Consider the following 72,089-nt stretch of genomic DNA (forward strand, 5'->3'; position numbering starts at 1 on the left):
AATTTACAATATTTACACATCCTAGAAGTACAAGAACTCTTCGTTGTTGCAAATTCTTCCTAAGTTCAACAAAACCATGATCCCCTTCGAGGGTATTATTTTGCATACGGATATCGTTATTGATTTCTAGAGTTACACTTTTAACTCATAAGCATAAATAAAAGAATTAAAAACATTTATATAGACACAGAATTAGTACTACCCATGTATAATGCGCACCCTTATTTTTCCCTCCCAAATTTGGGCACAAAAGTGCGCATTATACACAGCAAAATACAGTATCTCTTCTTGAAGTCATTCTATTACATTAGTTCCAAGAAGCCACATCAGTGAAATTCATCTCTATTATTATATAGAGAATTTTTAGCAAAGTCTAGGAAGGCAAGTATGAGGAAGAATGGAGAAACCTACCAGAATTTTTCATTAAAATTTTAATTTAATTTTCTGTTAATTTCTTCAACACAGAATAGAAGCGCTTCTGGCTTAACAGTATGAATTCTATCTCCTCTGCATTTAAGTGTAGAAAAACAAAGACAATTAAACAGAAGCATTAACTTTCAGTGCCCGCTACTCTTAAAGATACCTTCTAACCTAAAATATTAACTCACTACCCTGCCCCCAAAAAACACTGAATAGTTTTCTAGGACTTCTTTAGATAAAAATATTTTAAAACACAGGGGGTTGGGAAGGAGTGTAATCTAGGCCCCAGACCAACTGCTTCCCTTACAAAGTGCTAATTTGCCATTTTGATGAAGGTGCAGCTACATTCTTGCATCACCTAGAGGGCATGATAAATCATGTAACATCACAGAACCTGGTGGAGTTAATCTGGAGAATGCAATCCACACCACCTTTCTATTGGAATCTAAGAGAAGCTGGAGCTGTTCGGGAACTTCTTTGTTTATTTAAGATAATGTCGTCATTAAAAATCCTTTAGAGGAAGAAAAGAAAAGAGGCAGCTAAGATTTTTAGAAAACATTTTTTTCAGTAACTCTTAATATCCTTGAAGGGATTTACCTATAGATTTATATATAAATGGACCACTCTCTACTAATAGAATATGAGGAAATTAATGTATTTATACTTAAAATTGTGCTCTTAGCATCGCCCTTTTCCCTGGAAATTTTACACCACAAAATAATTTCCTTTCCATTTTAAAGGAACACACACACTGGTTACCACTGGGGGAAATCTGTCTTTGGATGAAGATATTCAGAAATGGACTGTGAATGACGTGCACAACTTTATCAGTGGTCTTCCGGGTTGTTCTGACTACGCTCAGGTGACCTAATATTTAAGTATTCTCATAAAAGTAAGACACTTTGAAATATATTTCCTTCATAATAAGTGCTGTCAAACTTACACTTGGTCCCCAGAGAGGATTCCTAGTAATCGCCCCTTTTTCATGTCCTTGGCTGCCCTGGCACAGAAGCTCCTATTTGGTGGAGCTTGAGTCATGTGCCCACAGCCCAGCTGGGAATGCCAGTGTCTGGCTTTAGTATCTGTTCCGTCAGGACTCCGGAGAGATGGGAATTCTCCCCAAATTAGGAGATTCAGAGCCCGAAGATCCAAAAGGAGTGAGAAATGTCTACTGCGTTCCCTACTTGTCCATATAACAAACATGTTGGGGGCATTTACTTCTGTACCAGGCGTTTTAGGCTGCTCATAATAGGTAATGGAAATATGGACTTCATTCTTAAAAAAAGCAAGAATGCAATAGATCTGAAAATGTGGAAATTAACTACTTTTAAATTCTGTATTTCTGCTGGGGCAATATACAAAAATGCATACATACATATAATTCAATCTGATAGATAAATACTAGTTTTTTAAAAAATACAGTGATGTCAGGACAGTTGGAATGAAGATTAATTTCACTCGTGTGGGAAAATTGGTGACAAAAATCATAAGCTGGCAAGTTTTTGAAGTTTATGTCAGTGCTAACATTTTCATGCATGTAGTTTATTTTTTCAAGTGATTTAATATTATAACACAATTCCAAGCAACAATGTGCCTACTGAATCTGGTATTATTGTCTTTGATTTATATATTAAAGGAAAAGAAAGCAAAAAAAGGACGTTCTGATGTAACATCATAATTAACTGATGTTAGAGATTACTTTGGATCTTAGTTTTGAAATCATATTTTTCTTCATGTAGTGCTGTTAATTCTTCTTGTTTCTCTTTGTTGTTGTTGTTCTGTTTATGAAACTTAAGGGAAAGTGATATAAAGTCGTAATTAAGAGTATGGCTTATGAAACCAGAAAGTACAAGTTTGAATTCTGGCTTTTCTACTTTCTGGACATGTAACATAAGATAAGTTGCCCCTCTTCTTTGTGCCTCAGTTTTTTCATCTGTAAAATGGGATGGTGTGATATATCCTCAAAGGACTGTTGTATGCAATCAAGAGTGCCTGGCACTTTGTAAGTACTCGTAAATGCTAGTTTCATCACTATGTCAGGCTCCTAGAGAGAGCAGAACCTCAAGCTACTAATAAGGCAAGTTGTAGTCTTCAAATCACCCACTTTGTCTTTTTGCATGCCTGATAAAATGTTTTGTCCTATTCTTTCCTATTTAATGAGTATAACCTTATTATTTTTTTTATTAGTCGTTAACTATGGGTCAGTCACTTTTTAAATTTATCAGTGTCACTTATCAAGTGCCACATCAACCGCTGGTACAGTAAAGTTACCCAATTCTGATAACAGCCAGAAACAAGCAACCTCGTGAATAACGGACATGTGATTGCTAACTTCTGATGGATTGAACCCATTTGAACTCTCATTATTCGTAATCAGTTAGGGATCCAGTCATAAAAGTGCAGTTTATAATAGCTACTCTTGTAATAAATAATGTTACATGCATTTCATCCTTTATCACCCCAAATGTCCTCTGGAAGGCCCATAGGAGTGACATAAACACAAATACCCACTTCGCTGACTCATTATCTCTCAGCAACAGGATGTCAGTGCTCCGTTCCCCATTCCAAGAAGCAGAAATAATTATTTTGAGGTATTTCATAAACGTGTTTGGGGTCAGGTCCTGCTCTTGTTTCCTTGTTAAAGCCTATTCCCTCCCAGTGACTACTGGCAAGATCAGCTGCAAGAAGGCAGCTGTCCTGCCTGGCACGGCCCCACCAAGCTCAGTGACAGTGTTCTGTACACAACAGGAGAAAACCCTGGATCCGACTGGGCACAGCCTGGGTGGAACACGCTCTGACGCAGCCTTGCTTGTGCACAGCCCTCACAAGAACGCTTGTCTTAAATGTCTCTTCAGCTTTCACTCACAGCCCTTGGGACTAGTTGGGGTTACACCCACGGTCCCCTACCTTCTTCTTCCTCACCTCTGCCTTAGATGCCTCCACTGCAACCTCCCATCACCTGCCTCCTGTAGGTAGAAAAAGAAATTCAGAAAAAAACAACCACAACTAAAACCCAAAGCCCCTATGCAAAATGAATTCTTTTAGTTAGATGTGTCACAGAGAGGATTGGTGGCTCAACTGTTAGGGACCTCCGGGAGACCATGCAACACATTTTGTTTGCTCTAAGTAAGTGTCTAGTTCAAAGAACTGAGCAGATACAATATTCTCTCTCTAAACATAACTGAAATTACTAAAAATATGTGCACATTCATATGTGCTTTTGGCCTAACCTGCTCTCCTGAGAAGGAGGCGGTGGGACATCTTCTGCGAGACAGTGGCATGTGTTGCATCCTTGCCTCAGGCGCAGGGTTCATCCACCATGGCTGAGCGTTTGGCCCTCACAATTGTCAGGCCCTGGCTGCCAACCTACTTCCATTTGAAAATTTATCCCTGTGGATTCTCTTTCTTTGATGCTCAAAAAGGGAGACCTGGCGGTGAATTTGCTAGCTGAGGGAGGAAGTGAGGCAGGAGAGAGGCGAAGGAGGAATTTCCAGGTGAGAACCAGGAGACAGAAAAAATTTAACATAACTGGGATGTTGAGAGTGGTTCCTACTGGCACAGAGAGGGCCAGGGCCGAGGTGGGAGAGGTGAGAATGACCAGACCGGAGGCTGGAGTGGGAGAAGGGGCCAGGTCACAGGAAGCCTTGAAGACTCAGTGAAGGATTAGAACTTTATCCTGGAGGCAGCTGAGGTTTTAAGCAGGAGTAATATGATTAGCTTTTTATTTCAGAAAGGTCACTCAGGTTGCTTTTATGAAAAAAGGTTGTAGGTGGCAAGACTAGTGTGGAAGCCTCCTCTGACGAGCAATAATCGTATCTGATCCAAGGTAGGAACAGTGTGGCCGGCAGATAAGAACACTGTCTGAGAGACACAATTGGCATGATTCAACTTCTAAGTTAAAAATATACATATATTAGGGGACCTGCAGCATAGAGAGACACTGAAGCCAAGAGAGACTGAGACCAATGAGGAAGAACAAAGAGGACCTGGGTCAGAAATATAAGGGACTCTAATACATAAGGATGGATAGAAAAACAGTAGCCACAAAGGTGACTGTAAAGAAGAGGGCAGAGAGTACCCCAGAGGGAGAAGCCTCAGGAAGGCAAGGGAAGAGCATCTTTCAGGAAGGAGTAGCCCAGTGTTTTCTATCCATCTCTTATCAGCCTTTGGTCCACCAGCAGCCTTCCTAGTTTCTGAAAGAAAGGAAGGCACGGTCACATCCACTACGACAGTCAGAATGGGCCCTGCTGGGAAGGTCCAGCATGACAGCTCCCGTCTACATCTCCTCTCCTCCCTCCACCATTTAGCTAAGGCAGTGGACAGAGGGCAGTGCACCTGTAAATGTGAGAAATGACACTTGTCTGTCCCGATTTTTACCCACATCCCTTTACTGAGACTCTTTGTTCGTTCATTGATTTGTCCAGCAATGTGGATGGTGCGCCTTCTGCTATGTGCCTGCCACTGAATTACGGGTACATTGGTAAATACGACACGAGTCTGCCCTCAAATATTAATTATTCCATGCTGGAATTGAGTTCTATAAAAAGAGAATCGCAATGCACTTCCAAGCTAATTAAAGAGCACAAACAATGTGCTACTGGAGCACAGAAGGGGGAGTAACTGAAAATAAGAAATTTTATAAAATTTTGTGTCATCCTCAAGCAGTCTTAATGTTTCCTCCAAAACAACTAACCAATATGTATGGAAAACAAGAATTTTCTAAAGAAAGATATGTAGAGAAAGTTAACATCTTTTGTATTTAAAAAGGTATTTAAAGATCATGCAATTGATGGGGAAACGTTGCCATTACTCACAGAGGAGCATCTTCGAAGCACTATGGGATTAAAACTAGGGCCGGCACTCAAGATCCAATCGCAGGTATGGCGATTTCTCATAACTCAATAGGTATTGATGGTATAAAGCTTAAGAGAAATACGTTACACTTTTATCCTATTGTGATATTCATAATACCTATTTAAGCTCTTTACTAACCTCTTTCCCCTCTGTGGGTGGGGACATGATAAAAGTAAGGGAACCTGAAAACATTGGATGGGGTAGTAACATACATTCCTAGGTAGAGTTAGGAAAGCACAAAGCAGTGGTGTGCTGGTAAATGTTTAACAACCAGCTCTCTTTAAAGACAAAATGAGCCCAGATGTGTAGCATTTGTCCTTTTCTGTAGGGTAAGTATTCCCACCATGGCTGTTGATGTAATGTCACTGGATACAGAATTGGGAAGATATTCACAGCAGCACCCCATTTCAGAGTATTTTTTACCATATGGATAGAATAGACACAAATAACCTCAGCAGTGGAGATAATGATAAATGATAATAGCAAAATAATTAGGTAAAGACAATTAGGAAGTGGTGAGTTTTGAGTATTTATTAGTTTAGCTTTCAACATAATGTATTTTTTTGGTCATCTGAGTTTTAAATTAGGATAAAAAAATTAATCAATGTCTAAAGGCCACCCTGGGAGGGAATGTGAAAGCAGCAGACGGGGTTTGGTATTTTGGCTGGGGACACTGGAGGAGTTTTACACTCCTAACGAAACTACCCTGTTCACAGATGAGGGTTGCCTTTTTAGTGATAAGACTGTTCATCTTTGAAACTTCGGTACCTAGAAAAGTGAGGTAATTAGGTACCTCAAAAAAAGTTTCTTAAATAAACGAATGGCTAGCCTTTCTTTACACACTTTAATGATCAAAACGAGTGTATTATCCATCCTCAAGCACAATTTACTTGTAGACAATCGTTCAAAACCTAGTGAACAACCAAAATATCTAAGTTACAAAACATTACAAAGACTCATAACACCATCCTGAAAGACAAGTGCTCCGCACGAGTTTCAGTACAATGCGTTTAATTGTAAGTTTGTCTAATTTAACTTTTAATAATGGCATGTTTAACAACTGGCTTGCAAACTTCCTAAAAATTTAACAATTGGCTTTCAAGCTGGGACAGGCCAGCTCCAGCACACCACTTCTCACCTCCTCCACTGCTTCATTCTGAGGCGCCATCATCTCTCATTGGATTCCTGCATTAACCTTCTAGCTGTTCTCGCTGCTCTGCCCTTGCCCACCCAGAGCTGATTCACAAAGCAGTAAAGAATGATCCTGTCATGTGCAGCGTAAAGACAGGAATACGTTCTGAGAAATGCGTCATCAGGCGATTTCGTTGTTGTGCAAACATGATAGAGTGAGTGCACGGACACAAACCTAGGTGGTGCAGCCCACTACACACCTAGGCTTTATGGTATGGCCTATTGCTCCCAGCATGCTCTACAGCATGTTACTGTACAAAATACCAGGAGATTAAATCAAGCACAAGAGAAAATGGTGCAATCAGGGGACTTGGTGAACACGAGATGTATGAGGCTGCTGCCGGTATAACCTGGAACACTGTTTTACAGCAAACTTTGGCTTTTTTTATAAGTAGGAAAAGTACACTGTAAAATGACGATAAAAAATATAGTATAGTAAATAGATAAACCAGTGGCATAGTCATTTATTATCATTATCAAATATTATGTACTGCACACATTACATGGGCTAATTTTATAGGACTGGCAGAGCAGCAGATTTGTTTACACCAGCTTCACCACAAATGTGTGAATGATGCATTGTTGGTACGACATTATGACAGCTACTAGGTGACAGTCACCAGGCGATAGAAATTTTTCAGCTCCATTATAATCTCATTATAATGGGGCTACCATTGTACTGGTAGCTGTATTGGTGGGTTGCTGACCAAAACATCCCATTACGCGGTGCATGACTGTACATAAGACAGATCATGTCAGTTTTCTGCTCAAAAGTCTGCAATAGCTCCTCATTTCATTTAGCTCAAAAGCCAGCGTCTTACGTTATGTGCACTCCTCCCCACCCACCACCACTCTTGCCTTCTTCACCTCATCTTCTTCTCTCCCCCTCACTTACTGCTTCTGCCCACTCACTGGTGGATGCAGCTTGGGCGTCTAGGCATACTCCTCCTTAGGGCCGTTCCCTCTGCGTGGGGATATCCTCATGCTGTGCTCCCTCATCCCCTTCCCCTTTGCTCGACTCTACCTTCCCCATGCGGCTTGCTCTGAGCACGCTGTTTAAAATTGCACACGGCCCAGCTCCCACGCATTCCACTACTATCAGTTTTTTCTGCTTTCTTTTTCTCATAGCACCTATCACCTTCGATCATACAATATAATTTATTTATTTTTATATTCATGTTTATTGTTGATTTCCCCCTGCTACCAATAGAATGCAAGCTCCATGACAGCAGAGATCTTTATCTGTTTTGTTGACTGATGTATCCTTAGAATATACAAGACCCATAATAGGTCAAAAATCATTTATTGAAAGAATGAATTTCCTAAAAGTGAAACCAGGAAGCGTCAACTAATTCTTCCCAGAATTCATCCAGGAATGCACCTTTTTACAATACATGTTTATGTCAGGAGCTGAGATTTCAAAATGTCATTCAAAAACCATTTTTATCTGCCTAAATTTTTTAGGGTAAAGTTCTTTATGTCTAATGTAAGTAATATTTCCATTGGTATTCTTTTTTTCAGTGTCTTTTTTTTTCCCTGAATAATTTTAGATACAGAAAAGTTGCAAAGATATTACAGAGAGTTCACCCAGGTTTCCTTAATGTTAACATCTTACCTAACGTGGCACATTTGTCAAAACTAAGAAATTAACATTGGTACAATATGGCATTCACTTTTAAATGACTTATTTTTCTTTAGTGAGGATACTATATCTCCTGGCATACTTACAATAACACTGCATAGTTTTTTCTTTGGCTCTGATTTATTCCTTTTGGCTTTTTTGTTTGTTTGTTTGACCTTATAATGGGACCAACTCCAAATCATTCTTAATCTCCTCACTTACTGTTAGCATTACCCCCCCCATGTCATTTTCACAAGGCTGTAGTCACTTGTCGTGCTCCCATCTGCTACGTATAAGTGCCTCCACAGGCCCAGCTGACCTGTTAGAGCCATGCCCCATCTGCCAGCATAACAGGACAGGGCCTCCACAGAAGCTGAGAAGGAAAGGTCCAGCTGATGCCAAGTGGTCAGCCAAGCAGAACAGTGGTAGAGCCCTTGGGATTGGGAATTTCCAGGGGCCCAGTTGAAGCAGCTGAATTGGAAAATTCTGAGTAACATGTGGTAGACCTAGCAGGTGAGCAGGCAGCAGTTCATCAGATAAGACAAGGTATCTTTGTGGATAAGATCACCAAGTCTCAATCTCCAAAATGGGATTCAAGGGCAACATCCCCTAACAGGGAGCCCTGTTAAGAAGAAGGAAACCTTTTCTTCAGAAGGTGGACCTGAACTGGGCATACAAAGAAAAGGGTCAGGGAAGAAAACGTGACTAGAATTTGAGAATGCGAATATTAGTAGAATGGAGGATGCTGGGTTTGAGCTCCGACAATGTGGACAACATAGACATTTCCTGGGTCTCATTCAGGTCAGGTCTGTGTAGGAGCCCAATGGTTAGTTAGTAGTGGGGCACCAAGTCCCAGAACAGCCCTGTTTATGTCTCAGCACTAAGCCGACTGAAGGCCAGCTGTGTGCTGAGCTTGTCTAAAGAATTCCAGCCTTAGCCAGGAGAAGGACCAGCTAGCTGGGTACTGGTGAGGTGGAGTGCGGTGTCTGTGGGACCTCTTGTGGGACCCCTGGAAATGGGAGAGCTGGAGTGAGCTGAGTGAAATCACTGCGTGCAGATGAACCACAGCAGAACCAGGTATGGGAATTGAAAAGTTACCACGACCTAGATATCTAGTTTTACAGCAGTGAACACTGTATGGGTCTGAGAGGAAGAAAAAGCCCCCCACATCCTAGAAATGTGTCCCTATATAGATGACCATGCCCGAAATTACCTCAGCCTCCCTGCCATCTGTAGCTAAGCAGAATACACTGGATGAATGAAAAAATTCATAAATTTAATTATTATGCTTATTTTGTCTTCAAAGGTATCTCAGCAGGTGGAAAGTATGTTCTACAAGAAAAGTTTTTCACTTCCTACCCCTACAAAACAAGCATTTGATCAGCCAGCAGACGCATCCCCTCTTCTGGATTTTAATTCCTGGGGTAATACATTGGACAGTCCCTATTCCCAGGATATACTAATTCCTAAAGGAACTGAGCGAGATAGTGTGAGAAATTAAAACCCTCAAGGAGCAAAAACAGTCTTAGTCAGTTTTCCAAAGAGTCTAGGATATTCTGAAGGGTGTGTGAGGGTTTCCCAGGACCTATGGAGGCTGAGAGGGAGAGAAAGCCAGCCTTCCTGGAGCCGTCTTGGAGGAGGCCACGCCCGAGAGGCTTCCTGAAGAGACCTCAGCACAAAGTGGCTGGAGGCATATCCTTGGAAGCAAAAACTAAAGGAAGGAGAGAATTTGCAAACACCAAAGAAGCTTCGGTTGGATGTTTCCACGAGGAAATCTCTGAAGAAGCCGGAAGAGCCTGAATACTGAAAAAAGAGCTCCTTATCTCTCTTCTCTCATTTCCCATCCCCCAACCCAGAAAGAGACAAAGGCAGCCCAGTGGAACAGGAAGGAGGCACAAGAGAACGTGAAGTACAAAGTAGAGAAATAGAGATGCTGACGATAAGGTCTCCAGCTTTTTTTAAATTGCAGCCTCCAGGCTGAAGGAGGCCCAAGCTAGGGAAGGGCAGACACTTTAACCTTAAAATGCGGAGTCTGACTATTATTCAGCAGTTTCTTTCTGACATGAAACTATGTTATGACTGAAAATAACTGGAGGACTCCTCATTATCTGAGAGGGACATGAAAAGTCGTAATACCCACCTCAGATTTCACCCAAGGGGTGGAGGAGAGTTATCTCTGCAAAGCAGGTTTGAATTGGCAAAGTGGAGGGGAGAAGATTAAAGTGGCTTTCTGCTTGTACCCTGTGGAGTCCCACTCTGTCATCTTCACATCTAACAGAAAGCGTCTGGAAAGATCCACAAGAAACGGATATGAGTTTATTCAAGGAGCGCACTGGGTAGTAGGGGGTGTGAAGGAGACTTACCACACAGCCTCTTATACATTTTGAATTTCTAACTATGGGAATGTATCTTCTATGTTTAAAATTTACATATAAAATGAAGAAACTGTAGTAAACAGTCTCTCAGATGGTCCCAATTATCTCTGCCTCCTAGTGTTCATGCCCTGATGTAATCTCCTCGTTTGGGTGGGCTAGACTTACAGATTCGTTTATAATGAATAGAATATGAAAGACGTGATGGATGGCAGTTCTGTGGTTTCAGTCTGGGGTGCTCTTTCTCACTTTGTTTGGAAGCCTTGCCCTTGATTCCAGCCTGGCAGAGAGGCCCACGTGACTGAACTTGGACATGGCTCTTCTGAAAGCTGCCAACAGCTACATGAGGGAATTTGAAGGTGGCTCCTCCCTGAGTCAAACCTTGACTGTACAGCCCACAGTGTGATGGCAACCTTGAGACAGAGACATCTCAACGCCCCAAGCTGCTCATGAATTCCTGACCCATAGAAACTGTGAGATAATAAATATGTGTTGTTTTCAACCACTAAGTTTTGGAGTAATTTGTTCCACAGCAATCGATAACTAAAACAAGCAAATAAATTGCATTGCTAAGCATGTATAGCATGCTATTCACATTCACTTTTTGATTGGGAAAAGAGTGGGCTGTTGCAGAGAGTGAGCATTTTTCTCTGATTTGCAGAGTGGCTTTTGAAGTCATTCCCCCCACAAACCATACTCATTTAGTTGAGCTTTTCTTTCTATTTTTAATATGAAAACAGCAGAGATTTTTCAAACATAAAATTATATTATACGATCATATACGCATATTACTTGCTAGTTTACTCTCTTTGGGGAGAGGGGGAGAGAGAGAGAGACAGAGAGAGAGAGAGAGAGAGAGAGAGAGAGAGAGAGAGATCCTCCAAATTTAAAAATTTTAAGAAGTTTCATCACATGTCCTTTCAGCTGCTATAATTCCCAGCATACAGAAATTTCATGGGATACCAAATGTTAGTTAACAGATGTTATGGTGAGGGATAAAAAAAAAAACACAAAAAAAAACACTTAATGAATATTTTTAGTGGCAAAGGGATCACGTGGTTCAATCCATATAATGTTTTTTTAATTTCTCATCCCTGCTAAATGGGTCAATTGAGTTGGTAACTAATTCACTTAACAGATGTGTCTCAATGTTGCTCTAAGAAATGTTCTGCTATGCCATCCTGGCATGTACTATCAGCAAAAAAAGCACTGTGCTTAATTTTAGCTGCGTAAAAAAAGAACCAGAGGACACATGTAAAGGAAGCTCTCCCCAGCTCTCAGCACTCTTCTTTGGAAGAAAGGGAGACTGAAACTGCTTGTCCATACTAAGACAGCTTCCTTTCCAGGTGAATGACTCTAGAGCACCTTTTAACAAAAGACCCACTTTAGCAACAGAAATGATTCTGGAGGGTGAAAATTTTCCTCATGTTATCATGTAGAAGTAATTTTTAACTTTTTCACAAATTCTACTTTCATCTTGAGCATACTCTGTACCCTTTGTGAGAATTAACATCAGCAACAACAAAAAAAACCTCTCTTACATTTGAAAAACCATCACAATAAAACTGTATTTGCTAAATAGGGTCTTCTGACTTAGAAAACAGTCTGTTTAGACAGATTGAATAAACATCTGTATGATGGAACACTATGCAACTGTTTCCTCTGTGGAAGTATCAGAGCTACTAAAAAGCAATGATAGAATTCAAACATCACCATTTTGCACCTCTAAAAAGTAAAAGATGTAAACAGTGATCATAAATGGTTGTTGACATCACAAAAAGAGAAACAACCAGACATTATATGCCTCCTCATAGCAGTCCATGGAACAGTTATGAAAATAGCAAACTCCAAACGGTGGGAAACTGTCTAGTAGAAATTACCTGATTTTTTTAACAAATAAATTGCAAAGAAAAACAGAGAGAGGAAAAAGGAAAACCAACAGATTAAAAGATACTAAAGATTCAAATCACCCAGATGTAAAAGTTGTGGAAACAGGCTGGTGAGGATAGTTGCACAACATTGTGAATGTAACTAATGCCACCACTGAACTGTACACTTAAAAATGGTTAAAATCACAAATTTTATGATATGTATCCATATATGCATATATATTTTTACCACGAAACAATTTTTAAAAAATATTCAAATCACCCAATATAAATATTTGGATGCCTATTGAATACACTGTAAAAAAAAAAAAAAAAAAAAAAAAAAAGGAACATTTGGGGAAATTTGAACACAATTGGAAATATTCAATGCTATTAAAGAAGCATTGTCCTTTTTAAGATGTGATGATAGGATTTTGAAGTTTTTTTTATTGTCATAAGAACTTTAATGTGAAATCTTTCCTCTTAACAAATTTTTAAGTGCACAATACAATACCGTTAACTATAGGCAGCAACTTGTACAACAGACCTCTATTTATCTTACTAAGTTTTTTGTTGTTTTCTAAGAATTCTTGTCTCTTAGGAATGCATACTGAAATATGTACAGCTAAAATGATATATGTTGGATCAGGAATTTGATTTTACTTTACCTACAACCTAATAAATAAACTAGTCACTTGTTTTATGGAGGCTGGCAGAATCCTCAAGACTTTTGCATCAGAGATAAAGGACTTTATTACTCATGACATAATAAGCAGCATGAACTTCAGCATATTTGTGTTGGTCCCCCTTGTTCTCAAGTGCCACGGGGCCATACAGATGGGTCTAGAGGATGCCTGCACATGCAGTGGTTGCTTCACAGCTGAGGAACCCTGAGCTTGAGGAACCCACTAATTTTATAGCAAGCAGTAGGCAAGCCTGCTCTTTGTCCAGGGGTGGAGGTAGAGTCTGGAGGTGTAAGGAGGAGATGTTACCTCATTTCTTAACATTATCAGGTACATAATGAACAGAGCTAGGGAAATTATGTTACCCACCATGCTAGGCACCCATCTTTTAAGCTAATTCCAACCACCAAAGGGAAGAGCAACACTGACTCACCCCTCCCCCATGTAGTCCATTCTTGACTGGATCCTCTACCTTGGCTCATAGGAAAGAGGGAAGTTTTTTTTGTTTGTTTGTTTTTTGTTTTTTTAATTGTATTCCAGGTGGAGGATATGGGACAGCACAAACTGTGCTTTAGATTTACTTTTTCTAGTCATACTGCCAGGGAAGATGAACGTTCCCAGGGGGGCACCTGGCAGATGATTGTCTATCTTTTGCTCATGGCCCCTACCCTTTTCCAGCCATTTCCTTTGCTGACATCATCTCACAGGTCTCCTAGATTAGGGCTCTGAGTTCTCACACTGCCTTTCCAAGACAAGCAAACTCACCCCAAAGTGTTTTACCCACTGTGAGAATCTCAGTTTTCAGTAGTCTCACCCATCTCACTCTGCGGAGGGATGTGCTAGTGACCAGTTTGATAGTGGATGTGTCTTCATCCTTTGTTCTATTCCTTGACTCTAAATTCCTTAGGCCACCAACCCAGCCATTCTAAATTCATACTACCTCACTTCCTAAGCACTGCCTGTAATGGTAAGACATCCATTCTTTCTTCTAAATTGTTCAGTTCTCCTAGAGTGGTCATCCCAACCAGACTCCCACCCACTGCCCCGAGGTCCTCACAAATTATGCAAATGACTCCTGGGAGACAGGATGATAATCTCCCCTTTCCTTGGGGGCACAGGGCTTTTCAGACACACACGCAGGTATGCACAATCTATGACCTATCTCGTGACACTGAACAGCCTTTCTTCTGTGTCTTCAATCCATCCTGCTTCTTCTCTCTGACTTATGCCATCCTTAAACTCTGTTTTAAGCATTTCTACATCTTTATTCATAGTGTTGTATGCTAGTTAATGAATTTCACTGGATGCATTGTGCAGTATCTATAAGGCAGTTTAGGTGTATGTGATATCTCAGAAGCCTTGAATCATGGACTAGAAATACCATTCAACTGCTTCGTGAACACTGCGAAGTGTCCTGTGGAAACTAGGAATCTCAGTGCTGGCCAGGCAGATAATTTGCTAACCTGTCAACCTGGTGTTTGCATTTGTATGACTAATCCAACCAGTTCTGTGAAGCAGGCACAGTGTTTGCTAGAGTGACGCTAAATGCCCTGCCGTGCTTGCCTTGGTAACTTTGCTGCAGTTTTCTTTCACCTGTAAATGTTCACAAAAGCATTGGCGCAATTTAATAGATAGCAGTTAAAACCAGTTCCTCATATTTCCAAGACTTCAATTGCAGACTTCTACTATAAAAACATTTTCTTTTCAGACACACATTTAGGTCCCTAGACACTGAACAAATAGCACTAACTTTATTCACAACAGCAGAAAGAAATTTTGTCCATGTTAGCTTACCCTTTTCTGTTTGTTTGGGGTTTTGTTTGTTTGTTTGTTTAATTAGGTGATGATCAGGTGGTTTATTGTTTTATGAGATCGGAGTTGCTTTTGTAGTCTAAGAGTTGGTTTGGAATCCTTTAACACTCAGCTTTTCCTAAATTATATTAACATCATAATTGCTTTATGTTAATATAATGTGCTTTATATTGACATCAATGGTTTGCCACTCAAACCACTCACTTAACTGTGCAAGTAAATAAAGATTCACAGCATATGAATCAGAAAGAACCAGCTGACCTCTAATTGTACAGGTTGTACTTGAAAGAGATATCAGCAGCTCCAAAGGACAAATCTATAAAAGGCAACATTTTTAATCCTGGAAGCACGTGAAAAAAAAGCCTTTATTCCACGCCTGATGACTATTCCCATGCCAGAGGCATAAAAATATCATTATTCACCAGCCTTTGTCTACACTCATCAACTCTTTAGGCAAATAACATCCAGAGAACAGATTCTAAGCACTACTTCCCTTACAGAGAACTTTCCAAAGAGAATGGTACGATTGGGTGACTTTTTATGATTACCATCCCTTAAATATTTGTTAATTTGTAAATCATGGCTTTGTTTTAAAATTCAAGATAAAGAATAACAATACAATACAAGAATTCTTGCGAAGATTCCAACACTTATCGTGAACATTAAAATCTTTTATTGAAAAATAGCACTTTGTTTCAGTGATCTTGTTTTAGGATCCTGTGTCAGTTAGGATGCTCTATGATACCAATGACAGAAAACCCAATTCAAACAGGCTTAAAACACAAAGGGGACTCTTTGGATATTGTAACTAAAAAGTCTAGACATCTGGCTTCAGGCCAGGCTTATCTAGTGGCTCAACCAATGTCACCAAGGACCCACTCTCTCCTTGTGCTGCCTTCCTTTGACTTGATCTTTAGGGTCTATAAAAGTGGCTCCTAAGCAGCTCCAGGGCCTCCTCTCCCGGTACTGAAAGGCCTGTAGCTGTCCAGACCTAATATTCTCAAATCATGGGTAGAAAGGAAGAGCATATGTCTAATTCTATTCTTTCTAATAGAGTCCAAGTCCTGGGAGTCACTCAGTCTCATTGGTTCCTTTGGCTCTGTGTCCAATCCCTGTGGCCAGGTGTGTTGGATACACTGATTGGCTCATGCCTAACGCCTGCATTTTTATATTTTTGTAGCCTGATAATTTTGGTTTTCATTTAATTCATCTCACCCTTTTGGTTATTAGCCCCTTGAGAGCAGCAACTATGACTTCTAAATTCCTTGCACTATTTCAAAGCACCCACAATAATGAATACTTAACAAATGGGATTGAATCGTATGTTGTAATGATCGTATAATAGTCATTTTTTGATTATTAACTGTTCTCTAGAGTCCCAAAATGCATTGTACAAAATATATTAGAATCAAAGGATAATGAATGTTTTCCATGGCCTTTCCAGATTCTCTCTCTACCCCTCTCCACCATGCTCAGTGCCCCAAGTGGCTGGGTTCAATAGACTGCATCAAATGGCCTACATTTCCTCTGGCTCCCACTTGGGTTTGGCCAGTGGGAAACACCAACAGGAGAGGGAGAAGGAGTGGGAGAAAAGAAGCGTGAGTATTTATTCCTTGGGTTGCTTCATTGCAAGGTGGCTTTCCTCATGAAGACCACAGCTCCGGTCAGGCAATCCTCTCTAGCAGCTTCAGCTATGGTTCTCCCCAAGCTCCCGACTCTGGGAAACCAGCCCCTCCCCTATCAGGCCTAGGGAGGAGACAGTTCCCTGCTATTGCTATTTCTTATTGGTTGCCCTTAATCCCACCCACACATATGTAAATGGCGCTTCATTAAATTCTGTTTAAGTGTGCCGTTCGTGTCCTGCCAGGATACTCTCTCTCTCTCTCTCTCTCTCTCTCTCTCTCTCTCTCTCTCTCGCTCTCTCTCTCTCTCTCTCTCTCTCTCTCTCTCTCTCTCTCTCTCTCTCTCTCTCTCAGACACACACACACACACACACACACACACTTAGAAAACCCAACTCAAACCAGCTTAAATCATCAATGGAATTTATTGAATCATGTAACTGAAAAATATAGTTGTCTCATTTCAAGCCAGTGTTGTGGCTCAAATGACGCCACTGAGGCTATTTGAACTGGAAGGAACTTTATTAATCAGATTGTTACCTTGGTTATAATATAATTAAATCTGTGTGTGGAGGGATGAAAGGAAGTTTTCTTGTTCCATTTTGTTGTTAAGAACACTTAAAGAATGAGGAAAGTAGTTTACTGGGCCCAGTTGTTTCTGAATCCTATCTTAGCCCTCTATAAACATTTGAGATAAATAAATGAGAATTTTCAGAGGCCAAAAGCAAACACTAATTCCACTGAGATATATGGAACCTAAAGGGAAAATAAATAATGAGTTCATCATTTACATCTTTCACATCATTGTTTTTATCTTTGGTTCATAGTATCTCACGGGGTCCCCACAGGGTAGGTGTTCAGTAAATTGATGGATAATGGAAAGTCCAAACCTGGTATTTTCTGTCTTGTGATGCTGCAGGTGATACAGCAATTGCTGTACCTTTGTTCTCAAAAGCTTGCTGGCTCTTCCTGCCCATTTCGTATCATGGAGAGTCTGAGGAAGGTCACGGGCACGTCCAGTGAATAATTTATAGGAACCAAAGACAGCAAAACCTACAACAGTTTTGATTTTTTGAAATTAAAAGATTGCACAATGTTTTCACAGTGTACACAATGTTTCTGATAACATTATAATATCAAAGTTATAGAACAAGATAACAGGAAGTGTGCTTCAAAGTTTTTCATTATTTCCAGTACTTTGTTTTTCTCTGTGAACAATGAACAATTGTCCCCATTAAATTGAAATACTTGTACTAGATTTAACACAGCTGACCTTATCTCAGAAAAATTATCTTTTACACTTTCTAAATTAGAAAAAGATTTTTAAAATGATTTTAACGCTCTCCTTCTTCTCTTCTTTGGGTAACCAGTTAGTGTGTCTCTGTTGTTCCATGCTATGCCCATGACAGCAATTTGTCCCTTATTTAGCACGGATAGGTATAACAAACAAGAGAGTAATGTAACCATGAGAATTAGCGCAAAACCCTGTTGCTCCAGAGGCAGTAGATGGGGTAAGGCAGGCCGTGCAAATACAGGAACAATCCCCTCCTTGCTTGTGCTCTCACTGAGCCAGAGCTTCCTCAAGGCCACAGCTCTAGGGGAGACTAGAGATCACCAAGGACACTTTGGCCTTGGGCTCGAGAACACCTGAGCACAGCCCACTTGGCACTCTGAAGAACTTAACAACTGAAGCAAAAGTAATCCTAATGGCAAAACAGGTTGAGGCAAGAAAATGATTAGTGACTCACGTGTCTGGGTAGAAAGGGATTCTGAACTATCACCACCTACCCAGTCCTTCCCAGCAAGCCCAGACCCATTTTAAAACCCTATGCCAATTCCTTGAGAGCATTTAAGAAATGAGATGCTTCCAACATGATGTGGGTTATGCTGAGGTCTCCTTCCTGCGCGTGCATCTTCAGCCTGTCTAAGCAGAGGGTGGGTTAAACGTGGTAGAGGCAGCCCGAGGGAACCAGGCTTGGAAAACCCTGCTCCTGGAAGTTTGTCCACTCAAGTGTACCGAGGCTTTGCAATTCACCACTTCCAGAGTGCCTGCTTTTTCCAAATGATCAATCAGAACAGGTTTGTTCACTCCCAAGATGGGTGAAATGCAGCCAGTTCTCACTCATTTCCTCTAGTTTGGGACATGTTGCCCCTGTGCTTGTAGCAAATGTGCTGGGCCTGGCTGGAAGTTTTGTCATTGATAGGTATGGTCTCGGCCAGGCCTTGCTGACTCTGCTACCATTCCTGTGGGACAAATGGGATGTGTGCTTAACTACGGGCCCTCCTGCCCCTGCAGTGGGGGGGTGGGCGGGGAGCCACTGCTGCTTAGCTTGGCTGGTAAAACAGTCCTCTGTCTTCAGCCATAGTTGCTGCTGCTGCTCCTCCTACTTCTGTTGCTTTTTAAGATTGAAATGTTATTGTTAAAAAATAAATAAATAAGTGCATATAGTCACACGGCTCAAGAGGGTATATAGTGATAAACTTCTGTTCCAACCTTGTCTTCCAGACACTAATTGCCCTCCTGTAATAAGCGAAATGTACATCTATTTTTCTTTTTTACTCTTGTTTAGGCAAATGTAAACGTACTACGTTTGGGAGGTTGTTTTTTTTTTTCATGTAACAAAAACACTGTTGCCGGCAAAGAGTGTTTGTAGCCCCAGCTCCCACCAACACAGTTTTATCAAAACTTTGATTTTTGTTAGCCAGACAGGTGAAAAATATTAGTATGGTTGTAATTTGTAAGACTTCCCCCATAGGAAGCAGGAAGAATGCCTGCTGGCATTACCTGTTCATCCTCTACCTCTGGAAGGGGAAGACCTGAGTGTTACAAGCCAGCCCCAGGACAGACATCCAGCACCACCTCAGCTCCTGGTCCTTTCCCTCAAGAGACAGAGAGTCCCTGAGCTAACGGGCATGCAGCTTCCCTTGTCCTGGGATTTGGCTGGCAATGTCTCTGACTCTGAGTGACTATGTGTGTAACTCCTTCTGCGTTACACTCAGGTCCAGTAGTACAGGGTCCCACAGCACCCAAGGTTGCTTAGACCCAAAGTGTTAGAGCATTTAGTCTCACAGTTCTTTTAAATAATGCACTATGCAACTTTTCCCAAGGGTCATACCTTCTGCCAGAGGTCTGTGTGGAGGTGAGTTCTACAGCATTGATCTGAAATCACCACCCCTCTGAAGTCTGTGCTTTATTTCTGGGTCTGGCTTGCTGGTCTAGGCTCCTTCTTCTCCTAGAAGAAGCTCCCATTGCTCTCATGCCCCATGTTGTTCCTTCCCAAACTCTGGCCCTATTGAGGACCACACCACTCCATCACACATGTTGTGTATGCCTTTAGAGTTTAAAGTCTTTTTCTGGGAAAGAAGTAAAGCCCTGGTGTAGATTTGTGGATGAAAACAGATTCATTGTGAGAGATGTTGCCTAGGTCATCTCTGCAAAACCACATGAGCTCTTTTCCAGACTACCCTCCCTCAAAAAAAATTGAGCTGCACAGATGTGATAAAAGGGAGTCGTTCTTGTGGGGTGGGATGGAGAGAGCACAGTGCCCGAAGGTCACCCTGTTAACTTTCATTCACAAACCATTCCTAAGTGATGGTCTCTCAAGGGTCAAGCCAAATTGATAATTTAACAAGTAAATAATTAAATTCGTAAAAAAATAAACCCTCCCCTACAGTACTGTCCCTATTAATAAATGTAGAAGGAAGGATGAAAATAGATAATCGCTATTTGGCAAACATGACAGTAATAATTATTTCAGGCAGAAATAATTAATGTACGCTAAAATTGGTGTGCAAAAGCACGATGAAAAAACAGAATATTTACATATTTTCAAAAGATCCCCTCATTAGATACCTATTAATTTCAAAGGGAAGAACAGTAACTTTACAGTCGCAAAGCTTGGCAGGTGCCACCTTAACTAAGTGATCAAAGTAAGCGTCACCTATGATGAGACCCATCGGTTACATTCCTCCTGATAGGATGCTCTGAAAAGGGCACTATGTTACTTCTGTGGTATTCTTGCCAAAAAATGTGTAACCTGAATGCAATCATAAGGAAATATCAGACAAACCAAATTGAGCAACATTCTACAAAAAAAAACTCACTAGTTCTCTTCAAAGAGTCAAAGAAAAACAAACAATAACTGAGGACTGGACCCAGATTAAAGACTAATGGACCATGAAAATGAAATACAACGCATGATCTTGGACTGGATCCTGAACAGAAAAAGTACATTAGAAGGACGTGACAAAATTTGAATAAGGTCTGTAGATTACTTAGTAGTACTCTGTTAAGTTAATTTCCTGTTTTGAAAAGTGGTACGGTGGTTACATAACATGTTAATATTTGTAGAAGCTGGGTGAAAAGTAAATGGAAATTCTTCATACTATTTTGTTGCAACTTTCTCATAAGTCTAAAAACATTTCAAAATTAATAATTGAAAAAATTAAAAATAAACTTTAAAACTATGGCTGAGCAAATTCACTTATTAAACATTGGTTGTGGACAGTAATATATATATATTAATTAAAAGAAATATCTTCACTCTTGAATTTAAGAGTGACAGGTTGCCTTCGATTGGTCATGTGTAGGATTATTCAAGCAATTCTTAAAAGCACATTCTAGCTCTCAGCATTTATTTTGTTACCAAAAGCTGAAGGTCAGAATAGCAATTATATGTGAGAGTATTTAGGTAATCCTGGTCTGTCCTGGAACAATATGAATAGATCTTTGCTGGGAACTTTTATTATGATAGTCAAGCACTAAATACACTGACTTCCTGGGTGGAAGGCAGATAGAAAACGAAAGTTTTCCATTTGGCAGATGAAAAATCAAGACCCCTAAATCCCTTTCCTTGGGAAGTAGAGCTTAGGAAAGGAATCTATCACTTTTTTGCTGTTTACTCTGAAATACATCACTTCAAATGTACTGTGTTCATTTACAGGGATGGGGGAGAAACCCTGCATAACTTGGAAGCAACATGGAGGAAAATCAAACAATAATTGGAGCTACTGGAAGCAGAATATCTTATATGTCACATGGGAATGTACAATGTTAGACTTTAGTAGTTTCTTATATAGACATATAACAAAAATAATGGAATAATTAATAGCTTTAATTTCATGGTAGACCTATAATTACCACAGCCTCCACCAAATTATTTAGATAATTACCTAAATTTAAAATATTTACTCCGTAATATCTACTGGCCTACTGTTCTTTTCATTTCAAAGAAATCAGCATTACTGAATTAGCATTGGATAACAAGTCTGAAAATGATCTGAGACCAATATAAAAAGGAAAAATATTAAGAGTTTTCTCCCGATATCCATGTGAGGTCCAGGTCTAGAAGTCGTGGTTTTCTTGGTCCGTCTGACTTCAGTTCCACGAATTCTGTGTCAGTTGAGCCCTTGTTCCTTACCCTTGCCATCCCTCTCCTCTCTTCTCATTTTCAGAGATGTTGGGTTCGCACAGAAAACAAGTTCTGGGTATATTAGTACATCTATGAGGTTTAGCTGCCTTTCCTAGTCCAAAAGGTTTTAATGTGGGGGATTTAGAATTTGCCAAACCCTGTATTTGCTCTCAAATTGCTGGGTTAGAGGTAGGTTTAGAAGGTGGATCTTCATGTCTCCCCTCTCAGGTAAGACAATAAGGAAGTGCTTCATCACCCAAAATTAGGAAAGCCTTTTATTAAATTGGTTTCCTCTAAATTCCACAGAGGACTCTCTAGATAATAGAGGCCTTGGGATCTAGTGAAGACTTCCTAACTATCTTGTCCGCCTAGAAGTATATTTCTCTCAGTTACTAAGACTCCAGAGGATAAGGACGATGTCATTGTCATCATTCATTCTTCACTCCATCGACACCCACGCACTCTGAGCCAGGCACTGAGATACTGAGAACAGTAGAATGAGACCTATACCTGCCCTTGAAGGGTTCACAGTCTGCTAGAAATAAAAACAGTGAATTACAAGGTAAATTATATATACTATAGCAAGGATTGTACAAAATGTTGGTGGAGCCCAGGAAAAGGAACAGATGAGTCTGCTGAAAGAATTTAGGGAAGGTTTCACCATGGAGGTGACATGTTACCTGACCCTTGAAGTGTATACCAAGTGGGAAGGGGAAGGAAAAAAACAGGAAATATGTGGGTCTGAAAGTGCATATGGAGGGATGGGGGTGAGGGGGAGAAATGTGGTCTCACAGTGCTAAAAATGAAGCAGGAGAGGTAGGCCTGAACCAGCTGATTCTAAGGAAAAAAGACAATGGTTGTTTATGGTCAACTGGCACACAGCAGGGGATGGAAAGCTCAAGTCTTCATTTCTCAGACTCCCTTGCAACTAGAGTTGTGGTTTTAATTCAATGCACTGATAGGACATCAGGAAGACAAAAGTGAGGATGAGGCCTTCTTCCTGTTGCTACTGGCTGTCAGTCTGCAGGCAAGCAAAGTCATGGAGACACAGGGGTTTTCTACAGCCTCACTGTATCCACTCTTGATCACGGGAGTTAAGAGGCAGTTGTATTATGACAGTGCTGGCAACCATTTACGATCCTGGCTTCCTGACAACTGGATCACAGCCATCCTAGTAGTTTCTTGAACTTAGTGTTGCTATTGTGGACTCGTGACTCCCAAAAGGCAGCAATCTCCCTGACTGATGGGTTTTACAGGGTTCTGGCAGTCATTCAGACAGGTCCAGACTTAAGCCTGCTCCTCCAACCTTTCAACAATATTGGAAACATGTAATTCTCCTCATTAGGTCCCCTTCTTATTAAAATACTTAGATTAGTTTCTTTTTCTTTTTGCACTGAATCCTAACTAATAGATCAAAGATAAGGAAATCATGACTATCCTATACGTGAACGAGAATGACACGATAAACATGTCTGTTTGAAATGACAAAACAATTACCATTTCAGTTAAAAGGACAGTGACTTTTTAAATGTTCTTAGTCTAAAATTTATGTATTGTACTTTTTCAAAACAAAATATCTATGCTTGTTTTTCAATAATACATACTCACTGTCTTCTTTATGTTATTTCTTGAATGGAAGTCTAAAGAATCAACTCACAAATATTAAATCAATTTTCAAATAAAATTAGGCTTACTGTATTTTATTTTATATTAATTATATTTATATTAAATTAATTTTTCCTTGTGATTATAGTATTAAGTCACTGACTTTATTAACTCACATATTTTAAAATGCTTTTATAAAAACCATGCCCAGAAAAGGCTTGGTCATTATTTGTTATACTTCCCTATAACTTTTTTCTTTTCAATTTAGTAACATATTTATGTTTAACACATAAAGGACCCAGAGAAAGTTTTATTTAAAACAAAAAACCCCTGAATATATCAGTTTCCATTTTACATAAGTCTGATCAATGGAAATACATTTCTACATACTATTCTCTTCCACTTACTGGGCTGGTACGCCCCAGGAAACTGAATTTTTAAAGTCCTCATCTATTCATCAGTCCTCCAGACAGAGGATCCTTTGTTTAGCAGAGCATGGTAAAGAGTTTTTAAATTTATGTGCCCAAAGGAATCCAGTAAAGAGTGAAGACTTCAATTTCTCTACTCTATGCAGCAATTCTGAGTTTCAGAGGCAGCCCTACAGAGAAGAAGTGACACAGCCCAGAGGTAAAGAGAACTTTTGCTTTGGCAAAAGAAAGGAAGAGGGGCAATGCTCCTCATTTGGGAAAGAAATAAAAGTCAAATGTTAGGAGTGAGATTGAAAATTCAAAGAGAAATCAGAGCAAGAAGTGGCTAGGCGAAACTCCCCACTACTTCCATCAAAGATATAAATGAGGTCCTGGGTAGAGTGTTTGAGCTATTTTTATATAAATATTAAATGGAAGGAGGATCCAGAAATTTTACACTTGGATGAGAACATCAGCCATCCTTAATGCTGCTGTACACAATTGGGGAGTATTGGTAGGTGAGGGCAGTGGTTAGTTAAATAAGAGAATGAAAGGTGGTCTTGAGGGTAGAGCGGGTAGAGTTGTGAAGAATGATAGTTGGCTTTTGCAACAATAGTTCAGTAGGTAATGATAAAGACCTGATCAAAACAACATCAGTAGGAATGATGAGGAAGGAAAGAATTCCAAACATCTCAGTGTAGAATCAATAGGATTGGTGGCTGATTGGCAGAGAGGCATGGTTGCAATTCCTCTAAGGTTTCTAATCATGAGTAACTGAGGGAACAATGATGCGACTATCAGAGTTTAAAAATGCAGTAAATGGGGCAGGTTTTGTGGGAGAAGTGGTGATTTCTAGTTGGAAATTCGGGAGGTATCCAGAAGACAGCTGGAAGTAAACATTTACTCAGTATTTTGGAATTAAGCTGTAAGCATCAATGAGAATCCCCAGAATGTATAAAGAGAAGGAAGAAGTGAGCATGGATGTATGGGAGCCAGGAATATTTAAGAGCTGGGTAAAGAGAGAGGAGTCAAAGAGAAATTAGAAGGAAGAACCTAACATCATAAATACCAAGGAAAAAGAATAAGTCAAGAAGTGAGTTGTCACTATTGTCAAATGCTTAATAAGATGCTAGCCGAAAAGGAGTCACTGGATTTGACATAAATTATTAATAGATGGTGGAGGTAGAAACCAAATTGTTGTAATCTAAGAAGTGAATGTCAGTGAAGACATGGGGATAGAAAATTAAGGCTCTTCTGAAGACAAAGGTGGTAAGCCAGTAGTTTCAGAGGGAGTCGGTGTCGACAAAGGATTTTTGATCCCCATCCTAGTCCTCACCTAACATTTTGCATCTAGTAGGCACTCAGTATCTATTTGAATGCAATATTTTCATTTATAGACCAGCTCTCCTATGAAAAGAATCCAGTGTTCTCCAAATACAACAGTAGAAAACAGATCCATCATTTTGGATGGGGAGAGGGACTGAAGGAAATAGACATTTCATATTCTATGGTATATTTTGAGTTAATTGGTAAGAATCATAACTTTTGTCTCACCCCCTCCTTGACCCCACACACTCTAATTGTAGGTAATAGAGGGGAAAGGAGCTAAACAGTTTGCTAATCCTGTTCCCTGAGTACAGAATTGCATAGTCCAATCAAGAACTTTAGCTATCTTACTTTATAAAAGATAAGGCATCAAGATACCATGATTTGCCTTAATTACACATTCAGTTTTTATTAGGATCATATATAATATGGGAAACATGAAGAATTTTTTAATAATATAATAAATGCTTGTAACAACATTAAGTGAAAAAAAGGTTACCAATTACACATACAGTATGATCTCAAACTGGAGGGAAGGGGAAAATATGTAAATACAAATACACACAAAGTAGGAATAAATACTAGAGGAAAATAAACTAACATAATAACAGGTCTGGGCAGTAGAATTAGGAGTTTTTATTTTCTTCATCTTACTTTTCTGTATTTCCCCAGTTTTCTACAATTGAAAATGCTTTAAAATCTCCATGAATTTCTATCTAAACACTTACTAGCAATTTAAGCCCATTCTCTTTGGTCTAGGTGGCTCTAAAATAACAATAGTTTTAACAGTAATTCACCATACGTGAAGTATGCTGCAGTCTTCTTCATTCCCAATTTCTTAGACTCTCTCCTATTTGTCTCACTAGTTGGTTGTACTTCCCTCGAGTCGTTACGACTCCTGGTTTCGAAAGGTGAGTTTTAAGAAGTAACTTGGAGCATGGAATGGAGAATCCAAAGCTTGTTTTAGACGAGCCCTACCACCCTGTATATTGTGTGGAAAAAGATAATTGACTTAAAGCTGGGCTCGGCCATCTACCAGCTGTGGAGCATTGGATAAATCAGTTCCCATCCCTGCAGTTCCCTGGGTTTTCCCCTTTAAAATGCGGTTTATAGAATTTGCAGGTGGGTCATGTGTGGGGCAGGGCTCATTGGGAAGATAGGAAGTGCCACAGTCAGAGACGTCTAGCCTCCCGGAGCTCTCAGCGAGTCGCTCTGTGACAGGCTCCACTCCCAGGGTAGTGACTCTGAGGGGGTGGCGCCCGGGAATCTGTATTTGAGTAGCTTCCCAGGTGATGCAGATGCTCAGTCACGTTTGACAGCCAAGACTCTTTCCAACCCTCCTGTTCCCTGGTTCACCTCTCAACTTCCTGCCGGTCCCAGCGATTTCCCGTTCCCGCAACAAAGGGAGCGGAGGGGCGGGGAGAGAGGGCGCCGCCGAGTCCCGCCGGGCCTGCCCGGGGTCCGGCCTCGCGCCCGCCTTTCCACCCTCGCAGGGCGCCGGCCGGCGGGTTACATAACGGGACCTGCGGGACGCTCTCGCGAGGTTTCCAGCGCCCTCTCCTCGCTCCACGTCAGAGAGAACCGGGCGGAGCGGCCAACATGGCGGAACGCAGGCGACACAAGAAGCGGATTCAGGTAGCCAAGTCGAGTCCGGGGGTAGGGGCTTCGGGGCGCTCGGAAGTGGAGGGAGCGGGGAAAGCCCCCTGAAAAGGCGCGCGAAACCGACGGCGAGGTGGGGGGGGCTTCCGCCGCGAGGCCGCCGGCTGCCGGCTGCGTCGTCGTGAGGGGCCTGAGGGAGGGTAGTGGTGGCGGCGGCGGAGCCTGTGGCCGAGGCGCTGGGACAGCGGCAGAAAGCAGGAGGCGCCGCGCTGGGATCGGCGGCCCGGGGTTCCTGTGGCCGCGCCGGCCCCGGCCTGCGCTGGGCGGTCAGCCTCCTCCCGGCTCCGACAGCGACCCTCCCCGGTCTCCCCGCCTCCCTTCCCGACCCCGTCCGCTCGCCTTAGAGCTCTCGAAATTAAGGCCACGGTAATTAGGGTAGAAGGAGGAGGCTGACCTAAAGCCGCCAGTTCTTTGTGCGCAAACAGAAGGACGGTGGAAGGGGGAGTGATGTGTGTTTGGTCAGCTGTCCCCGGGGCCCGGGCGGCGATCTGCCTGCCCAGCCAGATGTTCAGTTGCGTTTACCATCTTTTCTCCTCAGTGTTATTAGGTTAATCGTCCAATTGCAGCTCTCCGGCTTTCTTTTGGGCGACACAGTGTAAATAAACACATCCGCGCTGATACTGTAACGAGCTGGTCGCGCCCAGAAACCTTGCAGAGTGTGTCATCCTCATAACCTACATAACATCCCTCCTTCATTCCATATGCATGTCATCTGTGCATTTCATCCCTGCGATTCCTCCCCTGTTGTTCTTGCTCTTTACCCAGAGGATTACATATGTGGCACATCGTAGAGTCAGGATGTCCGTTGCCTCATCAGCTCATGTGCCTAGAAACCTTGATATATCATCATAAATTGATAGCATGTTGTAAATTGTTAATACACTAATCACAAATTGTTACACTCATTATTGTATCTCTGTTCCTTACTATTTCTTTGTTCAGAATCACTTTTTCTGTCTAATGTTTTATTCCTCCATTTAAAACAAAAACAAAACTGTTAATTGGCTTACAACATACGTGACTGGAGTTAAAATTCTGAAAACTTTGGAGTGCTAGAAGAAAAGATGCTACTGATCAATAAATTTGGAATTTTGGAATTGGGCAGAAATAAAAAAGTAGTTCCAAAGAGGGTAGGAAGGGGATCATAAAGAGACAAATTCCCCTGAATTCAGACAGGTCATAAAACCAAGGCTTAAGGTTATTATGGAAGAAATTTCTAATTATACTATTCCTAGCCTTTCAAAATTTAGTGTTATTGTTTAAGTATGAATATATAAGACTTTTATTAGAATTTGTATTGAATTTGTCAAATTTGTACTTACTGTTCTCATATTTACACATTACATTTTATGCTATTTAACAAACACTGTTTTTACAATTTCAGCAGTTGTTTAATATTGTTGTGAAGGTGATCCTAATTCACTTTTTAAATAGCTATTTTATTTCAACTGTGATTTTATATTAAATAGGAAAGTAGACTAAGAAGCTTTATAATCGTAGTGGTTGGGAGCTAAAGCTTGAGCCAGACTACCTGTTTGTACCCTAGTGTCACTGATTGTTAGCTGTGTAACTTTGGGCAAGTTACCTAACTTTTTACCTCAATTTGCAAATCTGTAAAAAGGAATATTTACCTTAAAAAAAAAAAAAGGAACCTCATGGGTTGTAGGGTGGTTGTGAAAAAATACATTAAAAGAATGTAACTCCTTCCTTTTCCCCCTTCCCCAAGGATGAAGGATTTAGGATGGTTTGTTTTGGTTTTTGTTAAGCAATCTGACACGCCAAAGAAAGATTAACACCTATCCATTCAGTAAACCGTTAGATTGTGAGTTCCATAAAGTATAGCTATTTACTTACTAATGTTTATTTAAAGATCAGATAAGTATTTGAGGATCTGATTGTTACAAATCAGCTTGCATACTGCTAAATCAAACTGACGTTTATTTTCCCATCCTCGAAGTTTTCTACATAGCTGTGCTAAAATATTGTAAAGATCCTGGGAGTGCTACTTGGAGTACTACTATGCAGTCTTAACAAATTATTAAAAATACACAATATCTTATACATTTTCTTGGTTCCCCCTATCCCCCACCAGAGACTCAGAAACTCTGTACTATTGGCATCACTTTAGACAAAAAGATCAAATATAGTGACAAAGTCCAGTTTAAGTTACAAAAAAGATTCTATTGTAAGACTTTTGGGCAAAAGTTCTGTAATATTAACTGAGTTTCCTGTTGTTTGTTATTTGATGTTTCCTGTTCAGAAAAGATTTTTATGTTTAGTAGATTTGGTGACCTTGAAATGTAATATGTACATTGGGGAAAATGATTGATACAGACAAGTTCAGGGTTTTTAAAAGGTGGCTAATTCATTTACTTTATCTAGGGTAGCATACTTTCAGGAATTGTGATATCCCATCAAAGTTGGAAGCAAGAAGACTGTTTTGTCACATTTCCTTCTTGGACTCACTTTACAGGTCACTGAAGACCAGAAGTGAGCTAGTGAGCACTCACGTTATGTTGGGAACTTTTAATGATTGAGATTCTGAAATGAGAGTGATCTCAATCTAAGGAAACATTTGAAAACAAATAATTTTAAGTTATTTAAAAAATGCAATTAGGTAAGTTTTTAAGAACATATAGTAAGTGCTTATAGGTTAACAAAGTGCTGCTTACTAGAAAGGTTGATTTAGAATCCTAGTATCATGACATTTTAGAGTGGAAAAGGATTTTCAAATAGTAGGGTTTGTTTGGAATCCTTTTGCACAAATGCAGTTCTTCTATAAACAGAGTGGTGAGCCCCAAAGCCCTATCACTTCAGTACCCCACTACCATCATCCCGACACTCCATAGTCCTTTAAGCTACGTTTAGGGCCTTGATCGAAAAGTATTACTAGGTATAAAACTTACTGCTTGAAACCATCACCCTCATTTTACAGATAAACAGATTGAGTGAAGTTAGTATATGACGACCCAGGATCACTCATCAAGGTAGTAAAACCAGATTTAGATCAAGTCTTTTAATTCCATGTTGAATGTTCTGTCCACCTCACCATTGATAAAATAAAAATAAATTCTTCTGAAATCCTTTAATCATGAAATCTTTATAATAAATGATATGACATAAAGACTTAACATGACTTATCCCTGCTAAATAGAGAATCATCTATTTAGTATTCTGCTTATGTAAAGTATGGTTGAGTTTTGGGACATTAAATGGCTTACTAATTTTTAGAACTTTTATAACCTGCATCTCAGTTAATTTTGTTTTGCACCCATCTCTGTCCTCCTGGCAGTTAAATCCTGACATTATGCATGGGTCTATATGCTTAATTTCAGAAAGGGGAACAAAAGAGAAGGTTTAGCAATGTACAATCTGACTCTCTGGGACCCTCTGAAGAAAAGAAAAGGAACCTAGGAAGCCAGTCCTAAGTGAAAACTCCACCCAGAGGTTTAATGGAGGGCTTACAATAGTGAAGGAAGGACGCATTGCAGAAGGGCACTGCCATAGTTAAGACAGATTTGTAGAACTTTAATAGTGATGTGTTTGTGACTTTAAGCAAATGATTTATGTGAGGTCTGCTCCATTTTTCAGATGTTATTCTGTTAACCTATTTGCATTTTCACAAATGTTTTATACTGTTTATATGAAGATACAAATTCAGTTTGTGAACTAACCTTTTTTATTGCTCAATTTACTTGACAAATCATCTAAGCATATTTCTATTGAATATAGCAATTTAAAAAGTCCTTATAAATAAAAAATTTTGTAAGATTGCATGAAGCCTATGGCTTACTGACTTGATCCAATCTTTTCTCAAAAAGTACTGGCTAAAATAATACGTAGTTAGAAATGGTTAATTCCTATTTCATTTAGTATTTGAGTGTTGCTGTATTCTAAAGTACAAATAGTATTTGTTAAATAATTTAAAAAGAGGGTTCTAGCCAAACTTTCAATGTATATAATTTTGGATTGTGAGTTGCGGCAGCCAGCATCTTGGTATTTGGGTGCAAAGATGGCAGTCAGCCTCAGAACATTGGTTCTTTGCTTTCTCATTCTAAGACATTTGAGCTCATTTATCGAGCTATTTAAAGTTTTCTTCATTTGAGGATTGATGAGCTGGTTTCTCTTTTATTAGTGGGTCATGCTATTCCCAAAAGGCCTTCACTTTTTGTTAGAAGGTTTTTAGAAAAGTTACGAAAATATTCTGAAGATTTGTTCACATCAAAAGGAAGAAAAGAGGGGAGGTGCTATAGTCTAATGTATAAACAGGAAGAGAGTAAGACTTTTATGCTCTTCAGGCTGCATCAGGGGAGTGGTGAGAGTGAAGACTGGGGCAGGATCTTCTATATAACCAGCTTCCCATGGTCATGTTCTCTTGGTAGTCTTATATAGCAAACTTTCTGGCTTTAAAGCCCCAGCAGATGGCACAAATGCTATACATTTTATTAAAGACAGCCTACAATATGTGTAACTTATATGTGATGCAATGAACATTTATTTCATAATATTCCACAAAGGAAAATAAAAACTTTTTTAAGTATTTGAACTTCAAGGAGCAAGGAAGGTATCAGTTCTGTTATACCAATATCTTGATAGAATCCACTGCTTTTCTAGTCACAATTCCAAGGGAAGATACTGATACTTTTAAAAAGTATCATTAAATAAGTAACTCTGTATCTAGTTGGAAGAGATTACCCAAGTTTTGTCCATGTTTTCTGGGTCTCTTCTGTTCATTGTTACTTAGTAGTTCTTTTACCATGGAGGGGAGAGGAATGGAAATAGAATTGCAGTTGACTCTTGAACAACACGGGATTGAACTGTGCGGGTCCATTTATACACAAATTATTTTCTTTCTTTTTCCCCCCCTTTTCTTCCGCCTCCACCCCCCACTCTGGTTCAAGCCATTGCTTCTCCATCTAGTTGTGTAGGACACAGCTCCCTGACCCATGCTGGTATTATGAGTCTTACACTCCCCCTAGCTGAGGCAGTCGGTCACCAGTCATTGGTGGGCCACTCACAGTAGGCTGCCAGCCACTCATGCATTGCAGCACAAGGTAGCCCATGGCAACACTCAGCAGCCCATGGCAGCTCACGCTAACCTCTGCTGCTCACGGCAGCCCAGCTCTAGGGAGAGCTATTGTTCACAATTATAGCTGTAGAGGGCGCAGCTCACTGGACCATGTGAGAATCCAACCGGCGACCTTGGTGTTAGGTAGCGTGGTGCTCCAACTACCTGAGCCACCGGGCCAGCCCCACAACTTATTTTCAATAAACATACAGTTTGCCTGTGGTATCCCCATGTTTTGCATCTGTGGATTCAACCAATGGATCCGTGGTTTTGACCACATGCATTGATCTATACCATTTTATACAAGGGACTTGAGCATCTTAGTATTTTAGTATCTGTTAGGGGGTCCTGGAAGCAATCCCCTATGGATACTGAGGAACAACTGTAGTTAAGTTTTGGGGGAAACCAAAAGTTACGCACAGATTTTCGACTGTACAGGGAATCAGTGCCCGTAACCCCGCATTGTTCAAGGATCAACGCCGCTTGTGTCTATTTTGCAATGTGGAAATGAGTTTGGTGAACTTGAAGTTAATTGTTAAAATTGGTTTAAAAATGTGGGTTTACGTATTGTGTTTCCCCAAAAATAAGACCTAACCAGACCATCAGCTCTAATGCGTCTTTTGGAGCAAAAATTAATATAAGACCCGGTCTTATTTTATTATAAGAAAATAATAAAATAATTTATAATAAAATAAGATTTTATATATACAATTTTATGTTATATATATGTAAAATAATTTATAATAAAATAAGACTGGGTCTTTGTAATATAATGTAATATAATATAATGTAATATAATACTGGGTCTTATATTAATTTTTGCTCCAAAAGACGCATTAGAGCTGATTGTCCAGCTAAGTCTTATTTTCCGGGAAACATGGTAGCAGATTCCCTATTGTATAATAATAGAATGGATTTTTCAGTTTCTCGTGTAGCCTAATAACCAGACTTTACATGTGATGCCTCTTTCAACAATCAGTAGATTAATGCATTTATGCCTGTGTTCAGTAAATGGTTTAATTGAGTGTTAGCATGAGTGTAGACTTGTCATGACTAAAGTGGATATGATTGTTTTTTCCCCAGAATCACTTTCCTCCAAAATTTCTGTTATTGAAAAGCTATCCTTTCAGTTGATCAAATTAGAGATCTGACAACTTTTACTCAGCCATTTAATTCATCCTTTATCATTGAGTCCTATCTTTTCTACATTTGAAATGTTTCAAATATCCACAATCCTTCCCATTCCCAGTATCACATCTCGTCTTACTTGAATATTAACTAGTTCCCCCACCTTGTGCATTTTTTTCCAATTCATTCTACACACAGACACCAAAATAATGTATCTAAGTCATTTTTTCTACTTATTTCCTAATCAACAACTGCTAATGGTCGTTCTGCTACTTACAGGGCAAAGCTGAAATTTCTCAGACTGCCTTGAAGACTCTTTAGCCCTATTCTACTTATATATACTTAACTTCACAATGCTGCCTAACTTGTCTCTACTAGAGCCAAATTTTATGCTCATTCTCAGCCCTAGTGGTCATGCTATCCGTTGAACTTACCCCAAACTTGTTCATCTTTTAAAATCCAGCCCCCTCTTCCAAGAGTTCTTTCATAGTTGTTCTCACTTACATTAATAATCCTGCTCCTTTGTGTACTCCTAAAATAGTTTTTCTACCACTCATTTTGAAAAATAACAATTGCTGTTTTGGATAGTTGTAACAATGTATAGGTATCATGCTTTACACATTTTTGGTATTAACTGTAGCCCCCACAGATGTTATACGAGATCTGATACTTAAGTTTGCAAACTTACATGGCAGCACTGTACAAACAGCTCGGTAAGGTTTCATAACCTTGGTATATCAGTGTCTCACAGCTGTGTTCCTGTTGACGTGTGGCGGTGTCTTGCTGAGTGGCATTCATTATTGTTGTTGTGTGTTTCTGTGTCCTGTCGTGAGAATGTCTGAGCTTGAATTAGAGCAACGAACAAACATTAAATTTTGTTGTTAAACTTGGCAAGAGTGGAAGTAAAATCAGGGACATGTTAGTCCAAGTTTATGGGGATAATGCTATGAAGAAAATGGCAGTGTACAAATGGATTAAATGTTTTTCTGAGGGTAGAGAATGCGTCACTGATGAAGAGAGGTCAGGGAGGCCAGTGACGAGCAGAACTGATGAAAACATTGCAAAAATTTGTTGAATTGCGTGTCAAAATCATCGACTGAGTGTGAGAAGCATAGCAGACCAAGTAAACATCGATAGAGAAACAGGAAAATCTTAACGGAAAATCTTGACTTGTGCAAAATGGTCCCGAAGTCGCTCACTGATGAACAAAAGCAAAGGAGAGTGGAAGTTTGCCAAGACCTTTTGGAGAGGCAAGACGATGTTTTGGGCCATGTTACCACTGGTGAGGAAACGGATGTACCAATATGACCCTGAAACAAGGGGTCAAAGTGCACAATGAAAGTCAGCCAATTCTCCATGACCAAAAAAGTTCCGTCAGTCCAAATAAAGAGTCAAAATGATGTTGCTAACCTTTTTTCATATCAGAGGGATTATTCATTATAAATTTGTACCAACTGGACAGTTAATCAGATTTACTGTTTGGAAGTGCTGAAAAGGCTGCGTGAAAAATTTAGATGAAAACAATCTGAACTTTTCGCCAACAATTCATGGCTCTTGCATCACGACAATGCACCAGCTCACATGGCACTGTCTGTGAGGGAGTTTTTAGCCAGTAAACAAATAACTGTATTAGAACACACTCCCTACTCATCTGATCTGGCCTCCAATGACTTCTTTCTTTACCTGACGATAAAGGAAATATTGAAAGGAAGACATTTTGATGACAGGACATCAAGGGTACTACGACGACAGCTCTGATGGCCATTCCAGAAAAAGAGTTCCAAAATTGCTTTGCAGGGTGGACTAGGTGCTGGTGTCAGTGCTTAGCTTTCCAAGGAGAGCACTTCGAAGTTGATCGTAGTGATATTCAGCAATGAGGTATGTAGCACTTTTTCTAGGATGAGTTCGCGAACTTAATTGTCAGACCTCGTACACTGTCAGGTACTGGAAGTAGAGGAGTTGGGAAATGCAAGGGAAAAAATATGAGAAGTAGCTGCCAGGTGACTCAACAACCAAAGCACAGGCTTTTACTTCATCTAACAAATTACTCCTTTTCAGAATAAAATTAAAGCTGAAACCTTGGTTTGTTAATTGTTTCTTATTTTCATCAAACATAGCTAAATTCAGTCTTATCTGAAATTTGTGGGGGAAAAAGATGATTTAGGTAGTTTATTTTTTTCCTATTTCATGTTAGAATGTCTTGCCTGAAATATAACTGTCTTTAGGGTTAATTGTTCTCAGTATCCTATATTCTTGGCAGATAATTCTTTACTATTATTTGGCTCTTTATTCATTTAAGAAGCAGACCTTCCTGAAATCAGTCACATTTAGATCATATATTTCTGGAAATATTACTTGAGTGCTCTATATATCATGCTTAAACATGTAATTAAAGATAGTACTTTTGTTTCAGTAACTTACAGCAATAAGACAACTTCTAAAAGTAGATATTATATATAAGATACATCTAAAGTAGACTGCCTTTGTTTTCTTCAGTATATATTTGGGGAGAATAGGTACACAGGAGGAATTGTCAAATTAAAGAAGTAGTTCATAATGTAAGGAATAAAAGGAGTATGGGGAAGGATAAACAATGAAGAAAATAATCGATAGGAAATTTGGAGAAAGAAATGGAAGAAAGAAGGAAGGATTAAAGCAGACTTTCCCAAACTCTTTGTGCACTTCCATAAACAGTTCTTCAAATAAGATTGTAATTTACCTGTCTATTGATTGTTTATTTTTGCTTTACCCCTACAAGTGAAGAAAAGAAAGACAAGGTGAGAAAGGAGTCCCAGACAGGATCTAGAGTTTACAACCACAAGGGGAAGGGAAGGGACTACAGATCTTCAGTGTCTCAGATCTCAGATAGCTCCGGGCTCCTACATTTAGGGGACAGCTCTCTTTGGTTAATATGAGAACTCCGACGATCTGTTGTCCATTGTTCAGGGTACACAGCTTTGGCTGTTTGTTATTTAACATTTATTTATGTCACCTGTTTCTACTTACTTTGACATTTGGGCCCTCACTATTAGCAACCGCTAATCTTTTAAATTATTGTTTTGTGGCTTAGAAAAAGAGACCAGGCATGAGTGAAGGTGAACTAGTACAGTGTAGCTACCATACTGGAAAAACAGCTCAAAATAAATGCCTTGCAGATGAGGCCAAGAGGTACACAGGGTTTGGCTCTATCAACTTGTATTTGAAAAACATGTAATTTAAAACATCTCCACCCTGGCTTTTGTGTACATTACCAGGTCTACTCCAGAGAAAGCTTGAAAGAAAGGCCTATACTCCACTTAAAAAGATTTACGGAACAGATCTGTAAATTATTCTTCAGTGCATGAATTTCTCAAGTAAATGATTACATTACATTAATATTCTTACTTTGCAGGAAGTTGGTGAGCCATCTAAAGAAGAGAAGGCTGTAGCCAAGTATCTTCGATTCAACTGTCCAACAAAGTCCACCAATATGATGGGTCACCGGGTTGATTATTTTATTGGTAGGATTACATCAGTAAAATATTGGTGTATATATCTTATGAAGATGCCTAAATTTGGTATATGTAGATGTGTTAAAAGTGCTTTCAAGTGTGATTGGTGAAGCTGGGTGATGGGCATATGGCAATTACTCTATTGTGTTCTTTTATGACTGAAACTATCAATAATACAAAGATAAAAGAAAGTGCTTTATAATAACATTTGTTGGAAATTTTTAAAATAGGGTTTATTTTCAGTATTAATACTACCTTTTATTCAGCTAGAATATGTATTTAAAGATATTCTTTTTGAAAAACGAGTAGAATTCAGTATGAAACAAGTCTGTTGGAATTAACTCAGGAGCTTTGGATTGTCACATAATCCAAACACCCTCATTATAAGCTAATGTCATCTATAACATAGCCCCATAATTTATAAATAGTGGTTGAATTTGCCTGTCTGACCCATTAAGATTGAATTGCCATTATAGAGAAAAATTCTTTTATCTTTCTTTAGTGTTAGATTAATGATTTTGATAGTCATTAAAAGTTTAGAAAACTTGACATGCTGTTCACTTCAGAACTAATATAATTAGTTTCTTCTAGTGACAGTAATAGATTGTTCACAGAGCTTATTCCTCAGTGGGTTACAGTAAAGGATGATGACAGAATTTCTGTTACTGTGGGAGAGGAAGATGTTTGGTTTATTTATCCAACAATTTATTGTGATTATTTGATAAGAGTGATGTTTACATTTATTTTGAATTTTTCTTTAGAACAATTCCCCATTAATTTATCTTGCTTTAGTTAATATTTTTGAATGTCATTTATTTCCCAGGATTACTTCAGAAAGATGCTTATCGATATGCTTCACAAATTGAGGTTCTGAGGAACCGTTTATCATGATCATGTCCGACTTAAATTTTCTGTTGAACTTGGGTTTATTTTCTGATGCCAGAATGTTGAAATTTGCCTTATAAAATATTATTTACGTAGACATAAATTTCCACGTATACTAAATTTAAAATAATAAATTTCTTCTTTAGCTTCAAAAGCAGTGGATTGCCTTTTGGATTCAAAGTGGGCAAAGGCCAAGAAAGGAGAGGAAGCTTTATTTACCACAAGGGAGTCCGTGGTGGACTACTGCAACAGGTAGTGTTTGTTTCTTAGTGAAGGATAACTGAACAGTAATGTAATAATATTCTCCATAGTCCTGAAGCTCTTTACTCATTTTCATTATTAAATGTAGTGTTATTACAACATAGCTCCAACAGAGCTTTTACATGCCGACTGGCCTTCTTCAGTACCTCTGGGAATACGTTTATTTGGTATTAGGCTATTGTATTTTTATAATTTTTGTGTTCTATTACTTTTGTGCATTTGCCAGGCTGACTCAACTGGAGGGTCAGCAATAAAAATCACACACCAGTGCCTACAGTAAAAAAAGTCTTTCATTTTTAGAATAAACAGTTGGGGAGCCTTTTCCAAACCTTGTCAGGGATTCCTAATAGATATGTTGTTCCTGGGTTTTTTTGTTTGTTTTTTTAGTGCCTACACACTGAGCTTTTAGCTGGTACCATTCTCTGTTTTGTGGCTGTAAAATCAAGGCAGCTGCAACATCTGCCTTTTCTTGACTCCAAGATGAAGTACATACAGTTCAGTAGCATATCCATGTTTTTCATGATAGGTACTTCTCCTTTGGGAAAAAATTTTTGATGGTGAGTGGTGTATAAACATCACTTTCCTCTTGGAAATAAATATGCTGGTTTTTCCTTCCATTTTTTTTTCTTGGTTTAAATAATTAAGCATATTTATTAAGATATTGATACACCAATTTTTGTTTTTGTGACACTGAAGTTAATAATAAGTTCAAATTTGACATTTTAGATTATTTTATATGTTTGGTAGGGAGGTACACATAGCAATTTACTAATACATTGTCTAATGGCATTTAAAGTATCGGTCACATGAGACTTCTCTTAAAAATCACTATTTCACAACCTTGCTTCTAAAGCTATAAAGTTAAAGAATTATTTAATATTCTTAATATTTGTAGTTGCCAAAAACTAGAGTCACAAATGGACTTTTCAGAAACAATGAAAATTTCGTTGTTGGGGCAGAGCTAACAGTGGTGTAGCTGGTATGTTCCTTTACAGCCATTTGTGTATTTAGAACTCTTAAAGTGCCCAACCCTCTGAGGAGAGCAGTCAGTATTAAAGTGCAAATTTCCCTGTCTTGCCTCAAAATAGATTTATTTTTTACATATGTTGTAAAAATTAAGAGATGCAATAAATGCAAAAAAAGGCAAGTTAGGTAAGTTAACCAAGGTCACATAGCTAATAAGTGTCAGAACTGGAATTCCAAATTCAACAGTCTGGCTCCATAGTCCATTCTCTTAACCACTGTGTGCTACCCTATCTCCTCCAACAAAATGATAATGCATTTAATAAAGCAGAAATTAAGGTGAAGGATTCACTTAAAAGTTTGTGAAAGACCTACAGTAACAGCTTTTTTTGTAAAAGCGAAAATCCTCTTCACATTTCTTTAGTGTAGCGAAAACAGGAAAGCAAAGTGCAGTAAAGCGAATTTTTGAAAAGCGAGGGGTACTCTTTGCTTTATACCACTTCACCTGACAAAGTATTTCATAGGAATGCTCATTGGGTAGCAGAGAAACCAGTATTATTTGAATACTAGGTTGGTGAGCCCAACCCTCCTGGGAGAGCAGCCAGTATTAATCCACATCTCTTGATCTTTTAGGAGCCTCGACTCCTTGTTACAGGAAAAGCCCAAAAGACCTGAGTACAGAGACTGTCCTAGAGATACACTCCCTTTTCATTGTATATGTTATTCCCATGCGTGTCAGGTTGTTTGTGTCCTTTCTGCACTAAAATAAAGCATAACTACCTAAATTCTTCGAAGCCACTTCTAATACACCCATGGACGCCTCATGATGGCCAGCCCTCGTGGGTTCCTGCTTGACTACAGACAAAAGCACAAAGGGGCACTTGTGCAGTCTCATTTGCTGAAGCTACTAAGTGGGCTTAAGGGAGTCTGAGGAAAAACAAAACAGGACAGTGTAGGATAATACACGAAACAATCTTTTCTAATATGCTCTCTGGCCTATTTCAAGTATGAACTCTTCAACCTTTAGTCTAGCCCCATCCTGACTCCATATGACTTTCTCTCCAACCTCCCAATCTAGTAACGTTCTTCTCATTCTTGTTTACATACCACACTCATTCTTGCTTTATTTGATCATAACCTGCCACTTTCCCCAAGTGGTTCTCCCTCTGTCCTGCTGCCTTTCAATATCAATACCCCTCACATTCCCTGTCCACCATGTAGTACTCCCTAGGTCCTCAAGCCCCCATTAATCTTCGTAGGCAAGATTCTACAGAATTTACAAAGCTAGTATCATACAGTTTAGTCCTTAACTATTTTAGAATTGTGGCATATGTGTTAGTTTTTAATTTCTTGGCAGCTAAAGCTGAAGGCAGTTGTAGGACTGTTTTATACTTTATTGTAACTCCCCAGCACAACGTGGGCATTTAATAAAACCTCACTGTTGTCAGCAAAGAGAAAGTCCTGAACACATGTCTGGCGTCAATACATGTTTGTTAAACCTGAAAAATAAAAATTAAGAGGTGAGGAAAGCAGTTTAATAACTTGCTGCTTTTAATCCATTTTGTTTATTCAACAAATATTTATCAAATAACTATTTTATATGCCAGGCCCCAGTAATACAAAGATAGCTATGACTTGGTTCCTGCCCCCAAAAAGCCTATTCTAATCTGTTAAAGAAGATTCATGACTAATTACAATACAGTGTGTTCTGTAAGGAAGACAGAGATGAGGAGACTTCAAGAATGGCTTCACAGGGAAAACGTTTTAATCAAATTTTGAAACATAAGTAGGTGATTACCCAGCAAACAGTAGGAGAAAGGACGTTTGGTCCTGGCAAAGGGCATACAGAACATACTAACATAGGGAAGTATGAGAAGTTCCATGAAGGTGTCAGAGAGCTTTGTGTAAGTGATTCATAATATATGGTGATTTCAAGCTAAATTAATGGAGGCACTGATATAACTACAATAGTAAATGTCATCTCGCCTTTTGAGGCATAGAGTTGAAATAGATATTCTCTAAAGATCTAAGGAATAAGTCAGTGATTCTACTTATTACTACTGTTACTTATTACTGAATGGAATGATGCTGTAATTAATGATTTATGAAACCAAGCATGTTTGTGTATGTGTATTCCGCAACTATTGAATGAAATTCAATATTGCTATAGCAGTAATGGCTAACAATGAGTACATATATGTCAAGTACCATGATAACTGATCTATGTGCTTCTCATTTAGTTGTAGAAACTGCTATGAGATACTGCATTTTAGAAAAAACTAAAATTAAGTAGTTTACCCAACACTGCACAGCTAGTTAAGTGGTAGAGGTGGTATTTACATTTGTCTACCTGAATGTGAACTTTTCAACACCAATTTGATTGGTTAATAGTCTACTTTTCTTTCTTGGGGGTGAGGCAGCTGTGTAGGAAGGGTGACAGAAGCTGATGTTCCTTTTGGTTCTGGGCCCTTCTATGAGGTTGGTGCAGAAGTAGTTGCAATTTAAAAGATTAAAAATAATTGCGAAAACCACAATTACTTTTGCACCAACCTAATACATATACTCACCCAGGGACAGTTCTTTTTCTCTTAAAGTTCTACATTTTATTTTTTTAAATATTTATTAAGAATATTTTTTTCCACTCTTAAAATGATGCAGAAGAAAATCCAAATTACTAATAATGTTGCCTCACAGATAACCACATTACCCTTGGAGAATATATATTCAAGTAGCTATATGTGTATACGTATACTTTTAATATATGGAGATCTGTAAAATCTGGAAATCACATAAGTGCAAAAGTAAATAAAGAAAATGAGAATATGTTCTTTATAAATTTTTGTAAGACATTCTGAAGTAGAGTTAAAATGTTAAATCCCCCTTCATATTCAAATAACCCACCACTACTCTTAAATTTCACTTTCTACTCATACGTAGTTAATTACTAAGGGGACTCATTTTTTTGTGTGTTCACATATACATGTATATGTGTAGCAGATATCAATGGTAGAATCTTTGGGGGCATTTCAGACAGTTGCACCAATTGTATGCTGCGTAGATCTTCTGAACAAGCAGAAGGCCAGATGAGGAGACCTAGGACTTAGCCTCGTGGAGCTATTCCTGGGGTGGACTAATTGGGCAGCGGAAAGAAGCCCAGCCAGGCAGGTGAGAAAACAGATGCTCCAGAAGGCACAACATAATGGCCAAAAGGAAGTCGTCACTGGGCAGGAAGGAGGCAGCTAGTTCACAAGTGGTACTGTGTGCTGGCAGAGGGACGAGTGTGGGTAGAAAGGTAGGGAGTCACCATCAACAGGCACAGATGGTGGCAGTGAGTTGTATTTTCGTTGTACTTTTACCCAGGCAGGATTGAAGTCACAAATCAGGAACTCTGAAACTGGAACATCAGATTTGAAAAGATGGCTTTTAGATGAAAAACGTCAGGGCAACCCAGTTTTATGGGTCGGATTATAAGGTTACAAAGGAACTGCCACCAAGATTGACTTATTTTTTAGTTAGCTGAGCTTCTAAACTCGTCAGATGAAGAAAGGAATAAAGCAGGGATCTTACTCTTAAGTAGTTTACGGTCTAGTGAAAGGGGCAAGCAGACATAAAGTGCACATCAAGTTAGAAGACAAATGTTATCGATAGGATAACAGGAAACTGGAGGGATGGGGGATGGTTTTATAATTTTACATAGGGTAGGCCTAGTTGAGGAGGTACCATTTGAGGGAGAGACTTGAAGGAAGTGAGGGAGTGAACCAAATGGGCATCTTATTTGGGGGAAGAGCATTCCACGTGAAGGAAACAGCCAGTGTAAAAGGCCTGAGGTAGGCATGTAAAACAACTGCTGAAGAGAGAGAAGAACAACGTGTTGAGAGAAATTAGTGAAATGATTACATAGTGTTGTTTTGCCAAATACATTGTACAATTTTCAGTTTGATACTATACGAGTTGTTTTCAAAGTCCAGAAATCTCACCTTAGCATATTTAATTATTCATTACTTAACTAAACGTATTTCATTATAGTGACAGGCCAAATAGTGCAAACGTTGAGAGAGAAAGTAACATGGAGAAAGACAGCTGAAGACACTGTTTGGATAAATCAAATCATGGGTGTATTTTTAATCTGTTAACATTTCTTAAACTGTTATATTTATTGAACCCTTATGTCTGCTCTTGAATTTGAGACTTAACATTAAATAAAGCAGAGTCTTGAGTATTCCTAATGAGCATAGAGAAAAGTTTCATAAGGGTAATTCTAAACTTATAATCTTTATCTAAATTATGTAGTTAAAAATGACACTTAGAATGGCAACTTTTATGTAATCAAATTATCTATACAGCTTTTTTGATTAGAAGTGGATTTGACCATTTTTCCCTGGGCTTACTAATTGTCATTTCTTTTGTATATTACCGGTGTATGTCTTTCTTTGCTCATTTTATTCAGGTATATTTTTGCTTTTTAGTCTGTATCTATATAATTGATAGGGAGTATAATGTCATACCTTTTTTTCTTAAGGCTTTTAAAGAAGCAGTTTTTTCACCGGGCCCTAAAAGTAATGAAAATGAAGTATGATAAAGACATAAAAAAAGAAAAAGAGAAAGGAAAAGCTGAAAGTGGAAAAGAAGAAGATAAAAAAAGCAAGAAAGAAAATCTAAAGGATGAAAAGATAAAAAAGGAAAAAGAAAAAAAAAAAGATGGTGAAAAGGAAGAATCCAAAAAGGTGATTTCAATTAAGATTAAAAATCAAAAATCATTATGTGCACATGATCAATACTGGCATATGAGCACATTTGAAATATGCAACAACCACTTAAGATAACCATTTTAGGGCTCTTACAAATACCATGGTTGAGAATTTTGATTTCTGTGTCTCAAATACTGAATTTTTAAAAATTATTATTATATGATGTCATATTGCTTTTTGCTTGTTTGTAAGTATTTTTTCCTTCCATTCAACTTGTGTTTTAATAGGAGGAAACTCCAGGAACTCCCAAAAAGAAGGAAACTAAGAAAAAATTCAAGCTTGAGCCGCATGATGATCAAGTTTTTCTGGATGGAAATGAGGTAAGAGTATCTAGCTTATAAGTAGAAATCCAGTGTTTTTTTTAAGAATTTGATGCCTTCACTAAGAAAAGAAGTAATTTAGATAAAATAATCGTGCAGATATAAAATCTCTTTAAACATCAATAATTGCTCTGAATTTAGATTTATAAAATAATTTTTTAAAAAATCAGAATTAGGTTCAGCTGTGTATGAGTGGTATAGAAAACCTGAAATAACCATGGCTTAAAACACAGTAGCTGCTTGTTTCTGTCCCCTCGATGAAAGCTGAGGGTAAGCAGTACCGATATGGCAGCTACGTGGGGGATCCAAGCGCTTCCTCCTGTGTGAGGGTCTTACTAGTACATGGCTGCCAACCTTGTATCTGCATCCAAAGGAGGGAAGGAGACGGAAGGACAAGCCTGCTCTTTAAGGACACTTTCCGGGAAGCTGGCAGTTCCATTTCTGCTTGGATTCCAGGACCTAGACGCGTGATCATGCCTACCTGCAGTAAAATCTTAGAAATGTGTGTTTTATATTGGGTGCTCATTTGCCGAGCCAAATGCAGGATTTCCGTTACTGTCACAGAAAAAAGAGCAGAATGGTTAATGGAGAACACCTCCTGGTTTCTGCCTCTTGTATCGTCAGACATACTGCGTTAAGGGCGTAAAATGTTTAACATTTCTTGATGCTTAACTCAAGGAGATAGTCTGTATTTGTTTTTGTAATGGGAGATTTGTGTGGTGGAAGCCTTCCATGAAGACTGCTTGAGTTAGTCATTTAACAAATACAAAAACCTTAGTTATGTACTAGCCATTGAATTGTTGTGAACTTCAAGATATATCTCTTCTTGCTCTACCTAATACAAAAGTAATATATAAAATAGTGGTTCCAGGAGCTTTGAAGTTCTGGGGAAGCTTTTCAGAAAACATGTGCCCTAGTCTTAACCACATAAACACCAACATTGGCTATATGCCATGACATTTTTATACACGCTACCGTGTTTCCTGGAAAATAAGACCTAGCCAGACAATCAGCTCTACTGCGTCTTCTGGAGCAAAAATTAATGTAAGACCCAGTATTATATTACATTATATCACATCACGTCTCATCACATCAACCTGATCTTATAGTAAAATAAAACCAGGTCTTATATTAATTTTTGCTCCAAAAGACGCATTAGAGCTGATTGTCTGGCTAGGTCTTATTTTGGGGAAACACGGTAGGAATAGCATAGTAAATAAGATAAAATCCTGTTCTTAGAAGCTCTCATAGTCTAGAAAACAGAAACTTGAAAAAATGGTACTATGTTGTAGTGCGGTAGGTGTACGATGTGAGAACACCAGTTAGGGATAGTGGATTTATTCAAAGGACTAGGAGGTTCTGGAGATGCTGAGCACTTGAGCTGAGTCTTGAAGGATGATTGGCAGATTGCCAGGTGCACGGGGAAGGAGTTCTAGATCTATTAGGCAAAGGAAGCAGCCTAAGCAAAACCATGGGTGCTTGCGTTCCTGCAGAGGCTAGATTTTATTCTGCAGAAAGAAGCATGCTTTCAAACTTTCAAAGGTGGGAAATGTCTTTAAAAACTTGTTTTTTTAGAATACTAACTGGCAGAAGTGATTTCTGTGGCTCTGATTTCAAAGGGAAATGTGCAGATTTAAAAAAAAAAAAAAGAAGAAGAAGAATGGAACCCCTGATGTTAAAAGTAGAACCAAATAAAAAAGACAATAATAAAGAGTTCTGGTCAAAATAGAACCAGCAAATGGAAGAGTACTGTTATTTATAGAAACTAAGAGATAAAACTAGGAGTTCTGTGGATGATGATTAAGCAGAGTTCTGATTGTTCTGAAGTCAATTTCTGGTGTATAAAGTATAATAAATTAAGCTTTAAAGCAGTAATTCCCAGCTTATGGGATACAGACCCTCCAGAGGGAAGTAGGCAATGAAATTATTGTAGAGTCATAGAATCTTTATGGTCACTAAGCATGATCTTTAATAATGGTTCTTTGCATCTCATTGGTGAGAGATAACAGGGTGTGGCTGAGAGCTGCTGGATTTATAGTAGGTCCTGCCTGGAATCTATCTTAACTGTGCTCTCAGCCCAAACTGGTTCTTCAGCCAGTGTACATCATTACATCAGGACAAAAAGATTGTGCAATTGCTGGTCTTCAGGTTGTATAAGTAATGGTTTGGACACATGAACAAATTGTTAAAAGCATGTAAGTACACAAATTTATTTAAGTGCATTACAGAATTTATAGTTTTTTAAACAATTTTCTAACTGGATACCAAAAGAAACACTACTACTGAAGAAAAGGTCTTTGGAATTGTTTACCTTAAAAAGCAGTTCTTATAGGTCAAGAAGTTGGAAGTTACTTTTGTAGAGGATCTAAAATAGAGACTTAAGCTTAACTTTCTAATGTGACCTTAGAATTTAAAGCACTGTGGTTTCTTGATTCTTCTAGGTATTCGTGTGGATCTATGACCCAGTTCACTTTAAAACCTTTGTCATGGGATTAATTCTTGGTAAGTACAATGTCTAAAATTTAGAAAGGAAAATAAAATGCAAAAGTCATACTGAAAAATCTTTAGCATAAAATAGTTATTTGTAAAAACCATACTTTAAAATCAGAAGATAAATGGTAAAATGAGGAAAATATTTGCAACACATTAAAGCAAAGACATTTAAGAGATTAACAACCTGGTAGAAAATGGTAACAGTAGCTCAGATAAAGAAATACGGTGACCAATAATCATGAATGCCACTTAATCACGTTTATAATAAATACAAATGAAAGCAACAGTGATTAAGAGGATTACAGTTGATAGTACCTAGTCTTAGTGAAGGTCCAGCACTTGGGAAAAGTCAATACTCTCCAACAACTGATGGCATAGCCATTGTTTTCGTTTGTACAGAGGGCAGTTTGGCAATATCTTTCAAATTTTAAATGTATATACACTGACCCAGCTATTGTACTTCTAAGAATTTATCCCATGGCTGTCTTTAATACAGTTGCACTAAGTATCTATTCAAAAGTGTACATTAAAAAAAAAACACAAAAAAAAACAAAACAAAAAAAACACAAAAGTGTACATTGACACATACTAATGCAAATCCCTCAGATTATATTTAGTAGGAGAGTAATTAGCAAATATCTTTCAAATTTTAAATGCCTGTACATTTTGAACTAACAATTATACCTCAAAGAATTTATCCTGTGTTGTAATCACAATTGCACAACATGTATTTGTTGCACTATTGTCTGTAATAGGATAAAACTGGAAACAATTCAAGTCCCTCAAAAGGAGAATGGTGAAATAAATTACAGTACCATACAGCTTTTAAAGAATTAAGCAGGATGCACTAATGGAAAGAAATCTAAAATAGATTAAATGGGGGTGGGGGTAGAGTAAGAATAGTATAAGCTCATTTATGTAGAAAAAAAATTCTATGTAGCTAATTTTAATTATATGTAGGCAGTCTCTGGGAGAACAAATAAGAAACAGTACTGATTAACCTGGGGAGTGGAGTAAGAAGTTTTGTTTGTTTGTTTTTTTACCATGGGTATGTGTTATTAAGAATGGGGGCTGTGGGTTGGGGGAGAGAGAATGATTTAACAAATAGCAGTTAAACAAAAAAGCTTGATCATAGGATCCTGTTCAAAATAATTCTTAACAGTTGAACCTCAAACCATTACGATCTTGAGAGTGTAATGCTGAGCGAAATAAGTCAGACAGAAAAAGCAGAGAACCATGTGATTTCACTGATATGTGGTATATAAACCAAAAGCAACAAAAGAACAAGACAAACAAATGAGAAACAGAAACTCATAGACACAGACAATGGTTTGGTGGTTGCCAGAGGGTAAGGGGGGTGGGGGGTGGGGGGTGGGAGATGAGGGTAAGGGGGATCGAATATATGGTGATGGAAGGAGAACTGACTCTGGGTGATGAACACACAATGGGATTTATAGATGATGTAATACAGAATTGTACACCTGAAATCTATGTAATTTTACTAACAATTGTCACCCCAATAAATTTAATTTAAAAAAAAAAAAAAAAAGAAGAAGAAGAAAAACCATTACAACCCAAACAGCTAATAGCTATTGATCACTTACTATGTACTAGTCACTTTGCTAAGTATTTTACATGCATTGTTTCATTTCATCCTTGCAAAAACTTTTAAAAAATAGGAACAGGCACATATTAAATATAAAGTAAACTAGTCTCAAAGGAGTTAAATAACTTGCCCAGGGTTTCTTAGCTTATAAATAATATAGCTAGAATTTGAATCTTGATCTCTTTTGCTCTAAAGACCTGAAACCAGACTTCTAATTTCTTATGATTGTTCCATGTGGTCCCACACTGTACTTAGAAAAAAGCTGGAGATGCTTGTATACAGTTTCCCTAACTACCAAAAACTATCTGTATCAGAATCACCTGGTGACCTTTTTAAATGTGTAGATCTCAGATCTCTACCCCAGAATAGAATCTCTGATTCATTGAAATCACTTTTTGGTTAGTTTTGTTGTTAGATTTTGTTTCTTTAAGCTCCCCTATTCAGTAGACAGATATCTTATAGTAGAAAATAAAGTAGACAGCAATACCATGTTTCCCCAAAAATAAGACCTAGCCAGACCATCAGCTCTAATGCGTCTTTTGGAGTAAAAATTAATATAAGACCCGGTTTTATTTTAATATAGTATAAGACTGGGTCTTATATTAATTTTTGCTGCAAAAGACACATTAGAGCTGATGGTCCGGCTAGGTCTTATTTTCGGGGAAACACGGTAGGTCATTTAAGGAGCTAACAATTTCCTGTTTTTTAACAGCACTTTTTATGTAATTTATACTAAAAAAATCCTAACCTAATTTAAGAACAGTAGTTAAGATGTTAAGTTGAACTATGTGAAATGGCTAATAATTGACCATTTTTTATCCATAAAAATGGCCATTTTAGGATGGACCTAGAGAACATGATGCTAAATGAAATAAGTCAGATGGAGAAAAACAAATACCATATGATCTCACTTATATGTGGAATCTAAAGAACTGAATAAATGAGCAAACTAATCAGAAACAGTGTAAGAGATATAGAGAGAAAACTGAGGGTTGCTAGATGGGATGGGGGTGGGGATGAGGGAGAAGGTGAGGGGATTAGAAAGCACAACTGGTAACCATAATATTGCCACTAGAATACGAAAGACAGCTTGGGGAATATAATCAATAATACTGTAAAGATTTTGTAGGGTATCAGATGGGCACATGTCTCATCAGGGAGACCACTTCATGGACGGTGTAGATGCCTGACCACTGCGCTGTACACCTGAAGCTGAAACTGAATAATGATGAATGTCAGCTATAATTATATATATATTGTCAGGATATGGAGTACAGCATAGGGAATAGAGTCAATGGAATTGTAATAGCTATGTACGATGTCAGAGGGGTAATAGATTGGAGCGGGGGGTGGGGGTTATCACTTTGTGAGGGGTGTAAATGTCTAACTATTACATTATTTTGTACACCTGAAACTAATATAAAAAATGGCAATTTTATATATTTCAGTGTATTTATGTTTCAATTTTTCCCCCTTAGAATATATTCACTGTTATGCAACCAAGCCAGTTAAAATCTAAGTTACCTGTATAACTTTGTTATTTCCTGTTCCAGTGATTGCAGTGATAGCAGCCACCCTCTTTCCTCTTTGGCCAGCTGAGATGAGAGTAGGCGTTTATTACCTCAGTGTGGGTGCAGGCTGTTTTGTAGCCAGCATTCTTCTCCTTGCTGTTGGTAAGTATTATCAGTAGTAAAAATGACTTCAGTAAGATAGATATTGCGCGTTTTGGACTGTAATCTGGAGCTTCAGTAAAGCTTACTAGCAAACTTAATGCAGGCAAATCAAGAAGTATATGGACCTACTTTTTGGGTCACATCCCAAAACTGACTCAGGCTTGAAGTAGTACATGTGTTTGATTTTATTTGGTCTATTCTGAAGAAAAGGGATTTAATATGACTTAATTTATATACACATTGATATGCTTTAAAATTTAGCTACCACAAAGATATTAATATTTTTACAGTGGTTGATTGTTTATTAGATGTATTTTGAATAAAACATTTTTCTATTTTGACATAAGGCAAATGAAGCTTATATTAAATATTTAAATTTTATGGATGTATTTAATAAATGATTCTAAACAATTAATTTGCCATGGGGAAAAATCAGTTTGTACCCGTGTACCAAAACAAATTCTAGATACATTAGGAATTTTAAAAAATCAAACAAGAAAACATAAGTAAATTTTTTGTGTGTGTGCATGTCTGGATGATTGGTGTCTTTTGTAGTTAAAAGTAAAACAATATCAGGGTGACCAGTTAGTTAGCTCAGTTGGGTAGAGCAACGGTGCTGGTAACACTAAGGTTGCTGGTTTGATCCCCCATGGGCCACTGTGAGCTGCGCCCTCCTTAAAAAAATAAAAATTAAAATAAAAACAAAAATAAAACAATATAAAAATAACCCAGCTCAAAAGAGGAAATTAAAAGACAAGTGATTAATAAATACATGAAAAATGCTCATCACTAGTAATCAGTAAAATTAAGATAATAAGGTAGTTTTTACCTGTTTAATTAGAAAGATTTTTTTGAAATGAAGGGTTTGATTAGAAGGAAATGCACCGAAATATAAATTTGCTGGTACTTATGAATGATTTTAATATTCTTTTCACTTGTCTGTATTTTTTCATAATGAGCATATTACCATGAAAAAAAACAACAAATATTATTTTACTTAAAATCCTAGTTTTTGAAGTTTTCCTATATGGGGTGGACAAGTCTAATTAATTTTTCTCTTTGGGAAAGAAATACAATTTTTCTCAGCTTATCTAAAGCTGTCTGGTGACTTTTTTACTTACATATAATTCCTAGCCGTCCACAATTTATGTTGGTATATGGTACTGAGTTCTAATTATTTTCCCTAAATGACAAATCAACTTTTACACCAAGACACATAGGCGTACTTCCGTATAAAAATTAAAAACAATGCCCACATTATTGACCTAATACCTATTGTTAGAGGACATAATTTAACCAAGATTATCTGAAATGGTTGCATGATTTTCTGGGGTTCTGTGATATAAATAGATTCTTATGTTTATAAAGTCTTACTCCTATAGCCCTAAGCAATTTCCCTCTGCACATCCCTTCATCCTGGACATCAAAGTGTGCCCTGAGCTGGTGCCACCATCCATGGGCCCAGATCTCATCTAGTATTTTCATTCAGTTCATCACGTTTATGAGCCTCCTTTTTTCTCTTTGACCTCTGACTCTGTGTGAAGCCTTTCCACCCACCTTTCAATTTTTCCTTCCTCTAGCTTAGTTACTTTGAGAAAATCCTCTGATGCTTCTGCATGTAATACAGCACATTTGTAGGCCAAGAAATAAAATCTAAGACTATAAAGCCCATAACCAGTGTAGTATATCAAGAATGAGAAACCATAAACTTTGATCTGACATTAGATATAATCAAACTGGTGTCTTCTGGCTCTCAAATCCTTGAAATTTTAGAAGCTCTTTGAAAAATTTCAGCAAAGATTTAACTCCACTGAATAGAATTAACCCACTTGCTTATCTTCTACTTAAAGCAGTATTCACAATAATTTATGGTAATTATATTATTTTGCTCTTTAAAATACTGCTTCTTCAGTTGTGTTTTCTGTAATTTTTCATTTTAAATATACTGTAGATTTAAATAGCATTGACCATTAAATCTTGTGAATTAAACCAGAAAACAAACCCAACATTTTGGGGTTTTGTTAGAAAATGCAACTCCAAATATTCTTTCAAATAGTATTAACCTGTAGCTCACTTATAAATTGAATATTTATTTTATGTTATCCTATAGAGTATTATATATTGGTCACAATTATATTTGGTACTATTTTGAATATGTATTGTTAATATTGCCATATAAAATAAGACCTTCGGCAATTTTCTAAATGTATCACTTTTTAGTATAGAGATAGTATGACAGTACACGTCACAGTGGTTTTCCCTTGATTCTTCCCCTTTTGCCCTGGTAATCTAATGCCACATAGAGAAAAACTGTAAAACATGTTAGGATTCTGCTACATTCACTTTATACTTGTATATGGTGAGAATTTAGGTTTTATTTGCACCATTTCTGTATTGCTTTTTCTTGAATTTGAGGCAAGATTTATACTACCGTGTGTCCCTGAAAATAAGACAGCTGGACAATCAACTCTTATGCATCTTTTGGAGCAAAAATTAATATAAAACCCGGCCTTATTTTACTATAATATAAGACTGGGTATAATATAATATAATATAATATAATATAATATAATATAATATAATATAAATCAGGTCTTATATTAATTTTTGCTCCAAAAGGAATATTAGAGCTGATTGTCCTGGTTGGTCTTATTTTTGGGGAAACACGGTACAAACCATCTGTCTTATAACCTCTATGCCTATCATAACATCATAATTATATTTGGAGAAAAAAATGTGCCGCCTCCTTAAAAGATGTTTATTATTTTTTTACTAGTGGAATTTATTTTTAAATCATAATTTCAAACATATTTGCTTTTTCTGCTTGTATCACAAGATACTGATATGTACAAAATCATTTCTATTTTGTGAAAATAGAAATTACTACCTTATAAAAGTCAAAGCAGCTAAAACTGTTTCCTTTTATTCATCTAAAGCAAAATAACGGTACAAGCATAGATGAGCTGCTTTTAGGCCTTATGTGAAAACAGTGATATTGTAAAGAAAACAAAAACAAAAACCTGTCATAATTGACTAGTCCATAAATTCACACAATCATTATGACCTTTAATAAAAAACAGGAAAATCACCCAGCTCTATATAATTGGTAAATTAAGAGAAAACTGTATGAAATATTGGGTTTGTGTTTGTGATAACTCATGATAGACTTTAAAATTCTCTAATTCTTGCTTTAACCACAGTTTTGTCATACATTGCTCTAAAAGAGTAATCTCAAAACCTGTTTGTTTAAGTGACCTGGATTTTCATTGTATTGTTTCCTATTATTGGGAGAGAGTCCTTAAATAAGCAGAAATTATATAATTACCTAATTTTTTAAAAATTATAACTTTTAGGAAAATGTTCTTTTATTGTTCAAAAGTGTTTTTACTTAGGAGGCTTATCCTTTAGGCAGAGTAGGCACATACTGTGGACCCACGGAAATGTTTTCATTTCTTTTAAAATCAGAAGTAATAATATGTGTATATGTATATAGTAATGAACCTATGCAGGATTATATTTGGATTTGTACCAATGTGGTTATAAAGGCATATTTTTTAATATTTTTATGGCAAAATTGCCTTACAAAGGCTAAAGTGCTTAGCGTCTAGGAAAATTATGCAGCCCTGATTTTTCCTTCTTAAAGGCTTCTTAAGATACCTTTATCCCATATTCACATTATTTCCTTTTTCTTATACAATGATCTCGTGCATAATTAAATGTCCAGTTGATGGCTATGCTTATTGAACAATAATAGCAGGTACGTAAATCATAAGTGTACATCCATGAAATAGCACCCCGTTGAAAGAAAACATAAAAGTAATTCTTTCAGGGGCATAGTAGCATTATGCCCTCAAGTTCAGAGTAGAAGGCTCTGTGCCTAGAATACTGTGATAGCTGCTAAACTAATCAGGATTTAATTGTTTAATTTAATTTAAGGTACATGTAATGTGCAAATAGTAACACTCTGAATGTCTTCCAGTTTTTTATTAACAAATACTCCCTACTGTCAGAGTCAGTGCTTGAATTATTCAATTAGAGAAATATTTGTCTCCTACAGCTCGTTGCATTCTATTTCTCATCATTTGGCTCATAACTGGAGGAAGGCACCACTTTTGGTTCTTGCCAAATCTGACTGCAGATGTGGGCTTCATTGACTCGTTCAGGCCTCTGTACACACATGAATATAAAGGACCAAAAGCAGACTTAAAGAAAGATGAGAAATCTGAAACCAAAAAGCAGCAGAAGTCCGACAGTGAGGAAAAGTCAGACAGTGAGAAAAAGGAAGATGAGGAGGGAAAAGCAAGACCAGGAAACCATGGACCAGAAGGCTCAGGTGGAGAACGGCATTCTGACACAGACAGTGACAGGAGGGAAGATGACCGATCCCAGCACAGTAGTGGAAATGGGAATGACTTTGAAATGATCACAAAAGAGGAGCTGGAACAACAAACAGATGGAGATTGTGAAGAGGAGGAAGAAGACGATGATGGAGAAACATCTAAACCTTCACATGAAAAATCATAACCTACCTAACTTTGGGACTAAATACGTGTAAGAGGTTGGATTTTCTATGTTGGCTGATCGTCATATGTACACGTGACATTTGTAGCATTCTTTAAATCCACTTACTGAAATGTATTTGACATCTAAGCAATTGTATTCAATCCTTCATTTTATAGAACACTTATTGGTACAGTCAAAAGCCATTTATCAGTTTTATCTATTTGATAAATTTATAGTAAGTAGGTTTCATTAATTTTGATAGTTATCAAAGATGCACTTTCCACAATGACATTTAGATTAATGGCATTTTTGATAATTGTATGGCTTTTTACTGTTAGACTAATCAAAGTAACTAAAAGGGATAAAAAAGAAACACCAACATTTCAGATTATGCATAGTTATATAGCCATTTCACAGTTGCTTTGAGATGAAATGCTTAAACTCATTGTTCTTGATAGTTAACATTTTGTTGATTACAAAATTATACCAGGAAATTTCTAAGAATCTGACTTAGCAGGGTTCAAAAAGCATTTTGTGGAAACAAGCCAACTAGTAATAATGCAACAATACTTTTAGTTTAGCTACAAATTCTCCTTTTCCAACTTAGGAAATCCAAACTGGTTTGTGCATCTGCTTCCGAGAAAGATGGTCGTCTCCAACAGAGAGGCCGAGCCGCATTGGCGGGAAGGTGATGGCTCTTTCTCCCATTTCCTTGTCGTAAAGTAATGTATTCTGTACATAATTTACAAATAAACATTTTATTTTAATTGTTACTTATTATTTAGACATTTTCTTAACACTTAAATTTGTAAAATTAAGACCATTTAAGGGTGTGTTTTTAAAGAAATGGGAGTTCCAATAACCCACACGACATCTGTGATCTTTCTACAGCAGCTTCAGTTTGTGCCAACATTCCATGTATTTGAACATGAGTTAAAACCATCCTTATTAAATAAGAGCATACTTAAAGTAGTGTTTGTATGCCTTAATGTTCATTTTGATTTATCTTAAATCTCTACATTCAGAAATGGGGTACTGTATTATCAGACCAGGAGGCACTGCTATGAAAGATAATTTACTGTTCTAAAATACCAATTTAAAATAAAGAACATAAAAGAAAACATAAGAAAACCATTGGACTCTAACTGCTTTGAACTAGTTTTGCAGTTTGATTTTATGTCTTGAATACCTTAGTTATAAATCTTTTGGAAAAATCTTGCATTTACTTATGAGCGTAATCATTCCTTGGAGTTATACTCTTGTAAACTGATAATGAACATTAAATTATTTTCCTTCAGTCACAGTGAGAGCATTTTGCTTTGTAGTTGAAATAGTCGGTGTGTGTAGGCCTTTATTTTTCTTTAGGCTGTTTCCCATCTAAGTGTGTGACTACAGATGTTAATTTTTTTAAAATTGTGAAAACAGTACACTTTCTGACACATTTTATTAAACATAGCTTGATTGCTTCTTTATAGTAGTCCTTGTAAGTGAACAGAAATGTGGCTATTTGATGTTAATGCAACTCTGTCAAGGCTGCAGTCAATCATTTTAAAAGTTTTCTCCTAGCAAAAATGTTCACTGATTGAAGTGCCTGGGTGTTTTCCCCTCGTGTTTCAGAGCTCTCCTGTATTATTTCCACAATAAGGGATGCATAATTACAGCTTCTGAACTTCTTGATCACCAGTAGCATTAATACCTATTTTTGGATATGGTAATGGTACCAAAAGTGTTTCTCAGAAATAAAAATGATTGAACCTTTACTACTATGATAATACCCAGGCACTCCATGTTTATCCTAAAGCTCTTTATAGTATATGTGCTATGTCTCGTCTTAAAGACATTGGAGCATGGTGGGAAAGTCAGCTTCTTATGGATGTTTGTGGATTCACCAAATGTTAGTGCAAATTTTTATAAATATCTGGTGGTCCCTGGGGGAAAATGTCATTCTTACTATGGTTAGAAAGTGAGTTAGAAATTTCAGCTCTGTGTCTTACTATTCAAGGTTGTGTTCTTTAAACATGAAAACCAAAAGGCTGCCACTGTTATAGTCCTCAGAATAGATGGCTGTCTTTGTTGGCTAACATGAAATATTCTTATGCCAGAGCACGGAGAATTGTTTACATTAGTCAGTGGAATGGTGATTTTTTTTTTTTTTTAAAGAACTTCAGATTTGCTGTGCTACTGGAAGTAGGAGCTTGAAGATTTTGGGTAATGTCTGATTTATTGTGGAGTGAATACAAATAGGCCTAATTCAGCAGCACTGAATTAACCAACTGAGTCCAGATAATAAGAATAATGCATTTGTGATTGTTCTTATAAAGTCAATGTATTAAATAGATTGTTTTTTCTTTTCCCTCCACTGATTTGATTTTCACACTATATGGCCTTCTAGACAATTTTCATTGAAATAATTTGGATTTAGTAAAGTACTAATCAGAAAGTAATAAATTTTAATATATCACATTGAAACTATGCAGTGGTGATGGGTTTTAATGTTTTCCCCTTTCTGGTTTTACATTATGGGTACCAATTAGCTGCCAACCATAGAAAAATCATCTTGTCTTTTGTTCATTGAGTTGTTTTTTTTTTGTTTTTGAATCTTTATTAGGAACTGGAAAACAAGTACAGTTGACTGTCATTATTCGTGGTAGTTAGATTCTATAAAGTCACCACCAAAATGGAATTAACAAATATTTCCCCAGGCTCTTGTTCCATGAGCCTCTGGTCACATTCATCGATATATTAAAAAATATATAAAACTTCTTTGAGGTGTCTTCTTGTGATTTACTAACATTGAACTCATGGCCAATAGCACTATGACTTCATGCCTAAATGAAGCTGATCTAACACATGTATTTTCTCCAGAAGGCATGTCACAGCCTTCTTTTATTTAAGAACACTCAACAGCACTTCAGCACTACCTTTGGTGGCCATTTTAAACCGCGAAATCATTAAAAGAAAAAACCACACATATAGACACAAGAATGTAAGAAACGCATAAGTAGAGCAAAGGACACTTGTTAACAATATGAGAGCTGAAACAAGAAAGCATCATGTCACCTTGTCAATCTCAACTGGAGACATATGCATTGGGCAAGTCAAATTTTTCACCCCTCTATGCATAACCATGAAAGCACCACAAAACATTTAGAGTAGGCAAATTTGCAAATATGGAATCCACGAATAATGAGGATCGACTGTGCTTAACTATATTATAAAGCTGTGACATATATCTGCCTGATCTACAGAACAGAAGTTACTGCTGAATCGTGCTCTAGTATTTCCATAACATTTTAAATATCCACTCTGAAAGTAAATACTTAGTTCCTAATTGTGTGTAGTAAATAGATCGCTTTTACTCTTTGTTTCAGTAATATTTCAGTTCTTTATTCATTCATTAATACTGAGCACTTACTGTGTGCCAAAATTTTACTAGCACAACCATGAATAAAAAAAATAGAGTTCTGCTCTCTTGGACCATCCAATAGTGTGATAAGTGCTATGGTCGGGATTTGCCAGATGTGCTAGATCGCTCTAGCTCTCCAGCGCCACTCTGCTCTCGGCCCCATGAGGCTGACGAATGGACCACAGCAGTGGGCTCCTTTGCCCCCTGACTTCTGGGTGGGTTTGGCCAAGGGGTACCCTGGCCAGAGATCTGAGGACAAGTCAGGGTGTCTTCTCTTGCCTCTCCCCCAGCCGGGCTGCCTCAGCTGTCAGAGGCCACTTCCAAACTCCCCTTCGAGTTGCTACTCCCTGTTCTCTTGCCTTCGGGCCAGGGGTCTGCTGCCACTAGCCTGCAGTGGCTGAAGCTACTGTGCTTCCTCTTGGGCTTCCCCTACCCCACGCTGTCATATCTCCCCTACCCCACGCTGTCCTATCTCCCCTACCCCACGCTGTCGTATCTCCCCTACCCCACGCTGTCGTATCTCCCCTACCCCACGCTGTCGTATCTCCCCTACCCCACGCTGTCGTGTCTCCCCTACCCCACGCTGTCGTATCTCCCCTACCCCATACTATAGTATCTCCTCAAAGTATCTTCATTTCAGAACCAAGTTTCCCATGGGAACCAAGACCAGTAAACCGAAGGAAACAGGAATTCCAGTGAGTTTACTTCTTTTACAGGCCTTGCCACCAAACGTTGTTAGATGGGCTCTCACAACCTTACAGAGCATGTCCTAAGAGTCTCAATAACCAAAATTCAGTTCTAGTGCACGTCTATGTAGATAACCACACAAAGAAATGCATTTGTCATCTTTGGTAAGCTCTTAAACCAGTCTGCAGCATTTAGTTGTGAGTTTCTGAGTAGGTCCACTGTGCCAACACAGCCCAGACGCCCTTTGAAACTTAAATAAATCACATGGCTTTTCCATCCAGATAAAATTTTCAGTCAGGACATCATTTCTTCGTTTTGTAGTTTTAAGATTGTCCAAAAAGCCTGTAATGTCTATTAGCATGACATTAGAAGAGGGCAGGTGGGCTAAGTTTCTCTGGAATCAGACCATCACACTTTGGTCTCATTTCATTCTAAGTGAATGATACCTAGAGCATTTCGATCTTTAGGTACCATGGACCCTTTCTCAGAATAATGTTTTTAAGTGTAGAAAATAAAATGCATGAGGTTAACAAAGCCAGTTATATTGAAGTATAAGTTATCAAAATTATGTAAATGTGTGATACAGTAATATATGTATTTATTCATTTAATAACCAGATGTATTGGAGTTGAGTAAGTGCTATGACATTGAAGTAGCATAAATAATACATTAAGATCTCTACAACAACTGGAGTGTGATATGAAAAATACCTGATTTCTGTTATTGATAGTCAGTTACTGCGTAATGAACTCTGGATTGTTGCCTGCATTTATAATCAAAGGAAATACTAAATTTCAATAATAGTCTAGAGAAAAACAATTTTTTTTTCCCACCTAAGTTCACATCTCCTCTGCATTCTATGCTTAACTCCCTTAGAGGTCTGTGGACTCCAGGTTGAGAACCCCTGACCTAGCTAATCAGATCCACCAATATTTCAAATAGGACTATAATATCATATTCGAAGGTTAATGATACTTAATTTAGCATAATTTAGTATTTAATATTCACATTTCAATTCTGCCTCATAAATACCTATTTAGCAAGTTATATGTGTCATGTGAGGTTTTATTTAAAATATATCTTAGTCCTAAACAAAAATTCAACAATAAGCTGCTCAAGATTTTTTGTGGGAATTTTATAAATGGAGGAAGCAGGGCAAGATCTTATCCATACTGAGTTTATCTTTTAGTCATTCAACAAACATTTGTGGGGCTACTGTGCTTCCTAGAGCACATTACTATGTGCCAGGCATTGTGCAATGCCTGAACTCAAGGAGCTAGCTAGCTTAGTGAGGGAGAGACAAGTACTTATGCAAACAGTTCCAAGAGTGTGGAGTGTGATGTCAAGAGTATGCTTATGAATACCCAGCCCAGCAGGGAGGATCCTGAAAGACACCCCATGGAATATCACAGACCAGACCTTGAAATGATCATTTGGCCTAGGTAAAGAATACAGGAAGGCTATTTGGGACCAATGCAGCGAGATATGCAAAACGAGACAATGGATTGAGTGGCATGTTTCAGGAATGGAAAATAGTTCAGGTGCAGCTAGAAAAGAGATGAGTCTGGAGAAAGCTGGAGCATGCCGGTGGTCGGACAGTCCGTGGGACCAGCCGGCTGCCATCCTGCCTCTGTGATCAGACCTGGGCGCTGTTTCACCTGTGGCAAGATCACTGGCAGCAAGTGGGGGGCCTGCCTGAGGCTTCTGCAGACAGAGGACAGCAAGGGGGACACCCTGGACACGCTGGGCCTGAAGCGCTCCTACAGCCACTGCTTGCTGCTGGCCATGGGGACCTGGCCAAGAAGCTGCTCGACTGTGCGCCCCTGGAGGAGGGACGCTGCTGGCGGCAGCCCGCCCATCGTGCTGACCACAGTCAGTCTGTCCTGCCCAGAGTTCATTCCACCGAGATAGTGGAGCTGAGAGCAACGTGGAGCTCACAGCTACTTGGGCACGTGTCCTACTGTGAAAGGAACCAACAGTAAAGGTCTTTGAGAACCACAACACAAAACGAAACGAAAAGGAAGAGAGGGAGGGATACAGGTCATGGTTTGCCTAGAATTTGTTCCTTTGGGGAACACCCCTCCCTGTTTCTAGTACCCCATTCCATTCTAGGGTGACTGGCCCCGAGGAAGAGCACATGACCCAACCCAGGCAGATCCAAATCCTCTCGCATCCTCAGGATTTGAGTTCTAAGGACCCTGTGGGCCTGGAGACGCCAATGGCTATGTTGCATGTTGCCTACACACAGGCAGAGCCTGTTGGGAAGAAAACCAACACGAGAAGGGCAGAACCACGAAAGAAGGCATTAATGCCAGCTCTGAACTCCTAGCCCTGCCGAAAGCCAACACAGGACTTTTCAGTTACATGAGCAAACAAATTCCTCATTCTTGCTTAAGCTAGTTTGAGTGAGGTTTCTGTCACTTGAAACTGAAAGATGATCGACTTACACAGGATAATAAGTATGAACAGGGACACTGCAGGACCTTTGGAGGGAACTGACTCAAAGTAGGGAAGTGCCACAATTAAATCGCATCTCTGACTACCCTAAGCATGTGGAAATGAGCTGATGAAGGGCAAGTCTAGAAGGACGAAGAATGATGTGACTATTAGAGTGACCGTCAAATTCTCTGAATATTCCTAATCATTCTTAGATTTAAATGATCTAACCACAACTCCCCTTTTGTTATTTTTAAATAAGTTTTAAAAATATTTTCTTATTACAGAAAACTCAGGAAGTACTTAAAAGCAAAAATAAGGAAGTAGAAAATCCCCAAACCCTTACAGTGCCATTCACTGTTAAAACTCATATACCGAGAATGCCAAAAAAATGTATAGACATTTTTTTTATTTCAGGTGTACAAAATAATGTAATAGATACACATTTATACCCCTCACAAAGTGATAACCCCCGTCCTCCAGTCTATTGCCCCCTGACATTGTATGTGGCTGTTACAATTCCACTGACTCTTCCCTATGCTGTACTCCATATCCTGTGGCTATACATATTACATTATAGTTGACATTCAGTATTATTCAGTTTCAGCTTCAGGTGTACAGCGCCGTGGTCAGGCATCTACACTGACCATGAAGTGGTCTCCCTAATAAGAACGTATGCCCATCTGACACCCTACAAAATCTTTACAACATTATTGATTATATTCCCAAAACTGTCTTTCATATCCCCATGGCAATAGTGTAGTCACCAATTTATGCTGTCTAATCCCTTCCCTTTCTCAACATCATCCCCACCCCCATCCCATCTAGCAACCATCAGTTTTTTCTCTATATCTCTGAGACTATTTCCATTTACTTTGCTCATTTATTCAGTTCTTTAGATTCCATATATAAGAGATCATATGGTATTTGTCTTTCTCTGACTGACTTATTTCACTTAGCATAATGTTCTCTAGGTTCATCATATCGTTGCAAATGGTAAGATTTCATTCTTCTTTATAGCCGAGTAACACTCCATTGTATAAATGTACCACAGTTTCTTAACCCAGTGGTCCACCAATGGGCATTTCAGTTGTTCCCAAGACTTGGCTATTGTAAACAGTGCTGCAATAAATATAGGGGTGCATATATTTTTTCGAATTATTGTCTTGGATATCTCTGGATAGATACCTAAGAGTGGAGTGGAGTCATAAGGTAGTTCCATTTCCAGTTTTCTGAGATACCGCCATACTGATTTCCATAGTGGCTGCACCAATCTGCAATCCCACCAGCAGTGCACGAGGGTTCCCTTTTCTCCACATCCTCACCAGCACTTGTTGTTTGTTGATTTATTGATGATAGCCATTCTGACTGGAGTGAGGTGGTATCTCATTGTGGTTTTTATTTGCTTTTCTCTAATGATTAGTGAGGTTGAGCATTTTTTCATATGTCTGTTGGCCATCTGTATGTCCTCTTTAGAGAAATGTCTCTTCATGTCCTCTGCCCATTTTTTAAATGGGTTGTTTAATTTTTTGGTGTTGAGTTGAATGAGTGTTTTATCAATTTTGGGTATTGACCCCTTATCAGATGTATCATTGACAAACATCTTTTCCCATTCAGTAGGCTGCCTTTTTGTTTTATTGATGGTTTCCTTTGCTGTGAAAAAACTTTTAAGTTTGATGTAATCCCATATGTTTATTTTTTCTTTTACTACCCTTGTCTGAGGAGATATATCAGTAAAAATATTACTCAGGGTAATGTCTGCAAATTTACTCCCTACCTTTTCTTCTAGGAGTTTTATGGTTTCATATACTACATTTAAGTCTTTAATCCATTTTGAATTTGTTCTCATATATGGCTAAAGGAGTTGGTCCAGTTTCATTTTTTGCATGTGTCAGTCCAGTTTTCCCAGTACAATTTATTAAATAGGCTGTCACTACCCCAATGTAAAGTCTTGCTTCCATTGTCGTAGATTAAATAACCATATATGAATGGGTTTATTTCTGGGCTCTCTATTCTGTTCCATTGATCTATGTGTCTGTTTTTTATGCCTGTACCATACTATTTTGATTATTATAGCCTTGTAGTTTGATTTAATGTCAGGTAGCAAGATACCTTCAACTTTGTTCTTATTTCTCAAGATTGCCATGGCTATTTGGGGTATGCTATGGTTCCATATAAATTTTAGGATTATATGTTCTATATCTGAGAAAAATGTCATTGGTAGTTTGATAGCAATTGCATTGAATTTATATATTGCCTTAGGTAGTGTTGACATTTTAACTATATTAATTATTTCTATCCATGAACATGATGTGTTTCCATTTATTTATATCTTCTTTGATTTCTTTCTTCGGTGTCTTAAAATTTTCTGAGTACAGGTCTTTTACATCTTTGGATAAATTTATTCCTAAGTACTTTATTGATTTTGAAGCAATTGTAAATGGGATTGATTTCTTGATTTCTCCTTCTGATAGTTTTTTATTGGTGTATACAAATTCAACTAATTTCTGAATATTAATTTTGTATCCTGCTACTTCACTAAACTCATTTATCAGTTCTAATAGTTTTTTGGTGGAGTCTTTGGTATTCTCTATATATAGTACCATGTCATATGCATATAATGACAATTTTACTTCCTCCTTTCCAACTTGGATACCTTTTATTTCTTTTTCTTGTCTGATTGCTGTGGCTAGAACTTCCAGCACTATGCTGAATAAAAATGGTGAAAGTGGGCATCCTTATCTTGTTCCTGATCTTAAGGGGAATGGTTTTAGCCTTTCCCCGTTGAGTATGATGTTAGCTGTGGGTTTATCATATATGGCCTTTATTACGTTGAGATATGATCCCTCTATACCCACTTTGCTAAGAGTTTTTATCGTAAATGGCTGCTGGATTTTGTCAAATACTTTTTCTGCATCTATTGATATGATTTTTATTTTTCATTTTGTTAATGGTGTATAACATTAATTGATTTTGTGGATATTGAACCAACCTTGCATACCAGGAATGAATCCCACTTGATCGTGGTGTATGATCTTTTTAATGTGTTGCTGAATCTGGTTTGCTAGTATTTTGTTGAAGATTTTTGTGTTTATGTTCATTAGGGATGTTGGCCTGTAGTTTTCTTTTTTTGTAATGTCTTTTTCTGGTTTTAGGATCAGAGTAATAGTGGCCTCATAAAATGTGCTTAGGAGCCTTCCCTCCTTCTGTATTTTTTGGAATAGTTTGAGGAGAATAGGTGTTAATTCTTTTTTGAATGTTTTGTAAAATTCACCTGTGAAGCCATCTGGTCCAGGGCTTTTGTTTGTTGGGAGCTTGTTGATTACTGATTCAATTTCTTTGGGAGTAATCCATCTGTTCAGAGTTTCTGTTTCTTCTTGATTCAGTTTTGGAAGATTGTATATGCTTCTCGAAATTTATCCATTTCTTCCAGATTGTCTAATTTGTTGGCATATAATTGCCTGTAGTATTTTCTTAAAATTTTCTGTATTTCTGTGGTATTTATTGTCACTTTTCCTCTTTCATTTCTGATTTTATTAATTTGGGTCCTCTCTTTTTTTTTTCTTGGTGAATCTGGCCAAGGGTTTGTTGATTTTGTTTATCTTTTCAAAAAAACAGCTCTTGGTTTCATTGATCTTTTGTATTTTTATTTTTATTTTTGGTCTCTATTTCATTTATTTCCTCTCTGATCTTTATTATTTCCTTCCTTGTACTCCCTTTGGGCTTGTTTTGCTGTTCTTTTTCCAGTTCCCTTAGGTGTTATACACCTTTTAAGAAAGGAAGACACTATTAAAACTGTAATACTTCCTGGAAGTAAAATCAATCATTCCCAAAAACATCTTTTGAACGAATGTCATACTGCACATCGCTACCATAATTCAATTCAACTTCTAAGAATAATACATAGATAACATCACTTAAAATGTGTATACATGTTTTTGGCATCCCCAGTGTATTCTTCTAAACCCTTACATGTGTAACTGATCTGTGCATTCACTGAGGTGGGGAAAGGTATTAAATAAATAGGATCATGCCATATGTACTGTGCACTTGGAATATGCAAAAATTGATGATCTGGACAAAGAACATGTTCTATGAAACCACAGAATTAACATTTTGCAGGAGAACAAATCATTGACCAGCTTACGATTTTAAATTATATTTCCGCTCATCAACTTCAAGCTTCAAAATGTAAACTTATGCAAACCTTAGATTAAATACATGCCCAATGCATGTTACAGACAGATTTCACATTACAGTGTGTTTGGTAATCAACATAAGAAGGGATTAGAAGAGGAAGGTTTTATGATTAACTTTCCCTTATCTTCAAATATATGTCTTTACCTATTACAATTATGGCACTTAGCCCGGCAGAAAGTAAACAGCACTAACAAGCAAATTAGTCTACAACTGTGCAATGGGTATGTAGAAATGTTTACATAGTCTCTGCAATATCTATCAGACTTCATGACTGTTAGAGAGCTGTTTGGATGCTGTGCAAAGTAAGATATTGCATCTTCATCCTCCTGTGTAGTTACATATAATCTGAAAGGTTTACAAGATTGAAACTTAGCTGTAATAACTTTTTGTCTCACTAATCTTTACTAAAAGAAGCCTCAGAGCTCTCCACTTCTCAAATTTCTGTGTACTTTCTTGTCCCTCACCTTCCATCCTACCCCCAACTTAGTCTCTTTCCAAAGGATGGACACAAATTTTATTTCTTAAAAACAGCATATTGCAAGGACTCTGAAGATGTCATGTGCTTCCCTCTGTCTCAAACCAAAGTGACTCATTAAATAACAGTGTGGAGGGGCGCATGGAATGTTTGTTTTAAAGGTTCCATCGATGCCACGCCACAATTTATAAACAGATAATTTCCCTATAGTAGGGGAACCAACTCCTGGGAAATAAGCTCAAATTTTCAGGCCATTGCCACCTCATATTCCTGATGCCTCCCTGATTGAGAGGAGTGTGGTGATCAAAAGGGACAAAAGAAATGCCACTTAGACTCACAATATAGACCATAGACTGCTTTTTCAAGAGGTAGTTACAGTTTTCTGCAGCTCTCAGGAGGCAGGTCACCTGAAGAATCTGGAAACTGGGAGACCTGATCCACCATCCCTTCTTTTCTTCAGTCAGTCAACATTTACCGAGCCCCTACTATGTACCAAACAGTGGAAATACAAACCTGAGGAACCTGTAGTCCCTTCCCCCAAGGAGCTCACAGTCCAGGGAAGAGCGAACAACCAGCTCTGCCCATGCAAGACCAAACATGGTGCAGAAGGAGACCCATCTTCTACCCCAAGAGGTACAATCTGTACCACTTAAAGTTTCCAGCCAGACGGGGATAAGGCAACTACAAAGCCGAAGCCTGTGTGCCCTAGAGACAAAACTGGTGCTGTGGGGCTTTGAGGGAGAGGTCACGAAGGAGAGATTGGGGAGGCAAAAAGAGAAGAGTGACGAGATAGTGCTTACCCAACAACAAGAATTTCACAGCTGCCATCACTCATTCCCTATGTTTCCTTTTTACCGTTAACAAACGACTTCCAAAATTGGGCATGTTGCCCTCCAGGAGTTTCCAGATCCGACTGTTGGAATAGAAAGGAAGGCAACAAAAGAAAAACTCCTTGGTCCTTTTCGTGATAGAGGCTTCCGGCACAGGGCCTTCACATCTGGGACAATATCAAATAAGCATTCGATTTCTCTCTTAAGTATCTTGTGTTTATCATGGTTAAAGTTAAACCTACTTAAAATAAGATCCAACAGGATGCTCATTTTGTTCACCCCACCCCCACCTGCCACATTACAAAGAGGAAGCGACTCAAGACATTGTTCTATGCTGCTGAGAACAATTCCATTTCCTTCCCATTGGCTGGGTTTTTTTTTGTTGTTGTTTTTTCTTGATACAACATGTACTTATGGGAATTTTTTTCTTCCAGCAGATTTGTGTTATAACACTTAGTACCTCCTGTAGCAACACAAGATCCCCCTGCAGACCAAGGCGGCCAAGAATTGTGCATTTATGAGACAGTGGTTTGCTCCAATGTTGAATATGACCAACATCCTACTGCCTTTTAATGTTGCTATGAAAACAGCTTAATTGGAAAATTAAGAAATGCACACATGGTCAACGAGTATTTTAAAATAAACTTTTAATGCTAAGTGTCACATACCTAAAGAAAAGGGCACAAATCATAAGTGTGTGACTCAATGAATTGTCACAAAGTGAACACCCCCACGCGACATCAGACCGAGAAGCAGAACGTCAGTACCTAGCCACCTGGCTCCTCCGCTCCCACCGTGCTCGCTTTTGACACTGTGGATTAATTTTGCCTGTTTTTAACTTCCTGTAAATGGAATCATATACTCTTTTGTCTTGGACTTTTCAGCACTGTGGGATCCATACTGTATATCACAGCAGTTCCTTCATTTCCTTTGCAATGATGATTAATCACATCCTGGATGGAAGAAAGAACTACACAAATGAGTGCAAGGTTTCCCTCGGGTTGGGACTCCAAGTGCAGCTCCATTTCCTCACCTCCCCAATCTCACGTTGGATGAACAGAGCCAAGCCACCATTATCCACTGAGGGTGGACCCATGGCTGCAAGAGTAATTTCCTGAGAACTCGCTGACCATTGTACCTCCTTCTTTATTAAGAATGTTTCCATTCCCTTCATTGTGAATTCCACTAGTATTCGCTGAGCACCTGCTATATGTAAATCCTTGTGCAGTGAGTGCTGCAGAGATAATAACCACAGCCATGTAGCTCACACTAAAGGAAGGAGCCATAAGACTCGGACCCACATAACTCACTCAAGGGCATAATCTGATTAGAGATGATAAGAGAGAGGCAGGTGCTTTGGAGTTTTCAAGTCAGAGGAAATCACACTCATTCGATGAATAAGAAAAAGCTTTGAGAGGCTGTTTGAGCCTGGAAGGACCAGTGGGACTAACAGGATGATTGGTGGAAATATTCCAGGCCAAGGCTATTATTATCCTGAGTAAAAACAAACAAACAAATAAGCAAACAAAAACAAAGACAGACAATGGGGCACTTGTGGAAAATACTGTGTCCTGATTATCTTAATTGTAGGGAATATTAGGGATTGAGTCTAGAAAGCCAGGTGGGAATTATATTGCAGGGCATTATAAATGTCAAGTGAGGAAGGAATTTATTCCAGTGGCATATTCCACTGCTGTCTGCACGTCAGCCTACAAATGTGTTCAGAACCCCGTTTTCCAGCAACTAACTTCTGTCTACTTTGCTTCTCTCTCTAGTGTCTTTATCCTTCCCTTCACTCCTGTCCTTTTTAAGAATTCTTATTTCCCACTTCAATTTAACCCACTGTAAACTGGTTTCTGGACCCAACGGTCTTTTGAAATCAGTGCTGCTGAGATCTCTGTCTGTCTCAGAGTTCTTGGATGTGAAGAACTGAAGCAACTCTGGCTCGGGGAAGCAGAAGTGGGATTCATGGGGAAGGATGCTGAATGGCTCCCAGGATTGAAGAGGTTGGGAAAGTATGCTTAGCAAACAGGAAGGAACCAAGAAATATCTGGCAGCCTAGGACCCGGCCACCAGAACAGGACTCAGGTTCTCGTTGCCATGGAGTCCTCACACCTCACCTCGGCTTGATCGATCTGACTGCCCCAACTTTTTGCATCACTCTTTCACGAGTCAGGGTCCTGGGTGGGAGTATCCTTCTGGCTGAGCTTGGATCGTGGAGCTGGCCTCTCACCCGAGGATCAGGGAGAAGAACAATTCACCCTTATCTCTTAGCTATTTAGTGAGAGGCACAATTCCCCAAATAGTAAGGTATTCGGATAAGTATAACCTCTCCCAACTGTTAAGCCAAATAGCCTCTTTCTAGCCTTCATCCCCTTTTATCTCTGCACCATGTCACAATGCCTCACCTCCCACACTGTAAACTTCTCTCTTCCCTCAGCATCCAGGATATGGCTTTTTCCTGTTTTCTTCTCTGCTTCTGGCTGCTCCTTGTCTTCTATCTGCCTCTTAAATGCTGGGGCTCCCCAAATCCCTTCTCCTTGGTCCATACTCATAATATACACTCTCTCAAGAGGTTATATTTATTTCCTTGGCTCCAAATGTGACCATAAATCTTTTGCTCTGGCCTTGATGTTCATTCGGAGTGAAGTCCCATGGATACCTCACTGTCAACGTGTCCCAAATGGAACTTTACTCTCCATCCCTGCAGGGCTGCACCCTTTAGTGACCTCAAGTAACAACTGGCCCAACTAGAAATTCAGCCATCCTCAGTCCCCATGTATAATCAGTCACCAAATTCTATTCATTCTACTTCAAAAATGTCCCTTTACTTACTGAAGTATTTAAAAGGTCCTTTGACTCTGCCATTCTGCTTCCCAATTTCCTCAAGCCTTTACAATCTCAAGTCTGGATGAGGGTGATCGTATGAAGGGTTGAGATGGGGTAGATGGAAAATGGCTAAGAAGGTGAAGAATGCAACGATGGATTGTGTAGGAAAAAGGACAGAGTCTAAGATGATTTTAGGTTTCTGGCCTGAGCAACTGAACAACCAAAAGACAACAGTGGGTCTTTAGAAGAACATATACCATGTTTCCCTGAACATAAGACTGAGTTTCATATTAATTTTTGCTCCAAAAGACGCATTAGGGCTTATGTTCAGGGGATGTCATCCTGAAAAATCATGCTGGGGCTTATTTTCCTGTTAGGTCTTATTTTCGGGGGAAACACGGTAGTTTGGAAGCTAGGGCAAGATAGTGTAGTTGTGAGCATGTTGTTTTTGAGACAGGATAACCAGATGGGAGTGTCAGTAGGCCATTGATAGAATAATGTACATGTTGAGAGAAAGGACAGCATTAGGGCCCTGATTTTTGGAGACATCAGATCAACCATCAGCTAGTGGATAAAATCATGAAACTGGATGAGATTAACAACAGGGAGTGAAGAGAGAGAGGGAAGAACATTGAGCCAAGCTTGGACCCCGGAGATGTTGCCATTTCAGAAAAAGCAGAGAAAGAGGAGCCCATCATGGAGGCTGTCACCAAAGGCCAGGGATGGAGAGTCAGGGACCTGGCTACTAAGAGTGGAGTCAAATGCAGCAAGGGTTTGCAAAATGCACGTGACCGTAGCACTTGCGAGAGCAATTTCATCAGAGGCTGGTAAAGAGCCAGACAGCAGTAAATTCAAGAGTGAATGAATGGGAGATGGTAAATAGTAAGTGCAATCTCTCAAGACACCAGAGAAAGGAAAGAATAGAGAGGTAACTAGGGGGAAGGCGGGTTAAATTCCCCGCCCCTTTTCTCAAGGGTGGGAAAGACTTAAACTTTTCAGATAGAGATTGAGAGCATGAGTGCGCAGGAGAGAGAGCAAGCTTGAGAGAGAAACTGAAAATACATGGAAGAGATGGGCCGTGTGTGACTGATGGAGCCACAGCCAGGACAGACATAAGGGAGGAAAGCACGAGTCCTACATACGGTCTCACTAGCTTCTGTATTTCAGGGTCTTCAAGAATATTTTCTTTTCTCTCTCTTTTGAAAGTTTAACTTTGTATTATATTCACATTGTTCAAAACCAAACATTATAAAAGGTACACAAAACACCCCTCTTACTCTGACATCTGCCCAGGTTCCCTCCCACTCCACCCTGTCCCCGATATGTCTCCTTCCAGACTTTCTTTATCCATATGTGATGATGGACAAATATAGATTCTTATTTTCACTCACTTCCTTCCCCACCCCATTTGTTTTTACACAAGGCACACCCTATACTCTCCTTTCTGGATCTTACAGATTGTCACTTAACAATCCATCTTGGCAAATCATTCCATATCGTTGCATAGAGAGCTGCCTTCTTTTAAGAGCATTTTCCTATGTGCTGATGTCATCAATGACGGACAAGTTTGCTGTACGTCTTCATGCCATCTGGTTGAACTACCTGTCAACCATCATATTTAGGCACTTCATTTTCTGAGTACAGCAGGTTTGACCACAATTTTCTGGAAACATTAACCAGTTCTGGTCTTTTCTATATTCCAAATCAGCTAGAAGAGTAATTGGAATTTAAACTAACATCAAAGATTAATACTCCACATGGGAAGACAGGATGCTGCCACATTTCAGAAAAAAAGAAATGTTGTGGGTGGAGTGCGGAAAATGTAAAGAAATCTGTTTTGGGATTAACATCAGGAAATCAGCGGAACTACAAAGCTGACACTGGTCAGAAACTTGGGAACTTGGAGGACTGGGATGGGACAACTGATTCAGGTTTAGCGACAGGAAATGTCACTATTGGCTAAGGGCAAATGCAGAAGTGGCGCTGGTGGTGGCCACAAGTGCAGAGCTGAGTGAAAATCAGAGCTGCCAAACATGTTACTATTTCTCACCTCCTAGATTGATGACTTAAAGTGATTGCTTTGAAATATAATAAGCAGAAGCATTACCGTGTTTCCCCGAAAATAAGACCTAGCTGGACAATCAGCTCTAATGTGTCTTTTGAAGCAAAAATTAATATAAGACCCGGTATTATATTATGTTATGTTATGTTGTATTATATTACATTATATTATTATATTATATTAAAGACCTGGTCTAATTTCACTATTTCACTATTATAGTGAAATAAGACTGGGTCTTATATTAATTTTTGCTCCAAAAGATGCATTAGAACTGATTGTCCGGCTAGGTCTTATTTTTGGAGAAACACAATTGCTGCTTCTCCAGAAATGTTTGTAGGGGAGAAGATTATTTGAATTGGATTTTGTGCTTTGACTAAATTTATAGGACTATATATCAATTTTAACTATTATAACAATAATACTGTGTAACAAATCACTCACAATTCAGTGGTTTTAGAAAACCAACCTGGACCTTGGATGTGGCAATGCATTTTTAGATACAACACCAAAAGCACAGTTCACAAAAGAAAACATTGATAAGTTGTTCTTCATTAATATTAAAACTTCTGCTCTGTGAGGACAGAGTGAACACACTGTGAAGAGAATGAAAACAAGCACAGACTGGGAGAAAATATTTGCAAAGTTCCTATCTGATAAAGGACTTGTATCCAAAATATGCACAGAACTCTTAAATGTCACCAATAAGAAAACAAACGACCCAATTAAAAAATGGGCAAGAAATCTGGACACCTCACCAGAGACGATAAACAGATGACAAACAGACATATGAAAAGATGCGCTACATCATCTGTCTTTAAGGAAAAGCAAATGAAAACGACCTACCACTATGCAAATATTAGGGTGACTGAAACCCACAGCACTGACACCAAATGCTGGTGAAGATGTGGGACAACAGGAGCCTTCCTTCATTGCTGATGGCAATGAAAAATGGTAAGCCACTTTGGAAGATAGTTTGACCATTTTTAAACAAAGCTAAACAAACACAGGCTTGCCAAAACAATCCAGCAATCACTCTCCTAAGTATTTACCCAAAGAAGTTGAAAACTTATGTTTATACAGAAACCTGCACACAGATGTTTACAGCAGCTTTATTCATCATTGTCCAAAATTGGAAACCACCCCCAGATGTCCTTCTGTAGGTAAATGGATAAAC

General features: G+C 38.4%; 2 protein-coding genes and 1 pseudogene across 3 annotated transcripts in view; all 3 read left to right on the forward strand.

The window, feature by feature from the left end:
• Positions 1-10,896, forward strand: part of SAMD7 (sterile alpha motif domain containing 7) — an 18,887-nt gene extending 7,991 nt beyond the window's left edge. The window contains exons 5-7 of the mRNA XM_019735016.2: positions 1,161-1,282; positions 5,188-5,298; positions 9,393-10,896. Of these exons, the coding sequence (XP_019590575.2) occupies positions 1,161-1,282; positions 5,188-5,298; positions 9,393-9,587 (428 nt within the window). The 3' untranslated portion in view covers positions 9,588-10,896. The remainder of the gene's footprint in view (positions 1-1,160; positions 1,283-5,187; positions 5,299-9,392) is intronic.
• Positions 10,897-26,467: 15,571 nt separating this feature from the next.
• SEC62 (SEC62 homolog, preprotein translocation factor) lies at positions 26,468-56,753 on the forward strand. Of its 2 annotated transcripts, XM_019735467.2 has the most exons (9): positions 26,468-26,827; positions 36,439-36,547; positions 37,570-37,675; positions 43,167-43,371; positions 43,623-43,715; positions 46,157-46,217; positions 49,368-49,487; positions 53,545-54,038; positions 54,598-56,753. In XM_019735467.2, the coding sequence occupies exons 1-8, from the start codon at positions 26,792-26,794 to the stop codon at positions 54,009-54,011; spliced, it is 1,197 nt and encodes a 398-aa protein (XP_019591026.1). In that variant the 5' UTR covers positions 26,468-26,791; the 3' UTR covers positions 54,012-54,038; positions 54,598-56,753. The 2 variants fall into 2 exon arrangements, with proteins under 2 accessions (XP_019591026.1, XP_019591034.1); XM_019735475.2 differs by having other exon boundaries at positions 53,545-56,753.
• Positions 56,754-59,536: 2,783 nt separating this feature from the next.
• Positions 59,537-60,114, forward strand: LOC109449008 (DNA-directed RNA polymerases I, II, and III subunit RPABC5; annotated as a pseudogene).
• Positions 60,115-72,089: the final 11,975 nt, after the last annotated feature.

Source organism: Rhinolophus sinicus, linkage group LG01 (genome assembly GCF_036562045.2).
Source record: "Rhinolophus sinicus isolate RSC01 linkage group LG01, ASM3656204v1, whole genome shotgun sequence".
In the NCBI taxonomy this organism is placed as follows: Eukaryota; Metazoa; Chordata; class Mammalia; order Chiroptera; family Rhinolophidae; genus Rhinolophus; species Rhinolophus sinicus.

Coding starts and splice junctions, on each gene's coding strand:
- SEC62 (XM_019735475.2), top strand. CDS start 26,792: ATGGCGGAACGCAGGCGACACAAGAAGCGGATTCAG. Junction 37,676..43,166: donor GTGGTGGACTACTGCAACAG/GTAGTGTTTGTT, acceptor TTTTTTCTTAAG/GCTTTTAAAGAAGCAGTTTT. Junction 49,488..53,544: donor CATTCTTCTCCTTGCTGTTG/GTAAGTATTATC, acceptor TGTCTCCTACAG/CTCGTTGCATTCTATTTCTC.